General features: G+C 37.1%; 2 protein-coding genes, 2 long non-coding RNA genes and 1 other non-coding gene across 6 annotated transcripts; 3 read left to right on the top strand and 2 right to left on the bottom strand.

Moving 5' to 3' along the window:
- Positions 1–933: 933 nt before the first annotated feature.
- On the top strand, positions 934–3356 carry LOC113715887 (uncharacterized). Its single transcript, XM_027240191.2, has 4 exons — positions 934–1388; positions 1682–1796; positions 1875–2597; positions 2877–3356. The coding sequence occupies exons 1-4, from the start codon at positions 934–936 to the stop codon at positions 3354–3356; spliced, it is 1773 nt and encodes a 590-aa protein (XP_027095992.2).
- A 31699-nt stretch (positions 3357–35055) lies between these two features.
- On the top strand, positions 35056–35162 carry LOC113717507 (small nucleolar RNA R71). Its single transcript, XR_003454422.1, has one exon. It is a non-coding gene; the product is annotated as a small nucleolar RNA R71 (small nucleolar RNA).
- Positions 35163–35293: 131 nt separating this feature from the next.
- LOC113716641 (uncharacterized) lies at positions 35294–40622 on the bottom strand. 2 transcript variants are annotated; one of them, XR_011823201.1, is made up of 3 exons: positions 38558–40600; positions 36230–36322; positions 35294–35661 (listed from the first exon to the last, which is right to left on the bottom strand). It is a non-coding gene; the product is annotated as an uncharacterized lncRNA (long non-coding RNA). The 2 variants fall into 2 exon arrangements; XR_011823200.1 differs by lacking the exon at positions 36230–36322 and having other exon boundaries at positions 38558–40622.
- A 580-nt stretch (positions 40623–41202) lies between these two features.
- LOC113716309 (uncharacterized) lies at positions 41203–45411 on the bottom strand. The gene is made up of 4 exons (XR_003454115.2): positions 45160–45411; positions 43615–43691; positions 43075–43158; positions 41203–41445 (listed from the first exon to the last, which is right to left on the bottom strand). It is a non-coding gene; the product is annotated as an uncharacterized lncRNA (long non-coding RNA).
- A 2400-nt stretch (positions 45412–47811) lies between these two features.
- Positions 47812–49635, top strand: LOC113715886 (protein FAR1-RELATED SEQUENCE 5-like). Its single transcript, XM_027240190.2, has one exon. It carries the CDS (start codon positions 47812–47814, stop codon positions 49633–49635), a length of 1824 nt encoding a protein of 607 aa, XP_027095991.2.
- The last annotated feature ends 22454 nt before the right edge of the window (positions 49636–72089 follow it).

Below are 72089 nucleotides of genomic sequence, written 5' to 3'. Positions count from 1 at the left end.
TGTCTGTGCCGCTAGAGAATGCTGCCTCGCCACCCTCCAGGCAGTCTCCTCGTTATCGGCCGAGCTGAAAACCGAGGGTAAAAAATCTCGCATCTTCTCGATCGACTGTCTAGATCTTCAAAATTTTGGGAAGCTTGAAAGGCTAGAGACCGGAGATAAGGTCGAAGAAGTCCTTCTGGATCCTACAAAACCCGAGCAAACCATCCGCATTGGCGCCTGTTTTCCGGAGCCACTTAAGGGTGATTAATCTCCTTAAAGAGTACCAGGATGTCTTCGCTTGGACTGCTGATCAGGTAGTGGGGGTACCCCACCACCTCATGATACATGAGTTGAATGTTTACCCACGCGCGAAGCCTGTTAAGCAGAAAAGGAGACACTTCTGCCCGAAACGTGATAAGGCCGTGATTGAAGAGGTGGACAAACTCTTGCCGACACAGATGATTAAAGAAGTGCAATATCCACCTGACTATCTAACCCTGTTATGGTCAAGAAGGACGCCGGAGGGTGGAGAATGTGTGCGGATTTTATGGATCTGAATAAGGCATGCTGGAAAGATTGTTACCCACTGTCGAAAATAGACTTCCTGGTTGATTCGGCAGTAGGTTACTAGATCCTCTGTTTCCTAGATGCCTTTAAAGGCTATCACCAGATAGAAATGAGTGAGACAGACCAAGAGAAAATGGCCTTTTTTACAGATTAGGGAATCTACTGCTATACCACCATGCCCTTCGACCTAAAAAATGCTGGGGCAACATATCAAAAATTGGTCAACCGAATTTTCAAGTCCCAGATAGGCAGGAACGTCGAGGCCTACGTCGATGACATCATCTTGAAAAGTAAGCATGCCTCGGCGTTCTCATCCGATGTAAAAGAAGTCCTCGATATCCTCCGGATACGAGGATGATGCTCAACCCCAAGAAATGCATATTCGGTATGACATCAGACAAGTTCCTAGGGTATCTAGTATCGCACCGAGGTACAGAAACAAATCCCGACAAGGTGAAGGCGATTCAGGGGATGTCCTCACCCCGAAGCATCCGAGACGTCCAAAGGTTGACGGGAAGATTGGCAGCTCTAAATCGGTTCTTGTCACAATCTGCCGCAAGAGCGCTGCCGTTCTTTAAAGTGCTGAAGAAGGCCGACATGTTCTCTTGGACTGAGGAATGCCAAAGGGTCTTTGAGCAAATGAAGGAATACCTGCATCAACTCCCTACTCTTACCTCACCTCGAGTAGGAGAGACATTATATCTCTACGTGTCCGCGGGTGAAAAGGCGGTGAGCGCAGTCCTGATATGGGATGATAGTTTTCAGGTCCCAATATATTATGTTAGCCGGGCTCTCCGCGGGCTGAAAACCTATAAACCCGGACCGAAAAGCTCGTGTGTGGGGTTAGTGCATGCGGCTCAAAGGTTGAAACTTTATTTTTTAGCTCACCCCATTCGGATTAGGACGGACCAACCTATCAGACAGATATTCCCCGACCCGAAGCCTCAGGGCGCCTCACCAAGTAGGCAATTGAGTTTGGGAAGTATGATCTCACATATGAGCCGCGGACTGCTATCAAAACCCAGGCCCTTGCCGACTTCCTAGCTGAACTTACATTCACCTCGGACCAAACTAGCACCTCGAAAACGCCGAAGCCACAAAGATGGGTTTTGCATGTGGATGGTTCTTCTAACAGTGAGAGTAGTGGAGCCGGACTGCTCTTCGAAGACCCTCACGGAGATGCGTATTCATATGCTCTCCGGTTTGACTTTGCTGCCTCCAATAACGAAGCTGAATACGAGGCTGTCATTGTAGGCCTACAGTTAGCCTGCCAACTAGGAGCCTAGCATATAATTGTTTATAGCGATTCCCAACTTGTTGTATGCCAGGTATTCGGGGAATATGAGACTAGAGAGGAATCCATGCAACGGTACCTTTCTAAAGTCCACCAATTGGCAGCCTATTTCAAATCCTTTGAAAGACAAAAGATCCTCCGTTCCCAAAATCGACGAGCTGATGCCCTATCCAGACTTGCTTCTACCTCATTCTCTGCTCTCAACAAGACAGTTCTCGTGAAGGTCTTAGCCGAACCTGGTTATATGGAGGATCAAGTCTATCCGGTGGCCTCGGGGGACACCTGGATGACTCCACTGATCAAGTTTTTGGATCAAGGCCTTTTTCCAGATGATAAGGCCGAGGCAAGAAAGATGCAGCAAACAGTAGCCCGATATACCATCCGTGATGGCCGTCTTTATAAGCAATCTTACCTCGGGCCGTGGTTGCGATGCATCACCCCGAAAGAAGGAGAACGTACTCTTAAAGAAATATACGAGGGCCTCTGTAGGGTTCATGTCGGGTACCGGGATGCTGGTCAAGAAAACCCTGCTTCTCAGCTATTTTTGGCCAACTTTAAGACAAGACGCCCAACTCTTGGTACTCTGTTGCCCTTCTTATCAGCATCATACTCTGGAGCACCACCACCCAACCAATTTTATGATCCCCATCACTTCATCCTGGCCTTTCGAGCAATGGGGAACAGATATCATTGGACCTTTCTCTCAGGCGGTAGGCGGTTATACCCATATAGTTGTGGCCATCGACTACTTCACGAAGTGGGTCGAAGCCGAGCCTTTGAGAAGCATAATTGGTCTGGCCATTCAAAAATTCTTTTGGAAATGTGTGGTTTGTGGCTTTGGCTTGCCCCGGGTAGTCATCTTGGAGAATGAAAAGCAATTTGCGGATAATCCCTTCAAAGCGTTGTGTGAGAACCTGGGAATCAAGCAGCACTTTACCTCGGTGGGACACCCCAACCTAATGGACAGGCCGAGAAATTCAACCGAACGCTCCTCCATGGACTCAAGACCAGGTTACATCACCTCAGATTTTCCTAGGTAGACGAACTCCCCAGCGTGCTGTGGTCCTACAGAACCACGCCGAGGTCTGCTACTCGCGAGACACCCTTCTTCTTAACCTACGGATCTGAGGCGGTAGTCCCCGCTGAATTCATTACTCCAAGTCCTCGGATGGCGGCTTTCACCGCCAAAGTGAATGACGAAGAAAGAAAGATTGACCTCGATCTAACAGACGAGATCAGGGATGCCTCCGCAGCACGGATAGCCCTTCACAAGAATATCCTCGCCAATTATTATAACGCCCAGGTTAAATACTTTCGGTTCAGACTCGAAGACCTGGTCCTACGAAAGAACTCCATTAGCCGATCTGAACCACAAGGCAAGCTAAATCCGAGGTGGGAAGGCCCATACCGAGTTGTAGATGCTAATCAAAGTGGTTATTGTAAGTTGGCCTATCGGGATGGTCCCCTTGTACCCCGAACTTGGCATGCCGAAAATCTTAGATTGTATTATTCTTAAGTTGTTAAACAGTCAATATTATCTTTGGCATTACTTTGTGTTTAATGCTTAAGTTATTTTCTTAAACATCACTCCATGGTGTTGTTGAAGAAAATAAGGGGACAAGATAAATGAGAACGAAGTGAATTGAAAAAGAAGAAAAGATAACTTTCATTAATTTCGAAGGAGGAATACAAGTACAAGAAAAGAAGTGAGGTGGAAGAAGCTCATCTAAGAGCCACCCACCTCGGCGGAATCTGCACCCTCTCTACTATCACCCCCAGTGTCCGACGCTTGTTCGAATTCGACCATCTCGCGATTGAATTCTTCTCTGACTTAGGCCAGATCTCGCCCGGACTGGATGCCACTAGCCATGCGGTTGCATAATTCCTTACCATCATCGTTGTAGTTAGGCTTGTCATTTAGCATGTCTAGCTGCTCCGGAGTCAGAAAGGAAGCCACACCCTGGACAGCCGGGGTGTAGCCGAACATGAAGCTTGACAAAGACAACTCGCCGAGGTCTTTTATGAAGGTCTCGGAAGAGCGAAAAGGCTAGACCGCCGTACTACCGGCCTTCTCTATCACTTCTCGAGAAGACTGCTCCTCTTCTTGCCTTCATTTCTTTTCTTCCTCGAGGGCAGTCTCCAAGGAGTTGAGGATAGCTTTGAAATGTTCCATCTCGGCTGCCGCGGTGTCATGTTGCTTCTGAAGTTGGGCCTTTTCTTCTGTAGCCACATTTAATTCCTCCTCGAGCCGAGATACTCTGTCCATGAGCTCGGCAGGAGGTTGATTCTCGACCATGTTAGTGTACCTCTAGACGAGCTCAGATAAGAAAGCAGAAGCAGAAGCCCATGCAACCGAAGTGCTTTGCATTAGCTCTTCCAAGGTAAGTTTCTTCGCAAATGTGTGATTTCGGGGCAGACTAGAATGGAAGAGGAGGTAATGGGCAACTCTGGGATCCTTACATCTGTCATTGACCGAGACATCCCATTCTGGGCACCAGCGCCAACCGGAATGCCTTTTGTCCTCTCCTTCTGGCACGGATTGGACGAAGTGTTGTTGACCTTGGTCGATCAATCCTTGGTTTTGATGATTAACAAACCAAAATGTAGATTTGGGCTAATGTTTTTATGTGAGTAATTTGTTAGAACAGATTCTTGTGGCATAAAAGAAGAAGCAAAAACAGGGCACTCATGTCGGACGCTATCGGACGTCCGAAAGGATGAAGAACATCAAGAAGGAAACTCTGTCGGACGCTCGTGAGGAAGCATCGGACGTCCGGAAGGATCGGACGCACGCCTCGGACGCACATCGATCGCATCGGACGTCCGAGAAATTTCGCAAAGATTTGATGACTCTCTGCCTACGTTCGGACGCAGGGTTCGGACGTCCGACAGGCACCTGTCGGACGTCCGACAGGCCAACGGCTAGTTTTGACAGCAATTAATATTTGACCGTTGGAGAGTCTTTTGGAGCCATTTCTCACCTTCTATAAAAACCCCAAAGCACAAGAAGACTAGAGACTTTTGCCAACACAAAATACAAGCTTACAAGTGAGATTTTTGAGTAGAAAGATTCTTTGTTGGTTGTATAAGGGGTTGGGAAAGTTGGGTTGTGAGGTTGCTCAAGTGAAGGTTATTCTCTAAGAGGAGTAAAACCTTGGTGAAGTTGAACCTATCACTTGAAGTGGTAAAACCTTGGTGAAGGTTGCCTCATTTGTGTAAAATAGTTCTTAATTGGGTGAGTGATCTTTCAAGTGTAGGTTGTTGAGAGTTAACTAAAATAGTTGTAAAACTCCTTGGCTCAACCAAAGTGTGTTTGGGGTGAGGAAGGAGTGAACCTTCACTTGTACATCTTGGTTAGCATCGCCATCAATTGAAGAGGCTATTGGATTGATATTTGGTTTGCATTTCTTATCTTTTCTCTTTAATTAAGTTTTCTTTATTGTGCTTAAATTTCTCATATTTAGGCACATCATGATGATTTGATCCAAGAAGTGCTATATGGTTGTAAGTACAATTGAAAATTTTGATATTCAATATGGTCTTGATTTGAAAAATAAAGGGGGAGTTTGTTTTTGATTGATGCCAAAAGGGGGTGTAGGATTTATTGAAATTTCTTTGTATGTTGGCACTTTCTAAGGGGGAGCTTTATTTGAACTTATTTGATAAAAGAAATCTTCATTTTGTTTGTCATCATCAAAAAGGGGGAGATTGTTGACCTTGGTCGATCAATCCTTGGTTTTGATGATTAACAAACCAAAATGTAGATTTGGGCTAATGTTTTTATGTGAGTAATTTGTTAGAACAGATTCTTGTGGCATAAAAGAAGAAGCAAAAACAGGGCACTCATGTCGGACGCTATCGGACGTCCGAAAGGATGAAGAACATCAAGAAGGAAACTCTGTCGGACGCTCGTGAGGAAGCATCGGACGTCCGGAAGGATCAGACGCACGCCTCGGACGCACATCGATCGCATCGGACGTCCGAGAAATTTCGCAAAGATGTGATGACTCTCTGCCTACTTTCGGACGCAGGGTTCGGACGTCCGACAGGCCAACGGCTAGTTTTGACAGCAATTAATATTTGACCGTTGGAGAGTCTTTTGGAGCCATTTCTCACCTTCTATAAAAACCCCAAAGCACAAGAAGACTAGAGACTTTTGCCAACACAAAATACAAGCTTACAAGTGAGATTTTTGAGTAGAAAGATTCTTTGTTGGTTGTATAAGGGGTTGGGAAAGTTGGGTTGTGAGGTTGCTCAAGTGAAGGTTATTCTCTAAGAGGAGTAAAACCTTGGTGAAGGTGAACCTATCACTTGAAGTGGTAAAACCTTGGTGAAGGTTGCCTCATTTGTGTAAAATAGTTCTTAATTGGGTGAGTGATCTTTCAAGTGTAGGTTGTTGAGGGTTAACTAAAATAGTTGTAAAACTCCTTGGCTCAACCAAAGTGTGTTTGGGGTGAGGAAGGAGTGAACCTTCACTTGTACATCTTGGTTAGCATCGCCATCAATTGAAGAGGCTATTGGATTGATATTTGGTTTGCATTTCTTATCTTTTCTCTTTAATTAAGTTTTCTTTATTGTGCTTAAATTTGATATATCTTTGTGCATCATTGTGAATTTGTTTGTACTCATTGGGTTGCACCGGGCACTTACAAGTGTCAATTCCAGAGGGAGAACCTAGTGACAGGTGCCTCTGGAGCTTGGAGTTATTTACCTCGGCCTAGAGAAGGTGGAGCGGTGAATGTCACACCGCGGGTGGCTACCCCCTCCAGATTGGCCGAAGTCCTGGAGGTATTTTCTGGGACCGGGGTCAATGGGGTAGTGGCCGTAGCGCCAGGAGCACTCTTTTTCTTCTGGACCCCTGAGGTCTGGCCAGGGGCCTTGCGTTTCTATGGTCGCTTAACCACCGTAACCGCTCCTAAGGTGATCAGATCCGAAACTCTTGTCACTGCACAAGGAAGAAAGATTAATAAAAATTAAAGAAAGTGAACAACACGAAGTGATGAATGAAAGAGTACAATATTTTTGGAGCCGAATAGAGAAGGGGGTCAATCCGGGGTGATCAGAGCTCGGCTAATGCCCCCATTAATGAGGACCGCTTCGGGGTAGGCCCAACAATTAATCCTGAGACTCGACCCAAGGAGTTTCCGAAAACCTTCCTCGTCGTGCTTTCCCGGGGAAAAGTCTTTCGCCGAGATGGGGGCCCTCCACCAAAAATCCCTTGGGAAATTTTCAGCCGGGACAAAAAAGAAATTGTGCTTCTACTCCTTTATGGATGTGGGAGCGTCTTCCACCAACTTCGGCACAGTCTTGCCTCGGTTCCCGAAGTAAAACCATCATTTCTTACTCCCGCTGTTGTGGATGGTATAGCAACGATGGAAGAGGTTGACGGTGGGATTCAGCCCTTGCTCTCTGCAGAGCATCTCGAATCTAACAAGGATCCGAACTAAGTTCGGGACTAGTTGGGTGATTTTAACACCCCAGTGCCTAAGGCAATCCCGGAAGAATCTGGTAGTGGATATCCTCAACCCGGCTTCTAGTTGGTCCGTGTAGATGGCTACTCTTCCTTTTGGAGGCCGCTTACCAGTTTGATCCGGCCGAGGTGTGTAAATGTTGTAATATCGACGAAAAAAGTACTTGCGGATCACTTCATTGGCTGTGGCCTGATCGATGATGCTGTTGAACAACGGCAGTAGGCCGAAGTCAATGCCCGAGAGATCGGAAGGAGTGGTCGGTTCCTGTACTCCCTCGTCTCGGGATACCTCGGATCCGAGCTCATCGTTGTATAACTCCTCGGACCCTTCCTGGGTTGGCCCTGGCAACGCCTCATTGCTGACGCGTACCTCGACTTCCTCCATCCTCGGGATAGCTGTGTTCTCTTCCCCCTCTCTTGTGTCGGGCCTCTCCACTGCTTCGAAGTTTGGTCTAACTATTTCTCTATGTGTATGGGCAAATCGAGCCATGGTACAAAAAGTAAAAGGAAAGGGTAACACTTACTGGTTAAAAAAAAAAAAGAAAAGAGGTTAGGATGAGCCGTTAAAGTGGCCTGGGTGATCTCATTTCCCACATTTCGGATGCCTGCAATGATTTCAGAGAACTTAATATGGTGGGTGCTTATAACTACATGGCGAAAGGGTGGCGCAACACCCCCTATTTATACAAGTCTAGGAGAAGGCGAAAGGACGGAGTCCCTTGAGTTTCCCAATGACGCTTCTGCTCTCCTCATTAATGACTGACCGGCATTCTGACTCCTGTCACGCGTCCTTTAACACTGTCATGATAGCTGACCGCTGTTTCGTCTCTCCTTACTTTATCTGATAGGACAGCTATTCCCCGCTCACACGAAAGTCCCAGAGGCTGACTGTTGACCGGCCACCCGCCGAGGCTTGGGGGGCCTAATGAGGCTGATGGTTTCGGCTCGGACTCCACGCTTCGACTCCTTTCAGAACGGCTCACTCGCCCTTGTCCATGACCAAGTGTTGCTTTGCCGAGATGAGCCTTGTCACGACTCTACCGTCATCTCGTGCATCTCGGCTACCGAGGTGTCCGTCGTCAAGTCTTGTAATACCTGATGGGACAACTGGGGCCAAATCACAGTCTATCGCTTACTAGGGGGCAAGATAGTTGATGGGACCTGCCTGATGGACCTGATGAGACAGGCTAACATGCCCAGTCTGTCAGGGCATGGGAAATTGGTCTCAACCGCCATTTCTCTCCGACCGTCTCCTATAAATATAAGGAAGCTACTCTAAAAAGGGGTTCCTTTTCTTTTGGGGGGAAAACTAGTTTACAAGGTATATCACCCACAAGCTTTTTCAATACTTTCTCCTAACCTAAACTAACTAGATCGTCGGAGGTAAATCGGGGGATTGTACCCCAACTTTGAAACTTTGAGCAGGTGATTTCTGTGAGGCTGTACCCACTTCAGGAGAGTTACTCCCGCACCGAGGGGAAGTCGGCTGACTTCAAAAATAACCTCTTCAGTTTTCTTCTCTCTCAAACTATTTCGGTGAGAGTTTTGTTTAGTTTTTATTTTTTGGTTATTTATTTTTTCAGATCTATCTAAACTTTCTTGGGTCTTCTCATCAAATCTCAACATCAGTTTTGAATTTGAACCAGTTCGAAAAGCAGATATAAGGGAATAGACATACACAGATATCTATGAACTGGTTCATTTAATTGATCAAATTTGATGATTTGTTATTCACAGAGTAATCTTTTATATTTTGTAACTCTGTTAATCTTATGATTTTTCAGATCAAATATATCTGTGACATGTTCAATGTATTTTCTGCCATTAGTGTAGATTACTTTGTCAAGCAAATTGTGTTGGACGATTTCTAGTTAGATTATTAATAATATTGACTTATGTTTTATAAAAAAAATCAATGCAAATTATAATAAATAGAATCTATTGATTAACACATTAAACCCCCAAAATCCAATGGGAAAACTTAACAAATTATATGAACTTTTGATGAGGAGGTCGAGAGTACTATCCAAGTGGAGCAAGTGAAGGTGCCATTGGGACCTATGACACGAGCTCGAGCGAAGAGGTTGAATGAAACATTACAAACATTGGTTCGTGCGGCCCGAGAGTCAAGTGGAGAGCCAAAGGCCATTGAGGGCCTCAACGAAACTAGAGATATTATCCTACATTCGGCCATCCATGAGGTTTAGAGGTGTCAAATTCGACCAAGGGCCATGGCCCATTACTAGCTTTAGTAGAGTGTAATAAAGAGGTCCAACTAACTTGTAGTTTGGACCTCAGTAGTCGTTCAGTCTTTGAGTCAATGGTCTAGGCCATGTAGGCCACCTTAGTAAGTAGCTTGGCCCATTAGTCTTTATTACTAATTTAGTATTTAAGGAAGCATTGTTGGTTGTATTAGACAGTTTTTTGGATGATTAATAAAATTACATTGAGAGTTCTTTCAAAGCTTGATTGAAGCACCTTGAATATCTTAGATTTATATCTTAGGTATTCAATCGACTTATCAATCTAGAACCGTGCTAGATTGTGGCATCTTGTACCAATACCGAGGTTCGTTGACCACGTGATCAACGGGTTTAGGTGATTCCGTTGCGTTCGTGTTCATCAACGTGAATCCTACCTTCTAGATCCTTTCCTGTCTGTACGGGTTGCATCCTAAGGTTGGTGCCATTCGTATCAGCTGGGATTAGAGCTAGTTGAAGGTATCACGTATATCCCTTGTTTTGTGTTCTTTTGTGTCGCTGTTTTCTCTTCCTTTTGGTGTCGTTTTCTTTTCTTGTTCTGTGTCAAAAATCTGTCCGTTGTTGTTTTCAATCTGTCCACGTAAGTTCCAATCTGTTTTGTCATGTTTTTGGAGTCAAAAATTCTGTCCAAGAGTCTCCAAATTGTCCATGCTTTGTTCGCATTTGTTTTGTCTTGTTTTGAGTCGGAAATTCTGTTTTGTTGCTCTATTATTGTGTCGTTTGTTCTCTCTTGTGTTCCTGCCATTTTGTCTTCAAATCTGTCCGCTTTAAGTCTGAAGTTGTTTGTCGTATTTGAGGGTAAAAAAAATTCTATCCAAGAGTATACAATCTATCCAAGTCAGTCCGCAATTATTTTCTCTTGTTTGCGTCAAAAAAAAATTCTGTTTTGTGTTGTTGTCGCGTCCTTGTCTTGCCTGTCGAGTTGTTGAGGGCTGCCACACCTTGTTGTGAAGCCGTGAGTCATTAGGGTATCTAGGGTTTGAGTCAAAAAAAAAAAGAGAAGAGAAAAAAAAAAGAGCGGCTACCATACCTTGTTTATCCTTGATTGTCCGAAATTAGGGTTTGTGTTCAAGGGTGGAACCGATTGTGGGCTGCCCGAATTTTTTTTCTACTTGCAATCTGTGACCTTTGTGGGCTGTTTTGGGGGGGGGTGAACACTGTTACTTGGGAGTTGAACTGCAAATCTTGTGTATCTTGAAGTCTTGATTGATTCTTACATCAAATATGGAAATTCTTGAAACACTAGAGTTGGGACTTGAAAATTTTTGGAAACAACCCAAATGAGTTGGAATGAATTGGCAAGTGCATGTAATCTGATTTGGTTCCTTTCTTTTTTGGTCATACACCCAAAGAAATTGCGGCCAACCTAGGCTAAACCTTAGCAGCCGCCACTTGTGTCTTGTTGTTCACAAAAAAAAACCCTAGCCGTCCTTGTCTTGCTTTGTCGTTCAAAAAAAACAGCAAGCAAAATAATTGTTTTCGGCCAAGACAATTCCAGAATTTTATTGCCAACCAATTGAAGAACTACATAGTGGTCCGAACTATAAAACAAAAGCAAAAACAAAAAAAAAATCAAAAGTTTTTGTCCACTACTTCTTGAAATTCTTGAACCGCTTGAGTCTTGGGAATTGGTCTCACTCGCCTCTTGAAAAGTTTCTTGTACTCTCTGGCGTCGGTAAAGGGTTTCCTTGGCTTTGGAGTGAACCTTGTGGGAACATCTTGGGTAACCCATTGGGGGGGAGCCTGAGAAGGGTTGTTAGTGTCACCTTGTTGATTGTCCATTCTCTTAGTTCTTGTTCTTGAACAAACACCAAGCCTGCCTTGTGTGATTTGCGCCTAAGGGAACCAAAATTGAGCTTGTTTGTGAGTTAAGTTCACGCCAAATTGTGTTTAAAAGGCCAACAGCCGTGACTCTTGGTAGTATTTCCAAAACACAATTGGTTTTCTATCTTTGAAGGGTTTCCCAATCGTGAAAGATTCCAAAAATCAATTACCTAAATTTTCTCCTAAAACTTCTTCCCTCTTCCTACCTTGTAGCCGCCCCTCTCACCTAGTTTTTAGGGTTGCCTTAGCTATCCTTCTTACACTCCAAACAGCCGTCCTTACCCTACATTTTAGGAAACCTCTTCCTAACTTTTAGCTATTACTGATTCCTACATTTTAGGAGTCTCCTTAGCCTTTCCCTTTCCTTTTCTTTTTCGGCCACATTCCCTTGCATTGTAGGTTGATAGCCGCCACCCATTCCTTTCCTTTAGCCACCATTCGGACCTCCTAAAAGCAGCTTGTTCTAAAAAAAAAAGAGTATTTTTTCTTTTTTAGGTCGTGTCTTTGTTTTCATTACTATCCAAGTCTTAGTCTTCCATTTCTTGCATTTGAGACTTTCCATTCCATTGTCCTCGAGTCACTCATTCCCATTTCATTGAGGATTGCCACATTCTCGTGATCCAAAATTGGAAGTTGATTGTTTGCCTGGGAGGAGTTCTAATTTCTTCAATGTAAGCTATCAAGAGACTTTTGAGGGCATTGGTGAGATTATTAGAGTGCTCTTTGAGTGACATACACGAGAGCTGAGTGTAAACACGCAAGGAAGTGAGTGAGGCATACATATCTATATTTGCTGTGCTACTAACTTTTGCAGGTTTCCTACGTCATGTCGGACGGGAGTGAACCTTCCAAATTTGACCCCAAATTGAACAACATGACATTGATGGTAGAGTTTAAACGCATGCTTAGGGAATCTATGGAGTCCCTACATCAAAGGATGGACCAATTGGAGCTTTCTCAAGCTCGGTCCAATACTGCCCATCGAGATGCTCCACCTTGCGAGGAGATGGCTTCTAATAGCGAGGAAAATGATTTTATTCGTCGACCCAAGCAAGACTACCGGAGATCAGATGACTGATTAAACGTGGTCAAGATCAACATTCCTTCATTCCAAGGCAAGTCTAGTCCAGAGACTTACCTAGAATGGGAACAGCGAATCGAGATGGTATTCGAGTGCCAAGACTACACCAATAAACAAAAGGTCAAACTGGCGACTCTCGAATTCACCGATTACGCTATTGTCTGGTGACAGCAGGAGCGCACTAGCAGGCGCCGTAATAGAGAATGGCCAATTAGTACATGGGAGGAGTTACGAACCACTATGTGAAAACGGTTCGTACCCAGCCATTACTACTGTGATCTATATCAGAGACTCCAAACATTAGTTCAAGGAAGCCGTAGCGTGGAGGACTACTACAAGGAGATGGAGATCACCATGCTCCGAGCAGATATTGTGGAGGATAGAGAGGCCACCATGACGAGGTTCCTTAATGGCTTGAGGCCTGAGATCGCCGAGTTGGTGGAATTGCAAAACTACGTGGATATGCCTGAGTTAATTGATAAGGCATCCAAGATCGAGAGGAGGCTTAAGAGGAGGGGTAACTCTCGAAACCCTAGCTTTCCTTTTTGGAGGTTCAATCCAACCTTCGAGCGAGAATGGCCTAGTGCAAGAGTGTCAAAGTTCACCCCTAAATCTGAGCTGCCCAAGCAGGTACCAAAGGCTATCACCAAGTCTTCATTCGACTCTTCCAAGCCACGAAGCCGTGACAAGTGCTTCAAATGCCAAGAATTTTAGCACATTGCTTCTTAGTGTCCCAATAGGCGAACCATGGTTGTCCTACCGAGCGGAGATGTCGTATCTGACGACGAGGACGAGTTCGCAGAAATGCCTCCATTAATTGATGAAGGTGATGATTCCGAGGTGGAGGTTGAGGCCGCCACTGAGCAAGTGGGTGTTGCTCTAGTAGCTCGTCGGGCTCTCGTGACCCAGGTCAAGATAGTGGATGAGGCCCAACGTGACAACATCTTCTACACACGATATCACGTCCAGGGTAGAGTATGTAGCCTCATCATCGACGCGAGTAGTTGTACAAACGTGGCAAGCACTCTCATAGTAGATCACCTTTCCTTACCCACGTTGAGACACCCTAATCCATACAGCTTGCAATGGCTCAATAAGATTGGCGATATCAAAGTCACCAAACAGGTAGTGGTGCCTTTCCAGATTGGGAATATGAGGACGAGATCCTTTGCGATGTTGTCCCAATGCAAGCTTCTCACATTTTGTTAGGACGACCATGGCAATATGACAAGAAAACTACTCATGATGGCTTTACCAACAAGTACTCCTTCTTGCACCACAATAAGAAGATGACGCTTGTCCCTCTCACACCTCAGCAGGTGCATGAAGACCAATTGCGATTGCAACAGGAGCATGAACGAGAGTTGTCTAAGAAGTTAACTGATTCCAAAGCAATCACTAAGACACCGGTCGAGAGGACATCTATCCCTGGTCCATCTGGTCGATTGGACAAACGGCCAAACTTGCTTGCCAAGAACAGGGAAATTCGCAAGTTACTTTTGTCCAAACAAGTTGTTTATGTCTTATACTGCAAATAAGTGATTTTACTCTCTCATGAGGCACTCACTGACTTATCTCTTGAAATCTCTTCTTTGTTGCAGGAATTTGAGGATATTTTTCCGGACGAGATTCCAAGTGGACTACCCCCACTCAGAGGGATCAAGCACCAAATAGACTTCGTCCCTGGAGCATCCTTGCCGAACAGACCGGCCTACAAGATGAGTCCTGAAGAGACTAAGGAGATCCAATGGCAAGTAGATGAGCTATTAGAGAGAGGTTGGGCTCGAGAGAGTATGAGCTCATGTGCAGTTCCAGTCATCCTCGTCCCCAAGAAGGAAGGCACTTGGAGGATGTGTGTAGACTGCCGTGCTGTCAATGCCATCACAGTTAAGTATCGTCACCCTATACCTCATTTAGATGATATGCTTGACGAATTGTATGGTGCAGTCATATTCACCAAGATAGATCTTAAGAGTGGCTACCATCAAATTCGTATAAAGGAATGTGACGAGTGGAAGACACCTTCAAGACTAAGTATGTCCTGTATGAGTGGTTAGTTATGCCTTTTGGTTTAACTAACGCTCTTAGTACATTTATGCGCCTTATGAACCATGTGCTTCGCCCGTTCTTAGGTAAATTTGTTGTTGTTTATTTTGACGACATCCTGATATACAGCAAGAGTCCTGAGGAACATATAACATATGTACGAGCTGTTTTTGATGTATTGCGCAGGGAGAGGTTATTCGCTAACCTTAGTAAACGTACTTTCTGTACTAATGAGCTTATTTTTCTTGGTTATAAGGTTAGTGCACAGGGCATTCGAGTGGACGAGAGCAAGGTCCAGGCCATCAATGAGTGGCCCGTGCCCAAGATCATGAGCGAAGTTTGGAGTTTTCACGGCCTTGCAAGTTTCTATCGCCGATTCGTGAAGGATTTCAGCACTATAGCTATCCCTCTAACCGCCATTATCAAGAAGGACGTGAAATTCGAGTGGAGGGAAGCTCAGGAGGAGGCGTTCCAACTCATTAAACACAAGGTCACACACGCACCCTTATTGTCCTTACCTAGTTTTGATAAAACATTTGAGGTTGAGTGTGATGCTTCTGGTCTAGGAATTGGAGCCGTATTGATCCATGAGGGAAGGCCGCTCGCCTACTTTAGTGAAAAATTGAATGGTGCTGCCTTGAACTACTCCACCTACGATAAGGAGCTCTATGCTTTGATTCGTGCACTGGAGACATGGCAACATTACTTGCTGCCTAAGGAGTTCGTCGTCCACACTGACCACGAGGCATTAAAGCATCTCAAGTCTCAACACAAGTTGAGTAAGAGATATGTACGGTGGGTCAATTTTGTGGAGTTCTTTCCCTATGTGATCAAGTACAAAGCTGGCAAGACCAACGTCATTGCCGATGCACTGTCGAGGAGGTATGCTTTGATTGCTTTATTTGATGCTAAACTCCTTGGATTTGACCTTATTAAAGAACTCTATGATACCGACTCTAATTTTTCTGATATCTACAAGTCTTGTGCTAAGTCGGGTCAGGGTAAGTTCTTCCTCCATGATGGATTTCTATATTGTAATGATAAATTATGCATTCCGTCATACTCTGTTCGTGAGTTACTAACCCATGAGACTCACGGAGGTGGTTTGATGGGACGCTTTGGTGTCACCAAGACTTTGAGTGCTTTGCAGGAGCATTTCTATTGGCCACGCATGAGGCGGGACGTGGAGCGAGTGGTGTCATGCTGCATCACCTGTCACCGTGCCAAGTCCAAGCTCCAACCCTTTGGTTTGTACACATCTCTACTTATCCCTTCTGAACCATGGGTTGACATTTCAATGAACTTTGTGCTTGGTCTGCCTAGGAGTAAAAGAGGCCATGATAGCATATTTATCATTGTTGATCGATTTTCCAAAATGACCCATTTCATTCCATGTCATAAGACGGATGATGCTGCTCATATAGCTGATCTCTTCTTTAAGGAAGTTGTCCGTTTGCATGGTGTGCCTAGGACAATTGTGTCTGATAGAGATGTCAAGTTTCTCTCTTACTTATGGAAAACCTTGTGGGGGAAGTTGGGAACCAAGTTGCTATTTTCTACATCCAGTCACCCCCAGACTGATGGCCAAACTGAGGTCGTTAATCGCACATTGTCTACTTTACTCAGAGCCATCATTAAAAAGAATCTCAAAACTTGGGAGGAGTGTTTACCCCATGTCGAGTTTGCTTATAACCGTACAGTTCATAGTGGTACACAATTTTCTCCATTTGAGATTGTTTACGGTTTTAACCCATTGACTCCTTTGGATTTGATGCATTTAACTTTGTTTGAGCGTGCTAACCTTGATGGCAAGAAGAAGGCCGAGTTTGCTCAGACACTGCACCAGCAAGTGAGGGCCAAAATTGAAACTCACACCCAGCAGTACCTCAAGCATGCCAACAAGGGTCGGCGTCGCGTGGTGTTTGAACCAGGTGACTGGGTCTGGCGTCACATGTGCAAGGAGAATTTTTCCATCCAGCATCCCAACAAACTGCTACCACGTGGAGATGGACCATTCCAAGTTATGGAACGCATCAATGACAATGCCTACAAGCTCGATCTACCAGGTGAATATAATGTCTCGACTACCTTTAATGTTGCTAACCTAAGTCCCTTTCTTGCAGATGATGAGGTCGATTTGAAGACAAATCTTTCGCAAGAGGAGGGGAATGATGAGGAGGTCGAGAGTACTATCCAAGTGGAGCAAGTGAATGTGCCATTGGGACCTATGACACGAGCTCGCGCGAGAGGTTGAATAAAACATTACAAACATTGGTTCGTGCGGCCCGAGAATCAAGTGAAGAGTCAAAGGCCATTGAGGACCTCAACGAAACTAGAGATATTATCCTACTTTCGGCCATCCATGAGGTTTAGAGGTGTCAAATTCGACCAAGAGCCATGGCCCATTACTAGCTTTAGTAGAGTGTAATAAAGAGATCCAACTAACTTGTGGTTTGGACCTTAGTAGTCGTTTAGTCTTTAGGTCAATGGTCTAGGCCATATGGGCCACCTTAGTAAGTAGCTTGGCCCATTAGTCTTTATTACTAGTTTAGTATTTAAGGAAGCATTGTTGGTTGTATTAGATAGTTTTTTCGATAATGAATAAAATTACATTGAGAGTTCTCTCAAAGCTTCATTGAAGCACCTTGAATATCTTAGATTTATATCTTAGGTATTCAATCGACTTATCAATCTAGGACCGCGCTAGATTGTGGCGTCTCCTACCAATTCCGAGATTCGTTGACCACGTGATCAACGGGTTTAGGTGATTCCGCTGCGTTCGTGTTCATCAATGTGAATCCTACCTTCTAGATCCTTTCCTGTCTGTACGGATTGCATCCCAAGGTTGGTGTCGTTCATATCAACTTTGAACACATCATCAAATTTCCCTACAACAAAAGTATGTTGTCCTCGAGCATACACTAGCTCAAAGCTTCCAAAAGACAATGTCAAAATTGCATAAAAGGTAGCAAGTACTTCTCAAAATGAGCTACTAGAATAAGCATCTCATTCTGTTCGACAACTTTTCCAAAATCAGAATGCACAATATCGAACCACTCTCTCATGAATTTCACTGTATGCACTCAAAGTGTTTAAGGGATCACTTTTCACTCAACTCAACCCAATAGAATGACATTGTAATAAGATTGCAAATATATTAGATCTCCATCGCATGAAATATGAATTCCAGGCAAAAATTCAAGGGTTTTTATTAAGGGTATACCAGGCTTGAGTAAGGTGGAATAAAAAGAAAAATTTAAGAGAAAACATATTAAGGGAATGCCAAAATTTTACTGCACGAATTCAATTATCATCCTTGCACACATTTGTTACACATTTATTGCTCCAAGGCATGTCAGTAACTTCATCAAATTTCGCAAGTGCAAATATATCTAAGCCCTTTGTTCAACTACTAGAACACAACAAATATTCACATGATCAATTGAGAACATATTTTTGTGTTTTTTTCTTCTTTTTCAATTTTTTTCCTCTATTTATTTTTCATTATTTTCAATTTTTTCCATAAGACATAAATAACATTGAATTATTTAATGTTAGACATTATTATGTCTAAAGACGGGATGAATTTTTTCAATTTTTTTCATCTAGAGTTTTAATTAATTATTTAGATATTTTTTAACATGTCAAGAACTTATCATAGAAAAGTATTTTAGATTATCTCTCAATATATCTAAATTATACCCAATTAAACCTCTCGTCTTTCTTCGGATCACAAGTTTTCAATTGAACCCTTTAACAGCTTGAGTGATTTCAATTACATCATTCAAACCCTAAATTAATCTCGTATCTAGGTTATGTATGTTCATCTATTTAGTGTCTAGTTGTATATCCTTTCTTAGTCCGTACAAATTCTAAGAGCATGTTTATAGTGATCAATCATAGACATATAACTAAAACAAGATAGATAAGTCAAGGCAAAAGTCATGAATTTAACTTGAATAATTAATCAATACTCCTTCACAAAACCATAACCCTAGAACTAAATTAGTTCAACATAGTCATACATAAAACCAAGAATTCAAGAAATAAATACAATGAAGATAACAGTAAGAAAAACTTCTCAATTTGCCTTGCTCTAATCTCCATCTTGATTGCTTCTTCACTCTTGTGCCTTGATCATGATCTCTCAAGAAGAAGATATAAAAGAAAGAACTAAAGTTCGTCTAATATTTCTAACCTCCAAAAACGACCTAAATAACTCCTAAGTTTCAACACAAATTTTGACTAAGCATCTAGAGGACATCCGATGCTAAGTCCGGTGCTATGTCCGGCGCTGGACATGGTTCCAACTTCCTCCTTTGTTCTTTTCCAGCAAAAGTTCGGCAAGAAATCCGGCAACAAGTTCAGTGTCGGACTTCATTCTTTTCATGTTTTAGTCATGTTCGCAACTTTTTTATTATTTTTTATTTTATATTGAAAGTGAGAAAGATCAAATCTGAGACCTTCCACATACACTCCCTCCCCCTGAACCATCCAATCTATCCATCCCCTCCAGTCATGTTTGCAACTAGTTTCCTATTCAATCATGTATTTTTCCTACAAAAACAAACAAATACTCAAATTAAGTAGTTTTCATTCAAATTAAGCAAAAAAAAATAATTAATTGACAATTTACACATATAAAGTCACTATAATTCACACATTATCCAACTTTCCCACGCTTAGACTGTGTGTATCCCCCAGCACAAGAACTCATAATCACTTCCAACCAAACAACTCATAATCATTGTTAAAGCAAGAAGTCAAATCAAGTGTCAAATGTCAATAGGATAAGCCAAAAAGGTAAGACTTCGGCTAGCTTTTATTATTGTTAACTCATTTAAGTCCGGCAAGCCAACTTAGGTATATAAAATATTCAACAAGCAATTCCCTTCAAGGGGCACATCGTTAATAAAAATTTCAAATACATTTATTTAAGCACAAGGATCTACAAGCTAACATATACATACTTGACATTTTTCTTTCTTCTCATTTTTTTTCTAATTTTTTCAATCTCTTCCACACTTAAGTGTTTTTTTTTTCAAATTTTAGCAAGGGAAATACTTAAATCTTAGCTGTTCAAGCCTTTTGAAGTGAACTCTAACATTTCCCAAATGAAGGAGTCTGGTTACTCAACTCTTACCGCTCAAGAATCTTTACTCATAGCTACCGTAACTATTTGATGCGAAAGTTGATATCTACTCAATGGAAACTCCCAGTTACTAGACAACTAGCAGAGTATAATCACTCAATAAACACATAAGCACCAACAAAAATAAAATACTACTTTATCCAATAATATCAATAGCTAAAATTAATAATCAGCCCAACCTCACAAGAAAAATGCTCAAAAAAATATTCATCATACCCAATTAAGTAAGCCAAAATTTGAAAAAAGTCTCAAAATATCAAAATATTCACCAAAGAAGTACTCTAAAGCAATGCCATTCAACATTTAACACATTTATATATATATATATATAGCCTTGAACAATAATAACTGTAATGCCTCTGTTCCAATGGATACTAATGCTTTGGGTTAGCAATTTTGAACTGTGGTCTCAACTCAAAAAGGTTATTGGATTAGCCCGTTGGGGGCGGAGCGTGACAAATGGTATCAGAGCAAATCTCACGTGACCTCTATGTGGGGTGAGTCTGGGGCCAAGTGGTGTTATGGCTTCGATTACGCAAAGAAGTGCAAGGAGTTAAGTGCTATGCAGGGCTAAATGTCACGTTCGACAAGGCCTACCTTTAGAACCAACGAGATTGAGTGTCATGTTAGACAGGAGCCACCTCTAGAGCCCAATTGAGCCACTTCTAGAAATCGCGCACGACTAAATGGACAATTGGATCGGAACAGGTTTTGCGAGGATACAAAGTTCTAAAAAGGCAGGGAGAGTGAAATGTCCCACATCGAGACAAAAGAAAAAGGAAAGGGTATATAATATCAGGTTACTAATAATTTTGGATTAACCATTTTGAACCCATGATTTCAGTCCAAAAAAGTTATTTGGCTAGCCTGTTAGGCTTGTGGCGTTACAATAACCCTCAAAATACAAGCCATTGCCTTCCAGGGAACAACTAAAGGAATAAAAAATTTTACCCATTTACCATTCTCTTCCCACTTAAAACAACATTGTCCTCAATGTTGGGAAGAAAGCATAATTAAGCAATAACAAAGTAAGAAGTGAAAGTAAAACTTCTCTAATAATCAATGTTTTCAGAACCGGACCGGACTGGTCGGTTCGATTGGTTGGACCGCGAACCGGACATACCATCGGTCCGGTCCAGTATTAAACCCGGAAGTTAATGAAAAACCGCTAAAAACTGGTCGAACCGTATGAACTGCTAAAAACCGCACGAACCGTAACCTGGCGGTTTTCTAATTTTCAAACAAAATGTCAAGAATGTAGCTGCGGAAGTTCAAACCTCGGTCTCCTTGTTCCCATAAGGCACTCTTCACCACTAGACCACAGCTTAGTTTGTTGAGATTTCTACTTAACTTGACTAAAATATAGATTAAAAAAATCAAACCCTAACATTAACCGTATGAACTGCTAAAAACCGCACGAACCGTAACCTGGCGGTTTTCTAATTTTCAAACAAAATGTCAAGAATGTAGCTGCGGAAGTTCAAACCTCGGTCTCCTTGTTCCCATAAGGCACTCTTCACCACTAGACCACAGCTTAGTTTGTTGAGAGTTCTACTTAACTTGACTAAAATATAGATTAAAAAAATCAAACCCAAACATTAAAAAAAGAAACAGCCGACACACTTTTCTTTCAAGTTTCAATCTATCACTTTCTCGGCTTCAGGCGGCCATCGGCTCCAGTTCTTCTCTTGAATTTTTTTTTTCAATTTTTTCTTCTTAACCCTTTCAAACCCAAATATCCACAACAAAATTTTCTCAAGCCTTCACCTTTATCACTTTGCAGATTGTAGACAAGTTGGAAATTTCAACTTTCACAAGATATTTGAGACTCGAGAGCTTTTCCTGTTTTCCATCATCTTGGTAAGTTTAATTTTTCCTTTTTCAAGGTTTTTGTTTTCTATATTATTATCTTTAGCCGATTTTTTGCATTTTCTTCTTTTTTTCCCCAATTTTCATCTATTTCCCTTAATTTTTGTTTTATTTTTATTTGATTAATTGAGGATGAAATTATGAATCATTAATTAATTTGCAATCATATTTGGAGAAGCTATTTTTTTGGATGAAGTATCAAATTAAAGAAATTAGACATGGATGAAGTATCAAATTAATAAATTTTGTATCAATGATTGTTCTGTTTTTTCTATGCTATTGATTGTGTTTTTATTGCTTTTCTATGCTGAAGTAATTAGTCTACCGAATGCTCATTCATCTTGAATTTTATAGGTTTCACTAAAGCAACAAAATTAAAGACATGTTAAAGTTGATTTGTGAAAGTTGTCAAACAAAAGCTTAAAAAAAAGTGCCAAATTGGACCACATGTTTGTATGTCTTGGTAAATTCCTAAATGGTAACCTCAGGACCACATGTTTAGTAGCAATTAATTTTTTATATGTTTAGTTGTATCTTTGTTTTTTAAAATTTTTTGATTTTTTTTAGTTTGAGCAATTAGATTATATTTTTATAATAAAATTTTAATTTTTTCAGGTTAAGTTGATGAAATTGTGAAGGTGGTGTTGTTGCTTATTATGCCATTGATGGAAGTTTGTTATTCAAATGGTTTGTCTTGAATATGAGTTAGACTCTTTTATGGACTTTTTTAAGGATTGTAAAAGAATTTCAATATTTATTTTATTTATTTTTGTGTTTTAGTTTGTGATAATTGGTGAACATTTGGATTGTATCTATTCATGTTTGTAATGAATTTATGAAAACTTGTGGTGAATTATGATATTTTAATTATGTTTATCATTCCAAGTTTTATGTATAACTTTTAGGAAATTTGTTATTATCTCAACTTAAATTTAGTTATGTTGGTGAATGTATTTTAAAAACTTAAGTTATCACTAACCATGTTAAATTGTACATTAGGTGTCAAGTTCAAGTGTAGAATGAAAATCTGTGAAATACTTAACACTCAAGTTGCACAAAAAAAAAAAAAAAAAAAAAACCTAGAAAACCGGTGATTCGGTTGGACCGCGAACCAGATCCCTCTCCGGTTCGCTGACCGGTCCGAGTTTAAAAACATTGCTGATAACAGAATTAGTGGTGAACACCAAATGGTGGGAAGTTGAATTGTCAGCTAATATCTAGAATGCAGAGCGCGTGACAAAATCCTATTAAAACATGAAAACCGTAAAACTCTAAAAATGGGAGTTAAATACATCACCAAATAACACCAACTAAAAAGCAATAAACTATTAAACACCACCACCAATCCCAAAAACAAGATAAACAAAGAAAAATACATAAAAGAAAAGTAGCCAATCAAGGGAATTGAGGACCCTACTAGTATGGATGCCAAGAACCAACTCCTCCCCAATGCTAGTCATGTGTCCCTCCATTCCCGTCATCCGCCCCTCAAGCTTCTCCATCAACTGTTGGGTGCCACGAAGCTCTGCTAGGACAATATGCAAAAGATCACGAACTAAAAGCTCTTGGGACTGCTGAGATGAACCCTCACCATGCTCCAACCTTTCTATGTCCTCTTCATCCTTATCCTCACCAGTATTCTATATTTTCAGACTCGGATCGAGTATTGACTCGGCTGAACTCAGGGGTCAGGGGTCAATGAATTTGACCGGGTTCAACCGGAGTCAAATTAAATGATATCATAAATATGTCATAAATATTTATTAATAATATTTAATCAAAATAAGATATAAAATTTATCTTTAAATTGGTGGTTACAACTTCATAAGTTTAGATTGACATATCGAGATCCTTCTCATAGATGTCATAACTTCAATGTGATGTTATTAATAAAAATTATTTAGAAATTAAAATATTATGTAAAATATCTAAAAGCATGCTAATATCAATAAAGGTGTATACATATGTGTTTGATGTGTCAAAGCTGTTTAACAAGAAAGTGCAGAGAAATTAGAACAATCAAATAGCAATTTATATAGTTCAATGCATATTTACAAGTTTAAAGTTAAAATTTGTGGAGAATATTTATAGACTATGAAACATTTCTAGGTATGTTAATAGTTTTTCAATATCCAGGAGATTAGAATACAATATTGAAAAAGCTTTTTGAACCCTACATTAATATTCCCCCAATTCCTTCCTCCTTTTCCTCCAATCGCCGACAAAGGCTTTTCTACTGTTATACTACCTTTTCTTGTTCCTGTTCTCCGTTCATTCCACTCTTCCTTTTTCTTTTTTTCTTTTTTTTTTTTTTGTAAATCCAAAGAAGGATAGAACATAGAAGGCAGCATAAGCTCTCAAGTCTCAAGCGCATCGATGGCAAAAGCTCTTAGGCAGCCACTCCGAATGTTTTGAGAAACATTTCCCCAGTGTTTTGAGATGGACGAATTCGAAGAGATTGAGCAATCTTTAAGTTTTTCCAGCGATTTTTTTGACGATGCTCTTGATTTTTTAGTTCTCTTGACATGGATTCATTGCAAGAGTAAGCTTTACAATAGACATTGAAGTCTTGTCTATTCTGGGTTCTAACTGCAACTTCAAGAACAAAGTGGACATGCCAGTCTTGTCCAAGCTTCCTGCTTTTTTTTTTTTTTTTTGAGTTTCTATTTCCATTCTTATTTCTTATTTCTTTTCAGGATTTTCATACTTATATCCTTAGGTATTTATTTTCAAAACTAACAAATAATCAAACTTTTATCTTTTTTCTTCAAACTGCTCTTTTTTTCATCTCTCTTTCCTTTTTTTTTTGGTCTTTTCCCATATCTAAGATTAAATCTTATTTAGAAAAAGATATCAAGCACTGATTATGGTGGCTAAATTGAAGGAGCTAAGGAGGTGAAAATGGGTTTCTAGAGAGGTGAGAGATCAGTAGGGATTTAGATAGGCAAAGAAAAAAAAAGGCAACAAAAAGGGCAAATAAAAAACCGGGTTCTCATCGATTTTGTCGGTTTCCGGTGAAATCCGGTTTTGATCCGAGTTTGACCGAGTTTGTGTCATCTGAGTTTTTAGAGCAATTCGACCGGACACTTGATCGATTTTCGATTGAATCGATCGGACCGGCCGATTCGATCCGAGTTTTAAAACACTGCTTGAGACTTGCAGCATTAGGCTCAGGGTGGTAGGCAATACATGTAACGGTAGAGCGATTAACAATCATAGTTGCAACCTATGTTGGCTCCCTCACCAAATCCACACCAGAATGCTAAAAAAGCATAATAAGGAGGTGACCATGAGGAAATGCTTTTTTTATCCCCTTGTACCCAGCGGTGCAAGTCATAGTACCCATAATGATAGTAACTAGCGAAATCCCATCGATGCCACCTAACCCATTCTCCAACTGGTCTAAGAAATAACAATCGGTGACACACACTTCATTCTTACTACTAGAGGCAAGCATAATATTATGATTAAACAGATATACCAACAAGCTATACCTCAACTGTAAAGACTTGGTAGGAATGTGTGACATATAGAACTTAGCTTCCAGTGTCTGGATCTAATATCTCTCTCAGTTAGCTACCTGAGCAAAATTTAGGATGCGAAGACTCAAAAACCCAATTAGGATCGCCATTCACAAGATACTTCCCATGATAAAAAATAGGGCCATCATTCTTGGCACCCGACAATGTAGGTAACCCAACACGAGTCACAACAATCAATACCCCTTTTACATAGCTTTCAACTAGCACCAGATTAAACACATCCTTGTTTTTAATATTAGCATAGAACTGACGAACATGGGCTAGGTAATATGCCTTCAGCAAATTCAACAAACAATCCCAACCAATATTAACAAACAAATTCTAAAAATTATAGTCAGTATCAAAAGCAGGATCAAGGTCTGCCTCTGTAAAACTTTATTATTAACATGGGCTGCGTACCAAGTTTTATTCTCAACAGAGAGAAATTGGGAATTATCAAATACTGGTGCGGGGCTAGTACTAGCCCCACCAGTAGTTGACCTCACCCTTTTAGGACATGAAGGCATCACAATAATCACACAACAAGAACAAATCTACCAATGTATCCGACTCACCATGCATTCACAACTAGCCCAACACAGAGTATTTTTTCCAAACCTTAATATTTCAAAATAATGAGCAAAACACAACTAAGAAACATGTAAACAATCCATCAAACACCAGAAAATCACCTAAAAAATTCAATAGAAATTCATCCAAAAATTCCCTAAAGATTCACACACACTACACCAAGAACACACACTAGCCAATTTGCAAATTATGGCTAATTTGAAGTGCTAAATTAACAAGAGATCAAATAAGAATTACTCCCCTGCCAAAAAATAAAAGCAAAAGCCACTTCATTTCAAGCTCCAATTTGGCAAAATTTTGAAAGATTGTGAACCTAGGGCTTGAGAGTTGAATTAGCTCCAACAATCCATTTGGATGTGTCCTTACTTGTCAAATCTGCTTGAACTTGGAAAAATAAATGGATTAGGTTTAATTTTATAGCGAGTTTTGAAGTAAAGTGTGTTGAGAAAAGGATTTGATACTGAGTATATGGAGGAATTTGAATAAAGGAAAAAGAAAGCAAGAAAAAGGAAAAAAATGCATAGTTGGACTTTAGTCCGAACTTAGAGCTAGGCTTCATTTGATCCGTGCTTTTTCTTTTTCTTTTTTTTTTGTGTTTTCACAGCAAACTTCCAGTCCTGAGTTCCTGCAAAACAAACAAAAGTTCAATTAATAATGAAATCAAATAAAACAAAATATCAAAAAGAAAACTGGAAAGAAAATCAAGTTGCCTCCTGAAAAGTGTTAAATTTAACGTCTTTAACTCGATTGGACAACACTCTTAACATCTTGTCAATGTTACTTTTTGTACTATTCCAATTTTATCACCTTCAAGATATAATTTCAACCTTTGCCCATTAACCACAAATGGATCTTGCCCTTCTGTTCAAATTTCAAGACCACCGTACCGACCAATCGGGGTAATTACGAGAGGACCCAACCACCTCGATTTCAACTTACCAGGAAACAAGTTAAAACAAGAAATGAGTAATAGTTTTTTGCCCTATTTGGAATTCATGTCGAACTGTCTACTTATCATGCCATGCTTTGACTCTTTCCTTATAGATACAAGCATTCTCATATGCCTCTCGTTGAATCTCCTCAAACTCATTCAAATGAAGCAATCTATTTTTTTTTCAGCACTTTTGAGGTCAAAATTATGTGTTTTGACTACCCAATAAGCTAGATGCTCTAATTTCATTGACAAATGACATGACTTACGATAAACTAATTGATATGGGAACATACCAAAGGAGTCTTGTAAGCAGTCCGATATACCCATAAAAAATCATCAAGCTTTATTACCCAATCCTTCTAGATGAATTCATTATCTTTTCTAATATTTGCTTAATCTTCCTATTGGACACCTCAACTTGACCACCAGTCTGATGATAATAAGTAGTACCACTGTAGAACTTGACACCATATCTAGCCAACAATGCCCAAAATTAAACATTTTCAAATGAACTCCATGATCACTCAATATTGCACGCGACACTCTAAAGCATGTGAAAATATTTTTCCTGACAAATGTTACCATACTTTGCCTCTTATTATCCGTAAACAGCCCACTATTTCTACCCATTTCGTAATATAATCCATTGCAATTAAAATATACAAATTCTCATAAGAAGGCAGAAATGGCCCATGAAGTCTAAGCCCCAATTGTCAAATGGTTCAACCTCCAAAATTCCATTTTATGGCATCTCCTATCTGTTGTCACATGCTATAACAAAACATCTGGCATCTTTAAATAATGTTGAGCAAAAGAATCTTGATTGTAACATCTTTGCCATAATTCTTTCTGACCCATGATGACCACTATAAGAAGATGAATGATAATGCTCCAGAATTGCGGATATCTCCTCCTCTGGTACGCATCTTTAAAACATATTTTTGAGTATTTTATAATTTATAATTTTTATATTTTTATATTCTTAAACATTTATGCATTTATAATACATTTATAAATATTTAGAAATAAATATATTTATATATTTATATAAAAATATATAAATGTATTATATTATATATAATACGTAAAATACATATATTTATAAATGTATAAATGTATAATTAATATAAATGTATAAATTATAAATGAATATTATATAAATGTATAAATTATAATTTATAAATGTATACGATGATTATGTATAAATGTATTAATATAATTAATATAAATGTATAAATGTATTAATATTATGTATAAATGTATAATTTATAATTTTTATTGTTTAAATATTTATATGCATTTATGCATTTATAATACATTTATAAATATTTATATATAAATATATTTATATATTTATATAAAAATATATAAATGTATTATATTATATATAATACATAATATACATATATTTATAGATGTATAAATGTATAATTAATATAAATGTATATATTATAAATGAATATTATATAAATGTATAAATTATAATTTATAAATATATATGTGATGATTATGTATAACTGTATTAATATAATTAATATAAATGTATTAATGTATTAATATTATGTATAAATGTATAATTAATATTGTTTATAATTTATAATTTTTATTGTTTAAATATTTATATATATTTATGCATTTATAATACATTTATAAATAAATATATTTATATAGTTATATAAAAATATATAAATGTATTATATTATATATAATACATAATATAAATATATTTACAAATGTAATAATTGTATATTATTATAAATGAATATTATATAAATATATAAATTAATATATTATAAATATATAAATATATAATATTATGTATAAATGCATTAATATAATTAATATAAATGTATAAATGTATTAGTATTATGTATAAATATATAATTAATATTGTGTGTTAATATTATGTATAAATGTATTATGTTATACATAATACATAATATAATTGTATATAAATATATATACATAAATGTGTAATATATATAATATGTATTATATATATTAAATATATAATATATAATATTTATATAAATGTATAATTACATATTTATCTTAATATTAATTTATATGGTATATAATATTTATATAAAAATATAAAAATATATTTTAAATAAAATAAAATATTTATAATATGTTTAAATAAATATATAAATATATAATATATATAATAAATTTTTGAGGGTGAGGGACTCAAACATTCAAAAAAAAATTTTGAGGTTACCGGCGGCGCCGGAATAGGTGATCGGCGCCGGGAGAGGTGGTGGAGGCGGTGATTGGTGTGGTGGGTTGGATGAGGGAGGAAGAAAAGTTTTTGAGAAATTTTTTGTGTATAGATTTTTGAAGTGTGTAGGTGAAAAAACTTTGAAAAGTTTTTTGGGGTTCCTGTAGCAAAAGTTGTTTAAAAACTAGTAGCTAAAAAACTTGGTAAAAAACTAGGGTGCCAAACAGGCCCAATATCTTCACAAACCATAAAGTGCCTTTTTTTTTTTTCTAATTTAATACCAAACTAGTTTTGTACCCATTCGTTGAATGGAAATTGTTTAAAAATAATAAATTATTTAGTGTAGTTCATAAAAATATTTGCATAAAATACAAACTTATTGTATAATCTATTATAACCTTTCTTAAATACATTACTATGTGCACATTGTTATTCAAAAATACTCTTATAATGTAAACTTAAACATCTAATTCAGTGATTAATAATTCAAAAATGCAAAAAAAAAAAAAAAACATTCAACGATATGATAACATTCAAAAACTTGAAAATAGGCAAGATCAAATCTTAGCTGATCTTCTGTAAACAAAAGAATGGCCAACCCGTTACCAAAACATCAATTTTAGTACTTAATATAAATGGCTTAAAGGTTAATGTGAAAAGAAAAGAAGCCGAATGAAGTATTAATAAAAGATCAGAATTCAGAATCAATCAAGTCATAAGAACAAAACAACCTTCTAAATCTATTCACGGCTAATAGAAGCAAAACGAAAACATAAGATGTATTTTGATCTTAAGTCAAAAGCATAAAAAATCTAAACAGTCTGATGTATATTGCATGACGTGAACTGCTGTATGACAATGAACTTGATGCCTTGCCATTTATATAATCAGTGACACCTTTTTATTCTTTAGAAGCTTTCTACTAAAGTCTAAAAAAAAATCGAAAGCTGCACAAAATTTTTTTAACCCCAGAAACCTAGAAAATAAAAAAAAAATTAGTACATTGTTGAAGACAATTAATAAATTGTCAAAGGCAATTAAAAAATCGTGTGAAAACACATAGTTTAAAAGGCCATTTTTAAATCACTAACCAAAAAGCAATATGTGTTCTACTTGAATTGAAGAGTGAATCCATTAATTGAAATAACAAATTAATTACAAAACCTTGCCAAAAATAAAAACCAAACTGTAACTTTTGAAGACTTACTTAGAAAATTCAAATTCAATGACCTAGCTATGAAGAAGATGTAGAAAATTACAGACCACATACAGCGAACATAAACAAAGTCTAAATGCAGTCCTTGCATTGAAGGGAATAAAAACGAAATTCCAAATCCGGTCCTTGCATTGAAGTAAAAAAAAAAAAAAATTTCCAAAAAAATTGGTGGAAAAGTGAAAACATTTTCACTGCTTGATAAAGTGATGAGTAATAGATCGAGAACCATATATATGAATAAAAATGTAGAGTATCTGCGATAACGATAATCTGATAAAGATAATCTAATATTTGAATTGATATTTCGAACTATTGAGTTGAAGATGAGAGAGAGTAAAAACATAATTGAAAATTATTTATACTAATCCCTAGGAAATTTAGGCTTGACGATTAGGGTTAAGGAAAAAAAGGTGAAAGAATGGAAGAGATAATTATGGAAGAATTATCTAGAATTGTAAAGGCAAGAGAAAAAAGAGGGATGAAATAGCGTAGGTTATTAGGGGGTTAACTCATAAAGTGCGTTGCACCTACTTGCCTTGTCATTAAGCCACATAGGAAAGAGACAAAATAAAAGGATAAAGATGAGAGTACGACTTTATTTTATATATATATATATATATATATATATATATATGATTAGACTCTTCCCACCTTTTCAAGACACGGTTCAAATTATTCAAACAAGCATCAAAAGAGGAACTATATACAAAAAAAAAAAAAAAAAAAAAAAAAATCATCCATAAAATCTAATCATATCTTTCACCATATCTAAGAAAATGGTTATCATGTACCATTAGAAGGTAGCTGGAGCATTGCAAAGTCCAAAAGACATTCTTCTATACATAAATGTACCATATGGGCATATGAAAGTTGTCTTTTTCTAATCCTATGGAACAATTGGGATTTAATTATAACTCGAATAACCATGTAGAAAGCAAAAAAACTTCTGGCCAGCCTATCTTTCTAGAATTTGAACCACAAATGGTGGTGGAAAATGGTACTCCCTTGTGGCGGTATTCAATTTCCTGTAATTAATGCAGACACACAATCTAGTGGGGGTTAATTCATCTTTCTCATTCTTTACCACTATCATTCTTCCCTTATTCAATACTACTTGCACAGGACTCACACAAGAACTATCAGAAATAGGATAAAGAATCCTTACATCAAGTAATTTAATTACCTTTGCACGAACTACTTCTTTCATATTTGGGTTGAGTCTTCTCTGATTCTCAACTGAAGGTTTAGCAATTTCCCCTATTAAAATACTATATGACCATAGACAGACTAATACATTTGATATTTGAAATGCCCCAATCAATAGCCATCTTATGTTCACGTAGCACTCTTAACAATTTTTCAGTCTCAACTTGGCTTAATAAATAATAACAAGAAAAATATCATTGGATTCTAGAAAAACAAACTTCAAATGAGCAGGTAAAGGTTTAAGTTCCAATTTAGGATAAGAATTTTCATTAATTGCAGCAATTTTTTCAAACTGCTAACTTTTTGCATATGAAAGCTCCCCTTGCCTTTCTAAAAAAGCTTCAAAGAGTTTAAGAAATTAATGTCCTTTACATTCTCATCTAAACATAATATAGTGACACTTTGGTAAATCATTAAATGACTCAGAAGCAAAAGCTTTATTGGAAAAAGTATCTAAGACATCAATTCGTAAATATGACTCATCATGATTAGCCTTTATTTTACCTATTTTGATTAGTTTTTAGGGTAAGTTTTTGGTGTGTTTTAAATTAAAATGGAAGAATTGAATTTCTTTATTAGTTACTTTTTATACAAGTAGTGTTTTTTAACCAAAACATACAAAAGTGTTGGTTAATATGCAAATTTGTGTTATTTTTGTAGGTTTTGATATCATATAAATTGATTCAAGTCAAAAAGAGTTTAACAGCTTTGATACACTTTGGTATTTTGGCTATATTTTGAGTTACAAGTATCGGATTGAGGTAATTCTTGACCCATTTTGAAACTAAGACATAGCTCTGCAATTCTTGGGAAGACAGCAAAATCTAGTTTATTGATTTTCCTAGTCAAAAGTCGAAATACATTCAGGGAAATTTCTATCGAAAGCTGAAACAGAACATTTACCGGTCATGGTTATTTTGTCATTTCTCTGCCTACAGAGATCCAAATGAGATTATTCTTAATAATTGGAAAGCTAATTCAAAGAGATACAACTTTTATGTTTTGTTCAAGAGCTAATTCGTGTTCTATCATCAAGAAAATTGGTCCAAAAATAGAGCAAAGTTGAGAATTGAGCAGAAAGTGCAAAACTAAGTACAGAGAAAATTTTCCATTTTAACTTAAAAAACACCAAAAACTTACCCTAAAACATAACTAAAAATAGGTAAAATAAAGGCTAATCAAACTCTCCCTCACTTGAACTATTGCTTGTTCTCAAGCAATTAAGAGTTACAAATCATCATAATAGTTTAAATATATCCGTTTGTACTCATGTATCTTTCAAATTAATTTCCTTAATAACAAGGTAAATCACCATTATACAACCATTCAATCTACCACAATATCAAGAATTAAGACTTGTTCAACTCATTTTCTCCCCTCAACTTAATTTCACTTTTAAACAGCTCATATAGTCAAGTCAAGACAAACAAATTCCATGACCATCTTTGTTATTCAAAGAGGCATTTATTTAATACATAAATAACTTTCTCAAGTAGTGAAGATGTCTTTTGAACTGAAAATTGACATTGGTAGATGAAGACCTCTGATTACTCAATTTCAGCACTAAGAAGAGTTGATTTGCATACTCATAATTCAAGAGCCATTTTACGCGAAAGTCAACATTTGTAGATGAAAACTTTCGATTAGTAAACTTTAAGAATCATTGAGTAAACATTTGTATTATTTCTTTTTTCTTTTGTTTTTTCTCTTTTTCTTTTTTTGTCATTGTTTAAGTAACTTCCCTCATATATAATGATCATAGAAAAAATAATGCAAATATTGACCATATTCATTACTCAAATTGTGAAATTCAATCAAGATAGGAAACTTATCAAACATGGAAAATTCAAGGTATAACTACTTCCACTTTACAAGATATATTTTTTCATAGCAAAAATTATAGTCATATAAGAGCTATTTTCAAGTCAAATAAGGAATGAAATTCTTAAAACACATCAATTTTACTTCAAAGGAAGAAATTGACTACTCATGGTCATGAAATTTTTTTAAAATTTGTGAAAATTTTGAACCATTTTTCTCTTCCCCCCCCCCCCACTTAAAGTGTACATTGTCCTCACTATGTAAAAAGAAAAAGCAAGAGTAAAAAAAAAAAAAATACTCCCTCTATGGTAAATTGCCCTTTTGCTTGCAACCTTCATCTTTCTTGAATTGTAACCATTCCCCTTCATAACGAATCAAAAACATCTAAAATGCAAAATAAGGGGTTGAATTCTTCATGTGTTTGTGTTCCTTGCCAACCTTCAAAAAGTGACTTTTGCCTTAACTTTTGAAACCTACAAAATAAATGTAACAAATACAACTTAATACTTCTAATAAACATGAAAACACATTAAAAGAAATAATTTAATACATTGGGTTGCCTCTCAATTAGCACTTTTGTTTATAGTCATTGGTTCGAGTCAAAAGTGTTTCTTTTTGAAGTTCACTTTAGAGGTGAAAATGAACTATTTTCTTTCCAAGGGATAAAATTTCTCTTTCCATTCACCATCTTTTTAGCTTGTCCTATTTCCAAATCATCCTTATTATCAAACAAAGAAGAGTTAGCACGATCGCAATATGTATGAGAATTTCTTGAGAAACATTTTAAACAATCCCAAAATCTATTTGATTTCTTGCCATTATCCACTTGAACTTTAGGATTAAGGATCTCTTTTCATGTATTTAGCTTGTTTTGAACGCACGCCAACCATTCCTCCGTTAATGCTATTGCCTCATAATTTTCAATTTTCCTCTTTCTTGACATAATATCCTTCAAAAAATGAGCATAAGAGGAAATTTGTAAGATAGCATCAACGAAAGGAATATTAATTATAATTTACTTAAATATTTGAGCAAATTTCTCAAATTCCTTCTCCTTATTGCTTTGTTTCATCCTATTGGGAAAAGAATGGAGTTAATAGCATTCTTATGAGAAATATGAGAAGAAGACATATCAAACTCATTTGAAACATGATCCTTTTTACCTTCTTGTTCATTATTACTCCCATTTTCATCATTCTTTTCATTTTTATCAAGGTGATTATCCTCTAATTGTTATCACTCCCAAGAGTGATTGCATTCACATGTTCTCTAGAATTCATCTCGATTTTATTTAAAAATTCACCTGATTGTCTCAAATTAATGGAATTAGCAATATTACCTAATTGACCTTGCATATCCCTAATCACGATCATCATATTGTTCATGTTCGTTTTAACATCATCAAATCTTTCTTTTGTTTTATGAACATGTTTTTCAAATTAGCCTCTAAAGTTGCAAAACGTGACTCAAGTGACCTTGTTGAAAAATCAAGTGGATTGATAGATTTTTGTAAAGTTGATTGGTCTCTCCACCCTAAATTAGGATGATTCTTCCAATCGGGGTTATAAGTGTTTGTAAAATTATTATTTTGATGTGGTCTATTGTAGTTGTTGACATTATGAACTTGCTCCACATGAAAACAATTAGCACTATCATGATTATCACCACATGTTGAACAATAAGCAACGCTTACATGAGAATTTGAACCACTTCCCCCTTGTTCACTTAGCAACCTCTCAACGTTATCTATATGAGAATTAAACATATTTTCTAATTTAACACTTAAAAAGTTGAGAGTGTCAATTTCATACATGCCAACCGTTCTTCTTGAGTTATCTCTTTATTTGTCCATTGATAGTTGTTAGAAACTATTTTCTCTATGAAAACTTGAGTATCGTTGGTTAATTTTTTCATTAAAACTCCACCAACGGAGGCATCTATGTTGATTTCGGTTGGATAGTTAAATCCATTATAGAAAATTTGAACAACCAACAAATTGAGGAGACCATGGTGGGGATATCTTTTTTGAAGATCTTTGAATCTCTCCCAAGTTTCATGTAACGACTCGCCTTCATATTGAGTAAAACTTGTAATGTCAATACTAAATTTAGCCATTTTTCCAAGAAAAAAATATTTATTCAAAAATACTTTTGTCAACTCACCTCAAGAAGTGAAATTATTAGGTGAATAAGAATTTAGCTATACCTTCGCTTTATCACAAAGTAAAAAAAAAAAAAAACTTTAAGTTAATTGCATCATCACTTACTCAATTTATTTTGATTGTACCACATAAATTCATGAAATTGGCTAGATGAGTATTAGGATCCTCTATCGCATTTCCTCCAAATTGACGTTGTTGAACCATTTAGATGAGTGAGAACTTGATTTCAAAGTTGTTTCCGTTAATTGCCGGCCTTTCAATGCTAGTTTGTGCTCCCGATTCATTTAGCAAGGTATAATCCCTCAAAGGTCTTGGCTTTTGCTCCTCCATTTTGACAGAAATTTTACCTATGCTTTCCACTTCAATTTGCTCTTGTTGAGCGCATCTTCTTCCTCTTCTCGCCGTGTTTAATTCTTGAAATTGTGCTTTTGGTGAAGAATTTAATACCTACAAATAATCAAAATTACAGCTAAAAGATAGAAACTATAAAATTAGTAAAATAAAAAGAAAGTAACAAAATCTAAATTAATAAATCTTGTTTTAATTCTAGTGTTGCACCTAAATCCCCAACAACGGTACTAAAAACTTGATAGGGTATTTTCCTATACTACAAATTTTAAAACCTTGTTACTCTATTTTCGCAAGTGCATGGTTTGTTTATTGAGTGTAGAGATAATAGGTGTCGATCCCATAGGGATTTAGAATTTGGCAATCACTTTAGTTTAATCATTTGTTTTATTATCTAGACAATCAAAATTTAAGGAGGTAAAACAAGGAAAGTTAATTAGACGGTAAAACCAGTCATAGAAGATATTAGTTTAGGCGGTACGACCGCCCATAAAAGTTAAAAGTTAGTTAGGTGATACAACTGGCCATCTAGCAAAAGCAATAAATATAAACCTAGCCATCAGGTGGTAAAACCAACCACTTAGGCGGTATGGTGCAAGAAGTTAAGGTAATTATGCTTATACTTCCATGAATTGTTAAGAAATAATTTCCAAATGTATGTCCTTACTTTAGACAATGAACACTTAAGAGAAACAGTCTTGGCTAATTTCTCTAGAAATTGCTCTTGCCAATTCTTTTAAGTTCTTGAATCATCTTTAACCTATATTCATAGAGAAAAAGGTAAGAAATAAGTTCAATAAAGTTATTGTATGAATCCAACCAACCATTATTCATTACTCTGGTGAGAATAAGGTTAATGTTTAAGAACTCATATCTATTGAAGGCAATTTTTATTGCTCAACAATTATCAAATCATTCATAATTGATAGCCAAACAACTATGAAATATAAGCACAAGTTCTCAGACTAACAAATCATGAAAAAGCATAATCATCCCCTAACTATTTCAAATTAAAACTATATTTCACTCTAGAAAAAAGCTTTGCTAGATATCATATTAAAAACATCTAAATATGAAATAAACTTGTAGCAAAATATGGCAAATAAGAACAAGAGACAAATTTTGGAAAGAAAAATTCTTTTTCAATGTCTTGAATCTTGAATCCTTGAATTTCTTCACAAGTTGATCTATCAAATAAGTTTGATAGAAGGGTATTTTTACCTTCTTCTCAAGTTTTTAAACTAAGAAAGAAACTCTCAATATGACACTAGAATTAGACTTTCAATGTCTTGAAACGTGAATTCTTGAATTTCTTCACAAGTTGATCTCTCAATAAGTTTGATATAAGAGTGTTTTCACTTTCCTCTCAAAACCCTTAAACTAAGAAAGAAACTCTCAATATGAAACTAGAGCTAAACTACTTCTATCTCTACTTCTACTTCATACTACAAGGTCACTACAAGAAAATTGATCTTTACTGATAACACGTTATCATCACAAAATAGGAACAAGTTGTCAGAAATGATATTGTCGCGCCCCATTTTTCGCGATGGGAAAATAAAAAGAAGGTTTATAAAAGATGTGATTTTATTTTAAAACAAGTAAAAAATGGACCTAGAATGGGACTTAAAAAGAATGCGACAATTTGGGTCCAAAATTTAGTCTAAACGGGTTTTTAAGAAAAAACAGGAGTCGCCACTTGGTATGGAGTTTTGGTGTACCAAGTCACCCAAAAAATAAAGTAAAACAAAATAAAACCCTTTTTGACAACTCCAGGTCTTTGAAAACAAGAGAAAATGGATTCGGGAGTCACGGTTGAAGAAAGGGAAGGCAAAGATTCGATTAACTCAAATCTAAGGCACCCTTTCAACCTAGTCTAAGCTAGTTGCGAGGTTTAGTCAAAATTTTCCTAATCTAACCCTTAATTTATCACATTTGGATGTTTTCTATATGAATGCAAATTTAAAAAATATCGCAAGGGACAACATGTTCATTCAAGGGTTTAATTGAACCAATCGCATTAATTGCGAAGGTCAAAATAAATCCTCGAAGGTGTCACAAGGATGCAAATGATGAAAAAGAAAATAAAATAAAAGAAAAGAAATTAAATTATATACATATATATAAGTGATCAAAGAAAAAGGGAATGCAACATGAAGGGTACGGGAGGCAAAAAAATTCGTGACATAATTTTCTTATACATGGATTAATAGGGTATTTAAACTAGAAAGTTATAATCGCCCATTTCCCATGTTTGAAAAATAATTATCCTAACATGAACAAGCAAATGAACTAGCTTAAATGGGATACAATTCTAAATGACATGATTAGCACCTATAGCGGGTAGGGGATAATAAAATAGGGAATATCATGCAAATGAGAAAAGATCCTAAAAATGAAAATATGCATGAAAATGTGGTGAATAGCATACAATGATGAATCTAGCGCAAGATGACCTAAAGGGTCTAGCGTTGGACTAGCCCATTTCTAAAAATCCTTGCTAGCGTTGGACTAGCAAGTAAGCGGAGGGAGAAACCACAACTAGCGTTGGACTAGTGTGGTGACGTCATGCATTAACAATTCATAGTGAAACAAATAAAACATAAATTAAAACAAATAAACACATAAAAGCACGTAGCACATAACACGTAAACATAATATCTAGATGCGAAAATCCTAAGGAAAGCGGATAAAACACATAACACATAAGCCACATAACACGCAACCTATCTATTACATCGGGGAGTGCCTAACTACAAACTAGAAGGGAAAAATATAATAAAACAAATCTAATTATCCTATCTATTACATTTTTGAGGTATTTAAATACCTCTTGAATCATTATAAAAATAAACTAAACAAATATAATATAAGAAAATTTAAATGAACATTTAAATGCAATAAATAAAACATATAAAAATATATAAACACATAGGAACACATAGGAGCACATAAGAGCACATAATTGACATTGAAATAATAAAAATAGGGGTACCTCCCGTTTGAAGTGGTGACTAAATGGAGTCAAATTGTCCTATTTATACTCACAATGAACAAAAGAATCATGGCACCACTTTAATTGAAAATAATAATAATAATGTTAAAACACTAAATTCACGTTAACACGTCAAACGCAAAGAAATTTAAGAACATCTAAAAATTGCAAGTTAAATATATTCAAAAGCGACATAATTAGCTATTAAATAAAAGAAACAATCACAATAAAAAGAGTCAAAATTCATTAGGGACTGAATTGCAAAAATTGAAAAACTTTTGGGGACAAAAATTATATTTTTTCAAAGTTTAGGGGTCAAAATTAAATGAAAGATAAAATTCAGGGACCAAAGTGCAATTACTATAAGGACCGAGTTGAAAGGAATTTAAAATGTTTTGGGCGGCAACGAAACTACTCCAAAGATCAGGGGCTAAAGTGCAAAAACGGTTTCTGATATTCTTAAGAAATGGGCCACCAGGCCATCATTTTATTTCCTTGGGCCGGACACTACTTAAGCCCAACCGAAAGTCCAAGCCAAAACACAAGGCCAGCCCGTCTTCTATCACTCAGATCCAACCAAAATAAAGGCATGGGCTCTGATCTTCTAGCCCAACCGAAATCCAAAAGAAACAAAACAAAAGTCCATTCCCCAAACCCAATCAAAACTAACTCTTGGCCCATCACAAAAATAAACATTAGCCCAATTCCCTTTTTTTTTCTTTCTCTTCTTTTCTTTCTTTTCTTTTCTTTCTTCTTCCTCACCTTCTTCTCTGCTTCTTCCCCGGCGAGCTGAAGCTCCTCGCAGCTGGTGGCCATGGCGGCTGCCGGTGGCGCCGCCGCCGCCGACCGCCACCGCCGATGACCTCTCCGGTCACCAAATTTTCTCAAAATACACCCCCTCACTCGATTTTTCGCGTAGATTTCATTTCCGGAGTTAGTTTTTACAAAAAAATGAGTCGAAAGTGGTCAAAATGCCAAGAAATCAGTTCAGTTTTTTATTTTTTAAAACCTTCACATCTTCACCAAAAATCATAAAAATTATGCCAAAACCCTCCTGATAACTTCTACATTACAACTATAATCTTAGTTTGACAAATAAACAACAACAAAATAAAGCATTAAGTCAAAACAGCCCAAAAAATGAAGAAAATTATTCTAATGCTTTGAAGGCTCAAAAACTCCCAAAATTTTGGATAACCAAGCATTTTCAGATCTTTGCTAGCTAATGGTCATCCATTTAAGCAAAACATACACACCAAATTCACTCCTTTGATTCATTTTTTCATTCAAACATTTTTTCAAACATTTGGCATGCATTCACAAGAAACATTTCCTTTTCCTTAATCTGGTTTATGACCCTCCCAAAATTTCATCCATACAACACCAACAAAAACCAGCAAAAATAAGCAATAAAAAAAGTAACCACACATACATTCAATCTAGTTAATTAAAAAAAGAAAAGCTGGAAAAAAGGGAGATAAATACCTCAATGAAGAGTTTGGTCCCTTTGCCAAGATTTTTGATGAAATTGCCAAGCTCCAATCCAACCGATTGCTGCCTTGTTGTGTGCAAATGTGTTTGGCTTTTGTGGAAGAAAATGTGTAGAGGGAGCCCCCTTTTTTTTTTTTTTGTTCCTCTTGTCTGATGAGGGAGAGAGCCGAGAGAGCAAATTGAGCCAAAAGGGTGGAGTCTTTTTTTTTCTTCTTGTCCTCTGTCCGTGAGAGCCGAGAGAGGAGATTGAGGAAGTAGTTTTTTTTTTCTTTTGTTTGGTTTTTGTTCTCGTCTGTTAAGAGCTAGCCGAGAGAGGGAGGGAAAATTTTTTCCTTTCTTCCTTCTTCTCCCTGGAGAGAGCCGAGAGATGTCTTGTAGCCAAAATGGAGCTTGTGTGCTGAATCTTCCAAAATGATGATTTCTCAATTAATGAAAAGACAAGTCCATGGCCATTGAGTGTGAAATGGGTTAATAGTTAATTTGGTGAAACAAAATGATCAAAATGATTTTTTGATTTTTTTTTTGATTTTTTTTTATTTTTGTTGTTTTGTTTTGTTTTTTTTTTTCTCTTTTCGTAAAGCAAACCTGCAAAAATGAGAAAATGCACATTAAAATACAAGAAAATAAATAACTTATTAAATAGAAAAATCCTGGAAAAATATTAAAAATTGACAAAAATTTGGTGTCTACAGATATTTATTGACGAGATACAAGTCATCACTAGATCGTCAGTATAGGTCCGTCGGGACAAATCAACAGCGACGACTTAAAAAGTCATCAGCGATATATTATTTTTAGTGACGACATCGAGTTGCAGTTCTATTGACAATTTTGTATTTTGTCAGAAATACTTGGACAGAAGTCATCACTAAAAATAGTAGGTTGTTGTCAGTTATATTCCCAATGACAACATTTTTCGTCACTATTAAGTTTTGAGTCAGTGACGAAATTTTATTGTCAGAGGAGTTTCTCTTGTCACCTTCTTGTTCTGTGACAACTTCATTTTGTCAATAAAGATCTTTGATTTTGTCAACCACAAATAAATACAATTTTGGAGCTAGAATTACTCACATAAAATAAATAGATATACTAAATCTAGACACTTAAACAAGCAAAACCAATTACAACATTAGAAATTACATGGTAAAATATCATTTTCAGTACACAAATGTCAAATTCAAAGTTTACATCACCATCCAAATGTTCTGATAAGCTGCATTTGTCCCAAATGTGGCATCTATTCAGTCCAAAAAACAAGAAAAGTCCTAAAGTGAAGCACGGCATGAGCAAAAGCCACTTTCCTCTCCATTGTCATCCAATCAAAGTCATATACTTTAATGTTCATCAGCCCAGTCATAATTGATGATCACCCAGAAATAGTGATTCAATGGACAATTCTGCAATAAATTAGCAAAACAAGTAGGATATAAGCAGATGAGCAAAATAGTAAAGAAAATGCAAACTTAGACTCAAAGAAAGGAGTACAGTAACAACCCAATATAGCTAAGAATTTAACAAGCCCCGATAGAAAAGTCCAACAATCATAAGCCACTTTGGTTATGATCCACGTGAAGGAAATGTAGCTATAGCAAGATATCATGGACCTCAATAACTCTTAAAAATCCCAGAATTTCATTGTCTAAACTCATAAACATAACACTCGGCTCAATCAAATCCTTTTCATACCATCTCAGTAACTAATCACTTACCATTGATAAATATAAAATCTTTTATGTGCTTCATATCCAGATCTCTCAGACTAATTATATATGATGACTCAATGTGAGCAGAAACTACACCTCCCACACTAGAAGCATTATCCTTATTGACTAAACCAAAGATGGCCAAACATCAAAAATTCCAAAACTGAGATTTAGAGAATAAAAGACAATAAAAAAAACCTTCAAGCTTAATTGCATATGACACATATTACATCTAGCGCCTTCAAAAAATAGAAAGGCCTACTGAGAAAATCCTAATACATAAACCAGATCCCAAAACCTTATTCTGAGCTCATTTTTTTTGACTTACAGCTAATCTATGTTGGATAAACATGAATTTTGCAGTCAAGGAGAAACAATGTGAAGATGCATGAGCCAAAATAGAGCCAATTACCACATAATATATCCATGCAACTCTTGAAACATCACAATGTTATCACTTTGCAAAGTTCCCAAGCAGATCCTATATCGAAACCCAAAATCTCCTCTATGTGGAGGGCAAATGGAAGCAGTAGACTTGGAGAAATTATTCCCATGTTATCCTAGAACATAAGGTGACAAATTTATTTCTCTAGCAATAGTAAGCTAACATTCTGCAAGATACAGACAAGTTTTCCATTTTCTGTAACTTTTACCTAGTATTCCCATGCATACCTATGTTTTTTACAATGAAAATTCGAAACATAACAAACTTTACAAGAAGTAGACTTTACTCTAACCTTTGACATTAATTCAGTTTCATGCAGTAATTAACCAACTCCTATATCATTTTATGAGGTTACTTCTTCATGTTGTCGGGATACAACGTCTTAGACAGTTTGCCTACAAAATCATTCTAAAGGTCACCAACCAAAAGAACAGTTTGCCTACAAAATCATTCTAAAGGTCACCAACCAAAAGAACAGTTTGCCTACAAAATCATTCTAAATATTTGGGGTCTAGGTAGTTCTTAATTGACATCCAGCTCTTATCCATATTTTTTGCCGCCATTTATCCTAACAAAAAGAATACAACCATAATATTATTTTGAAGACAGAAGTTCTATCTATGCAAAATTAAACTGCCCAAACAACAGCCATGGAAATCCAATAAAGTAAAAACACATTTTCACCAAAGTCAAGCATTTCAGTAACAAATCTCCCATAACAACAATGAAAATCAAATAAAATAAAAAGACATTTCACCAAAGTCACTTATGTCATCTACAAATCTCCCATACATAAAAGCACATAAGTGTACAAGCACTTATAAGTCCTATAATGGCAGCATACTCACAAATAATGTACAAAAATAACACATATTTACCAGTAAGAAAAAGTGCAGCTTGAGCTTAGAATGATACTAAGATCCTGCAGCGAATCCCAAGCTTATGTGAAAGTGTTTTGAATGCTGCAAATAGTGAGATATGAGTATTTGGAGGAGAAAATACATAGTACATGCACTCTAAGTCAGTAATAAATGAGAAAAAGTATAATCCTTGTAAAAATATAAAGAATTCTTACCAAAATTTAAAACAAAAAACAAACACAAAGGAAAAAAAAATATGAAATAACTCTGAACTAACATAGACATAATCATAAGTGCCACTTATAGATTGTGCAAGTCTGTACATTGAGGTGTCACGAGGAATAGAAGAATCATAATGTATTAACCTATCGATTTTAATCAATCTTGACTGGATATGACCTGTGTTCTAAACATCTATTCTTTCTGATCTTTGCTACAGTAGCGTACACAATTAAGAATTTGTGACTACTAATCCAATCCTAGCTACTAGTTTGTGGGAAAATTCTATCTCTCCATAGCTACACAACTTCATATGAAAGGAGGAACTTTTTTACTAACCTGATTTGTGGGAACTGAACTTATAAAGCACTCCTCATCTTTGAAGCTCTTTGGCTTCTTCCTTTTTCAGCCAGAAACTGCCATAACATTGCAGAACGTTAATAAGTATGTATCCAAAGCTTTTAATGAAATGTCACAGAAGACTAAACAATTAAACATTCATCATGAAATTCAATTTCAAAAAGTCAATGAAATCATTTAGTGATTTGGTTTCCAAAATACAATAAAGCTCATGTTTCAAACTGTTCATGAACTGTTAAAGTTGTATGACAGCTGTTGTATCATATTACGTACCTGTTCTGTCTCATTGGACCTGTTCATTGTGTCAACATTATCAACCCTAAGTTCGCTAGTATAGATTCAGGTCAAACATGGTCCTATTGGTATAATACACTAGCATGATTTGCACGATTTTACCTTAACTGTTTAAAGCAAAATTACATAACCTGTTTGACTATAATAAATCTAGCAATAAACTTAGAATGATATGAAATTAGTGTAACTCTAAGACATTAAATAAACTACAAAAGCAATGCATTGGCAATTTCCAAACTGCAGAGTCAACATGCTAATTTTTTTAATTTTAAAAGTCTCACCAAAATATGAAAAGGTCATTATATAAAACTTGAATAAACTTCTTAAAAATCACAAATCTTCATAAAATTGGAGCAATTTTTTTCTTTAATACTCATATCAAACAGTATGACCAGTATTGCTTCTAATTAAGCAGCCAAATGTAGTCTACACAGTTCACCATATTGCCAGGAATCTTTCAATGCGGCAGCCAGAATGTCCAAGAGACATTTTTAAAACAAAAGTTAAAAAATTATCACCATGAGAAACATGTTATTTTGCCAGTCTATAATGACAACTAATATCTTATGTCCCAGAAGCCAGAGAAAAGAAAAAGATACAGCATTCCTGTTCTTGAAAGATGAAACTACACTAACATAGTTAATGATTCAATATTTTGAAAAGTAAAGTAAGAAAGTCCACAACTCTTTGAGGATTCACATATAGGATACATTCAACTTTTCGAGGATTCACATATAGGATGCATTCAACCATATTTTTGAACTGCTAAACCTGGCTTAGTCCAGTGTTTCAAGCTAAAATGTAGAAAATCAAGCAACTTCAGTTTTTGAATCACTCAAATGCACCAAATCAAACTGGATTCAGTAGATTAGCCAGTGTCTATCCGAATTGATACATCCACTACAATGGGAACTGGCCACCTTAATTTACATGTAAAAACCCAAAGCATACTCAAGAAAGCCTAGAATACTTTTCAAATTCTGATGACTAGTTTGTTATCCCTACCAAACTAAATCCGGTTTGTAGAACTCTAAAATTTGGGAAATCAACAAATTATTCATGTAAACAACCATATAAAAGTGATTGCACCCAAAATCAAAAGATTCAGAAAGAATTTTGACACAAATTTCCAGAAAATAATAAACGCAAGAGTAGGGCAAAATATTTGTAAAACAAGTTTGGAAGAAATAGGGGGGAGAGAGAGAGAGAGAGAGAGAGAGAAGGACCAACCTTTTCTTGCGATCGAAGAGTTGGAGAAGCTATTGGCCGGCCGTGGTGTGAGTCCGAGAAAGGGGAAGAGAGCTGAGAGTGAGCTGCCCGTGATGGATTTTTTCAGGTAGCTAGAGAGAATTCAGAGAGTAGCTGGCTGTGGTGTTTTGTTTCAGCTAGCTAGAGAGAGTGAGACATGAGAGGGTGAGCTGAGAGGGTGAGAGGCAAATTTTGGCTGTTGTCCGCCAGAGACAAAGCCAAATGTTTCGAATTGTCCGCCACTTCCATTTTCTTTGTTTTGAACAAAAATTTCTTTTGCTTTGTCCGCCACTTCTACACAAAAAATTTATGAAACTTTTTTATTATTTTAATTTTGTTTCAAGTATAGATTTTACTCATACAATATTATTCATTATTTTTTTGACAAAAAAATAAATATTTTCTTTTTATAATGCCAATACAATTTCACTAAAATATATTAAAAAAACAAAAAAACTTCATTTTATAATGATAACAGTAAATTATCACTGATAAATATTATTGACAATCTAGAAAAGTCGTCACTGAATACTACTACCAACAGTGATGACTTTCAGCACATTGACACTATTGTCTTCTCTCGCGTTCCAAGAGTTTGTTAGCGAAAATATACTTGTGATGACATATTGAAGTCGTCACTGGCTAGTTGGGTCAGTTAGGCAACTGTGATGAGGTGGGATGTCGTCAGTAAAGTATCACCTTCTTTGATGACTTTCTGTCATCACTGAGGATACGGGAAGGACCGCTCCTGAACGGTCCCCTCACAAGCTTCCAGGAATGGAGCAAAATAAGCCACGTCAACTGGTTGTTTTGAAGGAAAAAAACGTCACCGTTTGACGAAAGGAAAAAAATAAGATTGACGGACTCCGTTTTCTCTAAACGGAAGAATTGAAATTTTGAAAATGAAGTTCAAAATTTCAATTAGCCGCACAAACCAAAACCGAGAGAAGAAAGCAAGCTGGGTATGTCATTGTTGCTTGGCTGACGTGAAATTAGGTGGAGAGAGTTGGGTTATGGCATCAGAAGAAGAAGGAAGAAGGCAAACAGTTAGAATGCTGTAAAAGAAGGCCAACGATGTCTTCAGAAATTGTATGAGCAATGCGGGCAAGACAGCCGGCAAGGTAGAAGCGAATTAAAGAGGAAATTCATTATCTGACGTTGCCCACCATTTTTTGTGCAACTTAATAGCAGAAGCAACTGTGCATAAGGGCATTCGGTGAAACAAAAAGCTCTCAACGGGCCAAGGTAACGTGATTCAACCATATCAACAACTTTGTGAATCTTATACCAGCAACTTTTCTGAATGTTAGATTCAGTAAAGACATAATATGAAGATAATAGAAGAATAGTCAATGTGTACTGTATGTGTGTGTGAGAGCGTGCAGTTTTGCAGTGACGAACTATTTAACAAGTGAATGAATGTACATGTTGCTGTAGATAAGTTACAGGTTATAACCACCCTATTACAATCTTTGTGCATCCACTAGTTGGTCCATGGTCATCACGCAATCTTAGTTTGCCCCTCTGTTGAGTATGCAGTGTGTATAAAATGGAGGTCTGGAGTTTGACCTAGGAAAAGCAGAGGAAAAGATATATGTGAATAATAAATAGATGTACCTGGTTTTGTAAGTAAATTACATGATGTAAGAAATGTATTAGAATGAGTCAAAAATGCTTGTTTGGCCCTGAAAATGTAGAAATAGTAGAAAATGCATAGGAATTGGCTTAGGCGATTGTCAGTAACGAATTACATAACGTCCAATGAAACAAAGTACCTAGAACCTAAATATAATCACCAGAGTGGATGTACATATAGTTAAAATAGACTTATATGGAGTGAAAACACATTACAGTCCGTATAACTTAGTGTACATGGAGTTATATTTGTACATAGATAATGCCATTGTATTAGAGTAAAAGTAAAGTGATGTGAATCATTAATCATATCGATGGGAGTAATAATAGAATTTGGTATACGAGTAATGTGTGTAACATAACATATTATAAACGGTAATACACACTTATGTTGTCGTTTACATACATACTATTCATGAACTATTGTAAATTATTGTGTTGGATGCATAATTGGTAGGAGCAGAAGTAATGAATTGTAGAGAAATTGGCAGAAGATGGGACTCATGAGTTAGGAATGGAGTTCAACATGGAAGAGGATGCGTACAAGTTTTACAACAAATATGCCTTTAAAATGGGATTTAGTGTACGCAAAGACTATTTAAATAAACACAAAGACTATTTAGTCTATTTTATGCGGTTGTCATTAACGAATGACATAAGGTCCAATGAGCTAAAGAATCTAGAATCAAAATATAATGACCAGCGTGGATGTACATACAGTTAAAATAGACTTATATCGTGTGACCAATACATTACAATCCGTATAAGTTAGTGTACATGGAGTTGTATTTGTACACAGATTGTCTTAGAGTAAAAGTAAGGTGATGTGAATCATTAATCATATTGATAGCGTAATAATAGAATTTGGTATACGAGTAATGTATGATTCATAACACATTATGAATGGTAATATACATATATGTTGTCGTTTATGTACATACTATTCATGAAGTGTTGCAAATTAGGGTGTTTGATGCATAATTGGCAGGATCAGAAGTAATGGATTGCAGCAAATTGGCAGAAGATGGGACCCCTGAGTTAGGAATGGAGTTCAACAGCGAAGAGGATGCGTACCAGTTTTACAACAAATATGCCTTTAAAATGGGTTTTAGTGTACGTAAAGACTATCTGAATAAAGACAAAGACGGCGTGACCACGTCTAGGAGATATAGTTGCTGCAAGGAAGGTGTAAAGCGCAAGTACGAAGGTGATGTGATGCCAAAGAGGACACGAGCGCCGACGAAAACAGGGTGTGGAGCTAAAATGGTTATCGTGTTGTTTAGAGGAACAATGAAGTACCGTGTGCATGACCTTGTCTTAGAGCATAACCATGAGTTGCACATTGCTCAATGTGCGCACATGATGCCATCACAAAGAAAAGTGAGCGAGACTCAAGGATTCCAAGCTGAAATAAGCGAGGACGCTGGGCTTTCATTGAAACAGAGTCATGAGCTTATGGGAAAGGAGGCAGGTGGGATGGGAAATGTGGGATATACTCGGGAAGACCTGAAACGATATCTTCGTACTCGACGAGAAAGGAGTTTGAAATATGGAGAAGCAGGTAGCATGCTGAATTATTTTCAAGAGCAAACACTCGAGAATCCATCGTTTTTTCATGCCGTACAGCTGGGCTGTGAAGAGCAGATAACGAATATCTTTTGGGCTGATGCAGGAATGTTAATTGACTACAAATTTTTTGGAGATGTAGTCACATTCGACACAACCTACAAAACAAATAAAGAATACCGGCCACTTGGAGTGTTTGTGGGTTTTAACCAACATAGGCAAATTGTGATATTCAGTGCTGCCCTTATGTATGATGAGACTATAGATTCTTTCAAATGGGTGTTTGGTACATTTCTAGAAGCAATGTGCGGAAAGCGTCCAAGTACCATACTAACCGACCAAGATCATGCCATGACAGCCGCTCTTTCAGTTGTTATGCCTGAAACATTTCACGGTCTATGTACGTTTCACATAAGGCGTAATTTTATGAAACATTTTGGCAATCACTACAAGGAAAATAGTGATCTTCCATACATGTTTGGTGCATGCATGTATGAGTTTGAAGAAGTGGAACAATTCAATAGGGTGTGGGAGGCGATGGTGAAGAAACACAATCTTGAAAATAATGAATGGCTCTCCGGGTTGTATAGAATTCGTAATAAATGGGCAAGGTGCATGATGAAAGAAAGATGGACCGCGGGAATGCGAAGCACCCAACTTAGCGAAAGCCTAAATGCAGCAATTAAAAATCATTTGAAACTGGATCATGACCTTGTGCAGTTCTTTAGACATTTCAATCGGGTGGTTGATGAAAAGAGACATAATGAACTGATCGCAGAATATGAAATGAGGCACAAGCTCCCCATGGTCGGGTTAAGGCAAACACCTATGCTTGTGCATGCATCAGATACGTATTCACCAACCGTATTTGTTGTATTCCAAAATGAATATGGCGAGTCAACAGCTATGGTTATATTGAGACAGCAAGATGCAGCGATGATTGTGGAGTTTGCGGTCATGAGGTATGATGGAGGACTTGAAAGAATAGTGGTATTCAATCGGAATGATCTAAATGTACGTTGTAGTTGCAAAAAATACGAGAATGAAGGCATTTTATGTGGGCACGCGTTGAAGGTGTTTGATACTGTGGGCATAAAAATAATTCTTCTTGAATACATTAAGAGGCGATGGACAAAAAGAGCTCGGGCTGGAGACTGTTTTGATCGGCGAAGACGGGAAGTTGTGGCTGATCCTAAAATAATGATTTCAACTCGTTATCGGGAGCTCGCTCCAGCCATGATTAAGGTCGCAACTTGAGCAGCAATGTCGGAGGACACCAGCAAAGTAGCAATCACTATCATATCCGATTTGACAAAGAGAGTTGAGCTCCTCCTCTCAGAAAGTGAAGAACAACCTTTGCAAAATCAAAAAAATTTGAATATGGAGGAACGGGATAAAATTGAAATTGTGAATCAAAAAAATACCAATTCAGATATGATGATGAGCATCTTTAACACAACTGTAGGATGCAGTCCAAATTTCAAACTCACCACTGCAACAGGTTCTACGATGTAGCGTTCAATCTTCCTAATTTTGGCAGTTCTTCCACCCCAATTCATGAGACGGGCAAACATATCAATCACCTAATCAATGACAAATGGTGATCAAAACATATAATTGAGTGTTGCTTGGGTGAGTTTACGTATGACTATTCCAATCAATAGATACATAATCAAACTTTTTTACTAAAAGTAATGAACTACTGACCCGATTAGACATATGCATGCCATTTTCCATTGTCTTCAAGTCAAGCCGAGTCAGCGAAAATTGATACATTTGAACAAGTATGTCCCTATCACATCCAAGACACAATTAAACGATTTACTAATAATTATTACTCCTACTCCAAAACACGAAAATCTGACTAATGTATATGAACTCCAATCTCATCCATATTCAATCTGTTTTTCTATGCCATCTTCTTATGAACCACACGCGTACTTATTGTAGTGAATGGATCACAAGATAGAATTAATAGTTTTGTCAAGAATCTTACTTGGGATTTTGGTCCGGATCCCATGCACATGCAGCCACATTTTTTTCGTATAGGCTAACTGTCACAGGTGCTGGTAGAATGAACTCTGCTGACCGCAGAACAGTGCTCTTCTTTGTTGCACGTGTAGACTTGTGCTTCACCTCAACGTCAAGGCCTCCTACAAAAGACAAATAACATGCATTTCATATGACATTCATTTGTTGTCGTCTAACAAATTATAAGGTATTTTGCTTCATTCTTCAGACACAATGCAATTAGCAATCATCAAACACCAATTGATTATTTTTCAAATGCAATGTAACTGTCCTAAGAACTATTTGTACAACTCTTCAAACACACTGTAACTAACACTTTTCAAACAGTTGTGATAAATTTTCAAACACACTAACTTCTCAATAACTAATTTGTAACAGACTTCAATCACACCATAACAGTATGCTAAACTAACTGTTTCTAAGAGTTTTCAAATGCACTTTGACCAATAAATAAGTGAGTATCAACCTACAAACACACATTTAAACAGCAATCATTTAATATGGAGTTATGTTTGAATTTTGGAAACTGTAACTTATCTATTAATTATAATGACTAACAGTCTCCAATAACATTCAACTTTCGTCTAAATAATCACTCATGTAACAAGTTACAAACACTTCGTAACTAAAATTCTTCAATTACACCACCTGCATTAATTATGAAATAGCTTTTCGGTAACTATTGTACAATAATGTAAAATAAATTCCGTGACTAACGATCCGCGAATATGGAGTTGTGTATTCAATAGAGCAAATTGTAACTTTCAGGTTACTATTTCGTGACAAACTTCAAGCACACTGTAAACATTCTTCAAACATACTAATTTTTAATCTATAAGTTTCCACATTTTTTGGTAACAATTTTTAAACACACTGTAACTTTTCAATAACTATTTTGTAACATTTTTCCAATGCAATGTAACTAACATTTTTCGAAACACACTAATTTCTTAACATGAATAAAGTCATACTTTCATAATATGCCTAATTACGTTTGTTACATCAACTTCATATGTGTTTCATATCGGACAGGGTATGACAGTATGCTTAACAAGTTTTCGATGATGACAAGCCAGAGTTCAGACCCATGTACGTAGCATCATGATGGTATAAACACAGTTACCGTATATGATAATAGATGTTACAGTCATACTACATGAATTACAACCTTATGAATAATAAAAGTATACCAACCTTTCCGCTTTCGACCATATGATCGCAACTTTCGTGGCATTTCTTGCTCAAGCAGATGTGACGTCGATGCACTGGCGTGCAAAGGTGGTTGCACCGTACATTGACCCTCTTCGGCAGGTTCTATGACGTTTGACCGTATTGCTCCTGCTCTTGCTGTTGAAGCTGTATAATGCTTCCTTGCGCAGTTGTTGTCATGGTGGTCCCTTGTTCCAATCCGCGACTGATGTTATCGGGTACGACTGATGAGGTAGGAATTGGATTCTCCACGTCCATTACATCTTCATTCAGCTCTGGATCTTGGATACCTTCAATATTTGTCCTCGTATTGGCATCGTCTTTCTCGGCCTGCGCTGCATTATGCTCGTCTTCATCAGACCCTTCCGCATCAATTTCTTCAGCATCATCATCCTCGTCGTCTGCCCCTTATTCGGCAGATTGAAATTCCGACTCTTCTTCGGTATCAGGACTCTTGTGCATTGTATAGTCCTCCTGTACAGGTTTTTTTCCTTTGTCCAATGCTTCAGTCCCAGAGGTGGAAGCTTTTGCTCTCGGCTGAGAGGAGAGGATTTCTGCAATCTTCAATATCCTTCGTTGGCTACTAACAGCAATGTTATACAGCTCATTTAGCTCAGCCTGCAGTTAGATGATGAAATTATCAATCCATAAATGAGCCACATGCTCTCAACAATTTCATACAATACAGGCATATACAATAGTACATTTACGCAAAGGTTCTTAATTTAACATTTGAATTGCGGCCATAGGTTCTATAACTGTAACTTATATACTAAAAAATAAAATGGTTACCTGGGATCATTGAAACTTCATACATTTATAACATGATTGGCCAAGAGATCACTATATTTCTGTATTTCCATTCATGTGACTTAATTTTTAACAACTCTCTAGACAGGGATGTAATATTGGGATTGGTATCACATATTAACATGATACTACAACATGAATGAAGTTGATAGGCCTATCAATAACCAATAACGTTGCTTACAATATGCAGTAATTACGTCTAATCAAACAACAAATTTTATTAAATCATGGAACAGACCCACTTACACCGATATCGGCGTGCCCGCTGTTCATCAGCATTCCTACCAAATCAGGGGGTAGTTCAGTACTCTGCCCATCATATTCATTATCTTCCGGATCATATTGTCCAATCTTTAACAACAAATTAAACCAACCATTTCAATAGAAAAGCCACGCAATACATAGACCACTACCTTTTATATGAAATGAGATCAATAATATATAACATTTTACCAATTTTTCTTTTCCATAAGCTCCAAGATTTTTAATCTCAAGTGCATCCCTTTCAGAGATCAGAGCATCTGTCCATGCCTTAGCTCGCGGAGTAGTCCTCGACACTTTATGCTTCAGTATTTGTACCCGATCAAGATAATGAATCTGCAATACAATACAGTAATTAATTCAACTGTAGATAAACTTGACCACACTGTTAAAACATCATCGTAGACGCATTCATTTGAGCATAATCTAATCAATCCATCGCACTGAATTTGATAAAATGTGGAAATACAGACAGTAGTTATGAAGGCACGCAAAACTAATTGACTCTCTGGTGCACTGTGTAACAATTAGAGCATATTTTCGTCATGACTACAACTATCTAATCTTACCAGCAGAACGAAGATACAACCGCCAACGTATTGGTGCTGCTTTTCACTTTTCTTTTGCACCTCTAGCACCTTATTGCATAGTACGATCCTCACATACTCAGCCCAGTTCAATCTGGCTACCCTATCAACCAATTGCGTACAGTTCCAAACCTTTATTTTGTGCTCGGCTCTAGTGGTTGGAGCCAGTAGACATCCACAAGAAAATGCCATGAATAGTCTTAAGAATTCTTCCCCTGCATTCATGGCTACCAACTCATTTGGGAGCTCATTCCATTTGTATGTCCTACGACTTGGTCCAGTTCCCTCAACCTCGGTTGTATCGGTGTCTTCAACTGGAACGGGACCTTCGTTCGGGATCCCCAGGATTAAACTGATATCCTTTGACGTTAAAGGTAGCACACCATCTCCATGTACATTTAAACTGCTCAATGTCGGATTAAAGTTGTCAACAAGTCAGGTAGCTATGCCACTAGGAATCCAGTGACACTGTATGTCTAGCAGCCCTCCAAATCCTATGTCTCTAATCTGCTGCTTCTTAGTTTCATCGATTCGTGAAACTAAACTTGACATCTGCTTTGGCGAGCATCGGATAGTGTACTTCTGATTCTACACCATTTTTTAGATATATGCATTAGACTAATATAAGTTTCATTAAATGTTTGATGAATCATGCCGTGTATTTACCTTGATTTGAACCCGTGCTTTTCGCAATATCGGCTTTCCTAGACGTTTCATTTCTTTCTCATACTCTTCTTTCTCTTTCAAATATTCCTCCTTTCGCTTCCTCATTTCTTCCTCACTCAACTTATTATATGCTGCCCGGGCAATGTCATTGTACTGCATTGAATAAATAAAATCAAAAAACACGTTAGACTAAACACAAAATAATTGCTCGTTTCACTATTTTTCCCTTAGGCACCCCATCAGTTCAATGATTCTTCAGTTTATTTTGCTAGGACAGCATATCTCGGTCAGCTTAACACCCTTCGTCGAAACCGTGTATTGATACTCTTTCCTGTCCACATTCAAAACTCCAAAGTTATATGTGCTATTTAGTACCATTATTTTTCCCTCATATTCAATAATCTTACCTGAACTTCATCCATGGATTCAATGGTGGGACTGGTTCTGCGACCTCGCTTGTTCCCGCTGTAATCAGTTCTTCCTCCCCACCTAAACGATCATTCCTTTTACTGCTTCTTTTCCTTCCCATCCTGCCCCTGAACAGTCAACATTGTAATGCTGAATAATGATGCCAAGTCTAACCTGCCAAGACCTTACGCAAGCACTGGCCACTTACCTATTCGATGAAGTGGGTGCTGCACCGTGTTCTGTACCACCACTTGTTTCGGCGAGTTCTTCTCTGTCTGCTTCCTAAAGTGTGCTTCCTGCTCGCGTTCTTGCCATTGTAAACTAATGTTTTTAACAAACATATTGCACTTCAATTCCAAAATTTTTTTTCCAGCCACAGTCATAACATATCATGAAGTACTGCTAAACATAATATATGAGCATCAAATATTAGTCACGCTAGTTATAGTACAACCTGTAACATTTTTTCTCACACTCAGTAACTCATTCTTCACAGTTTGTTATTTATTCCAACTGCCACTAATCTACATAATTTGTTGTTCTACCTATCAATTGTACTTCATCCATCAATTTCTTCTTCTATTTATTATGCTACAGTACAATACCAATACAGTAGAATAAGGGGTCATCCAAATTTATAGTATCTTCATGAAATTCTATAGACCAGTTCTATTATTGTAAGTTTTGATCTATTACGTGTAACAACTATCAAAGATGATGTCCAACCACAACAATTATTGTACAAGTAATCTTCCTTTTCACAATTTGTTTGTCTCAATACCAAATTTTCTGGTTAATTATCCCTCATTTAGTCATTTCATAATCTATTCCCCTGCCTATCAAGTTCAATTCAATCACATTCTCCTTTATTTATCACCCTCTTTAACAATATGAATGAAGCAACAAACCCGTTAAACAATTTTACGTCATTGTTCATCCAATTTTACAGTGCACTTCTCCTAGTGTCACTATTAAATGACTGCGTGTAATGACTATCCAACATGATGTGCACCTACAATAACTAGTAAGATTCTTAACCATTATTCCATACTAACTATGCTAAACCTCATGATTTGTTATTCCGTCTGTCTCACATTGCCAACTTATAACCTACTCTCATACTCATTCACTTCCAACCTAGAAACTTGTCTCTCTTTATGCAAGTAAACCAATAACCTGTAACATCAATGTAAAAGAAAATATGAGAAGCACAACTGAGTACAAAACATTAAAACTCTGTTATTTCTCTGTACCTGTTAAACCACAACATGTAACAATTATCCAACACTGTGTTAATGCACACGCCCTAATACAATAAACTTACACCAATCAAGACACAAATACGACATCTCAATTTCAAAATAACATTTTCATTAGCAAGTATGAGACGCACAACTCAGTACAAAACATTTGAACTCTATTATTTCTATGTACCTATCCAACCACAACATGTAACAATTATCCAACACTGTGTTCGTGCACACGAACTAATACAATAAACTTACACCATTCAAGACCCAAATACGACATCTCAATTTCAAAATAACATTTTCATTAGCAAGTATGAGACGCACAACTCAGTACAAAACATTTGAACTCTATTATTTCTATGTACCTGTTCAACCACAACATGTAACAATTATCCAACACTGTGTTCGTGCACACGAACTAATACAATAAACTTACACCATTCAAGACCCAAAAACGCCATCCCAATTTCATGATAACATTTTTTCAATTATAATCTGCATCCATTTTTTCAATACTAACTATCGAACCCATGCACACATTTTCTCAAGCAGTTGTGCCGCACGATTTCCCCTTCTTTCCCACTCTCACTCTGTCATGCTCAAACACTAACTCATAATACTCCTATCATGCTGCACTTACTCATTACTATACACAAAATTGTGCTCACGTGATATCCCTCTAAGCGATCATCCTACTGTACGCCAACAACATCCACAAGTAAGGTCCTTCAACAAGCATGTCAAATCACACATGTTACTGCATCATCGTAGGCCTCAAAAAAATTTGAATACCTGACTGATTTTCGGTCGTTCACTACTCCCGCGCCTACGATCTTCCCGCTCTTCAACCTTGGGTTCACCTTTCTTCTTCTTATAATAAATCCGAATCACCAGAAATTTGTCCACCACTCCACCACTTCTTGCTTCTCCTTGCTATTTTTTCAGTATCCAATGTTGCACTTCCACAGCTTTTCGCAATGTCACGCCGGAGAGTGTTGCCAATCTCGTATTTTCCCCTCTTATTTCTCCCTTCGTGGCTTTTCGCATGCAACTGCTTCGTCTGGTTTGAGTGGGAGTCTAAGTGCGGCTTTTCATTTTCAACCTTTCGGTTTGGGCGGGACTTTGCTTACTAGTGGTCATAACGTTCCGTTTCTTGCCGTTACGGTCAGCAGAGCATAACCATTTTTTTTACTGTCTCACTTAATAAAACGACGTCGTTTTGGGCCAAACTGAAGCCTTTTGACGTGGTTTATTTCTGACCTTACCTTTCTTTCTGTGAGGAGACCGTTCAGGAGCGGTCGTCTGAGGACCGCTCCTGCCCCGTATCCCATCACTGAAGACCTATTTTCTTGTCGTGGGTGCTAAAGATGCTCTAAAAGATGCTACAAGTGAATGTGATGATACAAAGGGTATTTATAAATATTTTTGGATGAGAAAATATGCCCATAATGTGGTAATAAAGTTATTTTTCACTTTTCCAACTCATATTTAGCTGATTCCAACGGGATTTTATTAGAAAAAATGGTCCAAAATACAGTGTGAAATACATGCAAGTTGCAGCTTTATCTTAGGGATCCGCGAGGTGCACCTACAGGAATTAGTCACATGTTAAACACCAAAACATTCTTATTTAACTTGTTTTTTATCTTTTCTCTATAAACATAGATGAAAGATGGTTCAAAGAGTTAAAGGAATTAACGAAAACAATTTCTAGAGGATTGATCTTAAATGTCCATTGGTGAAAGTAAAGACATACATTTGGAAGTTATTCCTTGACAATTCATGGAAGTATAAGCATAATTGCCTTAACTAACTTCTAATCTTAACATAATAATTGATTCTAATTCCTAGGATCCTCTCATTTGATTTTTAAGAAATTCTAATCTAACTTGTTTTTACTTTTATTTACTTTCTTGCATGTTACCGCTTAGATAGTTGGTTTTACCACCTAATGACTAGTTTTATATTTGTTGCTTTTGCTATATGGCCGATTGTACCGCCTAACTAACTTCTAACTTTCATGGTTCGTTGTACCGCCTAAACTAACATCTTCCACGGTTGGTTTTACTGCCTAATTAATTTTCTTTGTTTTTACCTAAACTTTGATTGTCTAGATAATAAAACAAATGATTAAACTAAAGTGATTGCCAAATTCTAAGTTCTTGTGGGATCGATACCTATTATCCCTATACTCAATAAACAAATTATGCACTTGCGAAAACAGGGTAATAAGGTTTTAAAATTTATAATATAGTAAAATACCCTATCACATCAGTAGAAAGACATTTAAGCGTTTTAAAAACATTAAACTCCTGTTATCTTCACCTACCCTTAGTGTAAGCTTTCCTTCAAAACATCAATAATAGCCCTTCCGGAGATTTTTTTTTTTTGGCAAAACCCCGTACACGGGGGTGGGCAGCCAGCCCTGTTATTTTATTGATGAAAAAATATTAGGTACTGAAGGGGGGGCTTCTTCACCTAAAATAATATGCATGCTAATATCTTCTTCCATTTCAAGAACTGGAAAATTAGTAGGACAATAAAATTTGCTGATTTGAATGAGCATATCTTCTTCCACTCCCACTAAATATCTCGCCAATGTTCTGCAAGTTGTAGCACCACCATCGCAGGAGCAAGCTCGGTAAATCTTGATTTCCTAAAAATGATAAAGGCATCAAATTAATACTAGACCCAAAGTCACATGAGCACCTATCAACAAAAATATTTTCAAAAGAACATAGTGCTATAAAATTCCATGAATCTCTTAATTTTATAGGAAGACGATTTTGTAGCATGGCAATACATTCCTCGATCAGGGAAACTATAGCAAATTCCTCTAACTTTTGCTTATTAGACGCAGTTTCATTTAGGAATTTGGCATAAGTCGGCATATTTGCAAGGGCCTTGGCAAATGGGACATTCACTTGAAGCATTTTAAGCATCTCTATAAACTTTTAGTAATGACCCTTATCTGGCTTGTATTTCAACCTTTGAGGATATTGAATGGATGGCACATATGCTTTAATCTCGAGCGCCTTGACAGGGTGATCTTCCTTATAAACTTCCCTGTCTGACTTTTACATTTTACTCCTAGTTTCTTCACTTTTCTCCTCATTCTCAATTTCATCTTGCTTCATAGGTCTCTCTTTAGGTTTATATACGGGATCCTCGAACAGTTTCCTTAAACGATGTGTTACTACCGTAGTAGCTTCTTTTGAGTTCACTTCTGTGTTACTGGCAATCTCCCCTATTACCTTTCAATCAATGCTTTAGCCAATTGACCCACTTGCCTGTCATGGTTCTGGACAGATACATATGAGACTGAGCCAAATAGTTAGACTGGTCCATCCATTGATCTATCTTTTGCATGTATTTCAACATCATTGTCTCCTTAACATTTGGCTTCTTCTCTTGAATAGGCTAGGGAGGATACTATGGCCTCTACTATTGATTTTGGAACCTGGGCAGTCCCATTGGTCTTCCTTGCTTTTTCCATGAAAAATTAGGGTGCTTCCTTCACTCTGCATTGTAAGTGTTTGAGAAAGTGTCATTTCTTTGTTTTAACTTTTGCCCACCATATGCTCCAACAAAATTCACATGTTCCATCATGAAGGCAATGTATCAGTTATAGAAACTAGCAACACTATGCCTATACATATGACAATAAGAACATGGCTCTTGAGGTTGAGTGTCACAATTTAAGTGCTTCCGCATCTAACGACTCAATCCAACAATCGGTGAGTGCAAATCTTTTGTAGCACACACTTTGTGAACTCTCACTCTTTTGCTTAGGATGGCCTTTTGCTAATAGTTGCTAGATAACAACTAATAAAACCAACCAACTCCTCTGGGGTCTTATCCTCAATATAACCTCCAGCTGTAATATTCACCATATTTTGGATTTTCAGTGTCAATCCATCATGAAAAAATTATTGTAATGCTAGAGAATTTTGGTGGTGAGGACACTGGGTGAGAAATGACTTGAACTATTCCTAAACTTCATGAATCAGCTCGCTTTCCATTTGTAAGAATGTGCAGAATTTATTCCTCAAGTTGATTGTCACGCCTAAATTTGCCACATTAAAAACATAACACACCACGGAAATTCAAAAAGTAAACTTCCTAAATCCCGCAAGGCATCTTGCTTTTACTACAAGTAACATACAACAAGTTCCGTAAAATTTAAACTTCTCAAAATCGCATCGCGACTTTACAAATCAAAGCCTAAGAGGTAACCCAACAATAAAATTATTGTATCTCCAAACCCTAGTAATATAGTCTATTTTTGTGGCCTTAACTACTTATTACAAGAACTACTAACTAAATCGATTTTTGCAACTAAAGTTCTTCATTTTATCTATTGATCACTCGTTTCCATCTTCATCTCCTTCAACATATACTAGCTCATATTCATCAAGGTCATCAGCAAAAATGTTAGAAAAATGGGTTTAGCACAGAAATGCTCAGCAAGTAGCTCCGCCTATTCTTGTCCGTTCACATGTGTTGCATATAAATAAATTGTCAAAAAATATCTGCATAAGTTTCATAAGTTTCACAAATACACTTCATGGTACATTTAGAAATATCATTTATGCCATCAACTACTTGAACATACTTTCTTTCATTCACTTATGGAGCACACACTTATAATATTTCATGTGTAGATTTATATTGCTTAAATAGAGGATCATGTTTTCATCGATCTCCATTCACATAGCCTAATGTTTAATCCCAACTAGGAAGAGGTCTAACGAATCTGGTCTAGTGTTTAACCCCCACTAGACAAGGGTCTAATGGATATGTCCTAGTGATTAACCCCCACTAGACAAGGGTCTAATAGATATGTGTCCTAATCCTATCGAGTTTAGTCATGATCATAATTGAACAACTTGAATTATACAACATAGCATAAACATACTTGTACTTGCAAAATACTTCAACATACCACATGTAATCCGGATTTTCATATATAACAAAAATACCATTTTAATTCATGTAAATCGCATTTCCCAAAACACAAGAATAGGAAGAGTTACTTACCTCAACTTCACCAAAAATTACCTTTCTTGCGTTGTTTAACCTTAACCTAACAATCACAGTTAAACATAGTTTCATCAATTGCAAACCCGCCTAACACAACATAATCTATTATTGTAACCTAATAACCATGTCCTTGGCTTATTATGACTATTTAAGACTCAAATCCTAAATTTCTAGAACAACACTATTTTAGAAAACCCTACTCATCCCATCATAGAAAATTCTGATTTAACAACCAAAGACATTGTCACAAACTAGTTAAATTTTCAAAAACTTTCATAAACACCATATTTCGAAAATATAAGTTTACCCCCAAAAACTTGATGTGAACCTAAGACAAAAATCTGTCACAGGTTGGCTTTTCACCCAAATTTGGAAAATCATGTTTTTTTTTTATAACAACTTTTTATTTTTATTGATGAGAGAAAATTACAGAACATAAACTCGTGTTACATATGTCTTATTTTCCGAATTGACGGTAAACCTAATTTGTCAAGGCGAATTGCCCCACGAGCTTCCCTTGGGAACATAGTAAAGCTGTCATATACCTTGACCTTTTGATGTGGGTGAGAAACGCCCACATTAGACAACGTATCAGCAACTGTGTTAGCCTCTCGATAGCAGTGTGAAAAATGAACAGGCTCCTGCAGGAGCTTCCAAATCTGCTTGATCTCCCTTCGAATCTGCCACGGACATTGAGTGTGACGTTGAATGATCCTAACTAAGTGCAGCGAATCTGATTGCACACTTATATTTTCAAATCCCCTATGTTTACACGTTTGAAGACCTATAAGGAGGGCCCAAGCTTCTGCACGGAGAGATGTAGTTTCTCCAAAATAAGCCGAAAAGGCAATCAGTGGTAAACCAGTTGGATCCCGAAGAACTCCTCCACCTCCACCCACTCCTGGATTACCCTTAGAACATCCATCCGTATTAAGTATGAGCCATCCTGTCTCCTTTGTCTCCCATCGAACAAATTTGTATGCAACCGTACCGACAGACACGTTCGATCGATCATACAAATGACAAAAAGATTGGAATCGAAACACTTGTTTGAAGTGTATCCCCACGATGGACTGAATTTCCGAGAAAATGAGATAACAAATAATAGATGATCGCATCTGGACACCCTCAAACATTGCTTTATTCCTTGCCTTCCAAATCTGCCAGCAAACTATATTAGGTAGAATGCGGTCAATAAGCTGTCGTGTATCAGTATCATGTAACCGCAACCACCACCCTACTATGCAGGACCGCAGAGAAGACCCTGAACAGCTGAATCCACATAAACCTCCAAAATAGTTCCAAACTTCCGATGCTATTTGTCCATTGGCAAATAAATGCTCGATAGACTCTGCAGATGCCGAAGAACAACACAAGCACTTTGACGGTAAATGAAAACCAAGTTTACATAACCTATCTGGTAGCGGTAGTCTTCCTAGAAATAGTCGCAACATGAAGAATGAGACTTTCCAAGGAATTCGAGGATGCCAAGTCGAAGCAAAAACCATCGACTTGTTGCGGGCCTGCCTGATGGCTTCGAAAGCCGATTGTAGAGAGAATTTACTAGATGTGGTGGGCATCCAAATGACTTCAACTTCACTCCCTTCTTCCAGTGGTATGTGGTTCACAATGGAGGACATTTTCTCCTTTGGCATTGTAAGAGCTAAGGAATTCAAATCCCAGTGACCATTGATGACGAAATTGTGGAAAGTCAAATTTGGGATAACTTGTGCTTGTAGGAACAACGCACCACTTCCCAACCAGTTGTCGTACCAAAAGTGACACGACCCGTCCCATAACATTGAGAGCTCCACTTGTCGACTGACGTTGACCATCCTCCGCCAGATTGCCGAGTCCGTTGATTTGAGTTCTACCTGACAAGGATGAAGGCTTTTGCAATACTTTGCTTTCAAGAACATTGCCCACAACGATGATCCTGTTCGGAAATTCCATCAAAGCTTGCCTGAAAAAGCTTTGTATACGTCCCATAGTCTCCGAAATCCGACTCCTCCCTCGTCAACTGGATAACACAAATGAGACCATCGTATCCAATGGTACTTTGAGTCCGCGGGTGAGGACCCCCACAGGAAGGCTAAGCAGGTCTTTTCTATAGTTTTGAACAACTTACCCGGGAGCACTGCAGTCGACATCAGATGCATTGGCATTGATGCCAACACATGTTTGATTAGAACTATTTTGCCTCCAAAGGAAAGTAATCTTGATTTCCACGACAAAATCCTCCCTAGAATAGACTGACAAACTCCTCCATAGTATGATGATTTACATCTTCCAAAGTATAGTGGGAACCCTAAATAACGTATCGGAAATGAGTGCCAGGTAAACCTGGTGATACGTTCAATTTGCCTTCTTCTCGCCAGTGGCATCGATGGATGTACCAAGTAGCAGGTTTTTTGCACATTTATCAGCTGCCCCGAACACCTTTGATATGCCTCTAACACCTGCATAATAGCCTTCAGAGAAAAGGAAGAGCCATTTGCAAATATGAGAACATCATCCGCGAACGCCAAATGAGTTATAAAAGGACACCCATATGGAACTTTGAATCCCACGAAGCCCGACTGCATGATGAGATTGTTTAATCCTCTAGACAACATCTCGGCCCCGATAATGAATAATGCAGGTGATAATGGGTCACCCTGACGAAGCCCTCTCGAAGATTTAAAGAAACCGTAGGAGGAGCCATTTATAATGATTGAGAACCAGACATTAGAAAGCAATCGCCATACTAGGTCAATAAATATTTCCCCGAATCCAAACTTCCTCAGAACATTAATAATATGACCCCATGACACCCGGTCATACGCTTTGGACATGTCGAGTTTCATTAAAACATTCCCACCTCTATTCTTTTTTCCCATACTCGATACCACCTCTTGAGCTAGGAGAAAATTTTCCGTTATATTGCGGCCCTTCACAAAACCTGTCTGCTGGGGGGAAATAATTTTTGGCAATAAAACAGCCACCCTGTCAGCCAAAATTCGGGATAATAATTTATTGAAAAAATTACATAGACTGATGGGCCTAAAATGAGAAAATTCTTGAGGATTTGGCTTCTTTGGAATTAGAACAATTGAAGTAGAGGTGATGAAACGGGGCAAATCCGCCCCACAGAAAAAACTGAGTACTGCATTGTAGACATCTTGGCCGATCACCTCCCAAGCAAATGTAAAAAATTTTCCTGTGAAACCATCTGGACCAGCAGCACTTTCTCCATCCATTAACTTGACGACTTCGTACACTTCCTTGATCGTAGGCACTGCTTCCAGCCTCTTATTATCCTCTCTCAAAATCATCGGCGGAATTAGGTGTAGCATATCGGAAGATGACTCCAAAGAACCCGTGAAGAGATTATTGAAATATTCTGTTGCCTCAGTTGATATATCATCATCCGTGTCTACCCAAACGCCGTTGGACTTTTTTATACGGTGTATCATTCCTTGAACACGTCTCTGCCTTACTACCGCATGAAAGTACCTTGAATTTCTATCTCCATGACGAAGCCATTTAACCCTTGCCTTTTGCCTCCAAAATTGCTCTTCAATTGACATTGCATTCCGAAACTCTGCCTGTGCCTTATTGAGCTCAATCTGACACTCTTCTGAATAATCTTGATCCGCAACCTCCTCTGCTCTATGGACTGCCATTTCCGCATAACGAACAACATCAATAACATTCCCAAAGTGTTGCTTGTTCCATGTTTGAATAGCCCTTCTTGTGGCCAATAATTTGGAGTACAAAACGCCCAATGGAGATCCCCCTACATCTTGATTCCAAGCCTGGCGAATCACCTCCAGGAATTGTGGTTTTGTAGTCCAGACATTTAAGAAGCGGAATGGCTGAGGTTTATTATCCGATCGGGTCGCAAACATAATCTTCAATGGTGCATGATCCGAGGGATGTCTTGCCAAGTGAAGTACAGAGATTTTGTTAGAGAGATCCAAGAAAGATCCATTGATTAAAAATCTGTCCAACCTTTTTGAAATTCGAGCTCTACCCCGCCGACTATTAGACCATGTAAAACTAGCTCCTGAGAAGCCTACATCGAAGACCTCAGCCTCCTCCATGAAAGACATGAAATCCGCCCCCTCAGCTATAGGTGCCAATATTACGTTAAAATCACCCCCAATACACCAAGGAAGTAAACTAGGCTTATCATGTAATAATGAACACCATAAATCTTTGCGCTCCTCCACTGAACACTTTGCATGAACAAAGGACATGACAATTTTACTAGGAAGCAATGGACTTTGAATATCTAGAGAAATATGTTGATCCGAACTACCAACGATAGAGCAAACAAAAGGACTACTATAGAATATCCAAATATCACTTGAGCAATTAACAAACACATAATCAAAGAGTAGACGTAAGCGAATGGACTCAATTTTAGATACGTCTAGTTTTGGCTCACAAATGACAACAAATTGAGGGTGATGTATCTGAATTAATTTAATCAATCTTCTTAGATTAGGAAGTTTAGCTACCCCTCTAATATTCCAAAATAATCCATTAATCATGAGAAAGAACCTGGAATGAGTTTTTGGATGATATATTTGACCGTAACTGTCTGTCAGATGGAAAAGGAGCCCGCACACCCTTCTTCCGCATTTGTCGAAAATCACAATGAAGCTCCTCGGATTGATCAATATTTAGAGCGTGCATTGACGATTCCTACATCTTTTCTTGTGGGACCCCTATTCGTGGAGACAAATTTCCTGCAATATTAGTCAAGATAGGTAAATTTTCCCCATGTTGTGTGGAAGATACATCTTCTACCCCATGTAATTCAACATAGAGGTGCTGCAAATCTTTTTTGACGGCCAGCAATTCATTTCCATCGATATCATTGTTGTCGGATAGATTATGTTGTTCAATGCTTAAAGCATTAATTTCGGCCAGCTGCTCTTGTTCACTAGTCAAAGATTTCTCCTTAAGAGGCTGGGTCCCTTCACTTTGAAGACCAAGGTGCTCCTCCAGCTAGTTTTCCATTACCGCTTGTCCCCCATGCATTGCCGCATTGCCGCATTCTCCATGTATCCATTTACATTAGATGATTCAGGCTGGGTTTCTTCTTCAACTACAGTAGTGTGAACACCGAAGTCTTGTTGAACGTCCCCTTCCTCATCTTGCAAAACAGATCTAGAAGCCTTGTCCGGTGCACCTGGGAAATTTTTCCTTCCATCCAGCGTAGCAGTACTATGCTTTTCTGTGACGCCCCGAAAGAATAAGTGTGAGAACCCGAAAATTTTTATATATTTTCGAGACATTATTTTGTTTCCTTGTTTATAATTTTGTACCTTTCTTCAATATATTAATTTCTTATACATTTTTATAAGGGAATATAGTTTTCAAATCATTTTCTTGGTACAAGTTAGTCCACGTTAATTTTGAAGAGTATTATGAACGTGGGACCCGTTAGTGCGGTAAATGCAATATATTTTTGACAACTTGTTGGAGTTTTGTATTAAGTGATATTATTTTACAAGGTCCTAAAAGATAATTAGATGTTACCTATATGGATTAGTATGGGAGAGACAAAAAGATAAGTTTTAAACCAAAAGGTGATAAGTGTCACCATCCAATTCACCCTTGGACTTTTGACTAAGATATTTATACCTTCTTAAAGCTAATTTTGACCAAATTTTCTTCATTTTTTTACCTTGCTTGGCCGAAATTCTTGAGGGAGAAAAGAGAGGGAAATACTTCATCTTGCACTCCAATTTCTTGGTTCAATCTTGAGTTTTAACCGATAGTTTTGGAAACTACACCATACAAGTGCTTCTTAAGGAGGAACAAAGGGTTTGGTGGAGTTGTTTTGGAGAAAGAAAGACTAAGCTACCAACTTTCTTGTGGTTTTAAGGTATTTTGCCAAGAACTTCCTCTTTGCTTCAATTAATTGGTGATTAGTGGTTTTTAGTTGTTTTAGATGTTGTTTTGTGGAAGATTAGCACTTGAATGTATGAATTTCAGATTAGGATTTCTTGTTTTCCCAATTCTGCCCGGTGCTGTTACACCTAGTTAGAGGCCAAATTGGCCTTAGCACAAAATATGAAAGTTGTAGAGAATGATGTTTTATAGTGCCTGCAAAATTTCAGCTCAATCAGAGCAACGTAGCCTGTGCAAAGACCGAAATACCCCTGCTGCCCTGTTTTTACCCGAACTTGATAATTGCTTCTGTAATTGGCTAATTTGATTGGGAATACTTCTGATTTGGTTGTGGATGTCTTCTTAAGAAATGTAGCCTGAACTCTTAGCTTTCAGATGGCTTTGGAATCACCTGAATTGGATTTTTGTAGCTTGAATTATGGATGTTTAACCAGAATGTGGTTTGTTAACCTGTTTATACGGTTCTGGTTTAGTGTACTGAACTTTTGACCTAGTTACTCTGCAAACTGGACTGAGTAGCCTTCATCAAAGTTGTAGCCCTCTGTCTTAGCTTTGAAACAGTATAAGTTGTACCTCAATCCGATAAGCGTAGCTTTGGTTGTGCCCGTTACGCTAAGCGACGGCAAATATGTCTTTTGGTTTATAACTTAAACTTCTTTTCCGGACATTTTCCTAGTTTGATTCCATACTTGTATGACTTTGGGGCTTTATTGTGATTGAGTTGAGATGTGATTTGTAATGTTTTGTTGTCGCGCCCCACTTTTTGAAAAGTATGGAAGTAGTGTGTGAGATATGTATGTGAACGTGTGTGAAAGTGAAAATAGAAGGCCGTGGGATTGTGAAATGCGATGGTTTAGCCAAATAAGGTTCAAAAAGGGTTTTTTGGATGAAAAATGGAGTCGCCACTTGGTATAGAGTTAGGGTGTACCAAGTCACCCAAAAATGATTTTTGTTTTTTGAACGAAAAAATAAATAAACCCTTTTAAAGAACTTTTAAGTCTACGTAACCAAAGAAAGGGATCGGGGGTCACATTTGATAAGGAAGAAGGCAAAGGCAAAGCCTAAGACACTCCCTTACCCTAGCCAAAGCTAGTTGCGTGACTTAGCCCCCACTTTTCCTAATTCTTCTACCCAAAGTATGTATCACATGTTGGATATGACTAATGTATGCAAAAAGGAAAGAGAAATGCAATCCTAAATCTAAAATGTCTCTTATGAGACTTTTTGGTCCCAACCACATGAGTTGTGGTGGCTAATAAGGAAAGCCCTCATAGAGGTCATGGTTAATACAAATGAGGACTCAAGTATGAGTGTAAGTGTGCGAATGTAAGAAAAGTGCAAGTGTGCGAATGTAAGAAAAGTGCAAGTGTGCCAATTGAGAAAATAAAGGTGCTTGTGTGCAAATGGATGAAAATATGATGGTAGATACATATAAGTGCGATTGGATGCTTTGTGAGGTAGGAAATAAATGATAAAAGAAGAAAAATGTGTAAAAATGGCATGTGGATTGAGAAAAATATAAGTAGTGAGAGAAATGTGGATAAAAAAGTGAAGAATCGATATGATGAAAGTGAGTGTATGAACCTAGAAGAATGCATCAAGTCGGGTACGGGAAGGACTCCTAACTTCACGACTTTGATTTTCCCTTGGATTAGAAGGAAGAACTAGCGTGCTAAGGCCATTTTTGTAGCCACACTCGCTCGTTTCCCTTATCGAAAGGGGACTCTCAAGCAAATGTACCCTATAACTAGCATGAGATGCAAAAACCTAAAATGAAGGGAAAAGGTTGGAGGGGCATGCCAAATGATAGAAAACTAAGAAAAATGCATGAAATGTAGTGAAACATGCAAGAATGTACTATCGAGAGGAGACGGTCTATTGGATCTAGCATTGGACTAGCCCGTTCTAAGAATTCCTACTAGCGTTGGACTAGTAGAAACGGACAATGAGCCACAACTAGCGTTGGACTAGTGTGGTGACGTACATTCATCCATCATATTCATCCATGGTTATAGAAAGCAAGTAGACATGCCAATCACCTATAAACACGTAGCACATAACACTTAGCATGCTCGACTAAATGCAAGAGGCTAATAAAGCAAATTAACACGTAGCAACAAAAGCAAGCAATCAATCTAATGAACTTATTACATTTGCTAACTAGAACAAAAAGGGGAAAGGGAAAAATGGACCAAAATACTCTCCAAGCCCTATCTATTACAAGCCAAGAGGTGTACACATACCCCATAAAACATAACTTAGTAAAATCAAAAGTAAATGAAATAAATGAAGGGAATTAAGGAAAGGCAAGGAAAGCCAAGTAGACATGCAATTCTCACTTAGCACGTTGGATCACATAGGAGAGACAAAAAAGGATAAAAGAAGCTATACCTCCCCCGTTTGTGATGTTAGTAAAGTGAACAAGACTTAACTTGGGCTAGAGTCACCAAAGAAAGAGATAACTTGGGCTAAAACCATCAAAACAAGGGATTAACGCATCACTTTAATTAACAAAATCTCAAGGAAAAGAATAAATATAAAATTGAATAATTAAACAAAGCATTCAAAGAAGTTAAACAACCCCTATTCATCCATTTAAACAAACAAGGATCCATTTAAAGAATTAAAGAAGATTCAAAGGATCAATTTATTATTACTATAAAATAAAATAAAATTAAGGACCTAAGGTGAGACCCCCAATCAAATGATAAAAATCACATAAAAACAAATAAAAACCAATTTGCTAGGATTAAACAATAAAGAATCCAAATTATAGTCATGAATCTCTTAAAAGCTAATGAAACCTCAAAATCTCATCCCAAAAAACTCATGCATGTTCTTTTCAATAATCCCATGAAAGCAAACCAAGGGAAAATAACATGTTAAAGGGGTCAAATTGATTGATTTTCCCAATTATTTGGGCCACAGGGGAACGAAGGGAAACATGTGAGGTTGAAATGCAAATTTTGAAAGATCTTCGTGCATGCAAGCCAAAGAGACGTTATTTCCATGAAGGTTCTGCAATTCCTCCTTCTACAACCATTATACGCACTTTTTATGCAGCTTAGATGCATTCATGCTGAACACCACAAGAGAGTTCTAATTGGTTCGCTAGCTGAACACAGAATGCAAAAACTTGGGACAAGAGAGAGAAACAATAAAACAAGGCTGCTGAACTTAACATGCAACTAAATTACATCAACATTTGCAGCAAAATTCTGATACTTTGAGATTCCAGCAATTATATGCGATGAGTTTTGGTACCAAACTCAAACCAAAAGCAAACTCTCATCAACCCAAATCCCCTAGAAAACCCTCAACACCCTTTTGACGAACGCCATGGTCACTGACAATCCAAGCGAATGAAAACATGAGGGAATTGCAGGGTAAAGAAAACCGCAGTCGGTTTCTGATGAATTAATGGGGGAATCATCAAGAACAAAAGAAATTATTCAACCCTTCACTCAAGCCATCAAATCTTCAAACCGTTTCCAAATTTTCAGGTAAACGTAAGCCATACAACTGAGTTCTTGAAACAATAGATATCATCGAAGGAATAACTAACGGATAATCATCCATTTCAGTTTCATGGAGGGAAAAGAAAGCGTGAAAGTTGATGGTTCTTAAAATCTGCTGCAACTTCGCCATATTCTCAAGGTTTTAAAGCCCAAATGCCAGAGACTTATATACCCAAATTACAGACAAAAAATCCATCCCAATTTCATGCAATGAATTCTGACAAGATAAATTGCAAAACAAACGGGCAGATTGCAGGCTTCGGAAAAAGAAAAAATAGCAAGAAAACTGACAAAAAAAACAAGGCCCAGGAACGCGAAAACAAATGAAAGTGAAATGAGTTGGAACATTGTTTTGGGGTGATACCTGATGAAAACTTTTCCAAAAACAGAACAGGAAACGCCGTAAAAAAGGAACCGCTGGAATCGTTTCGCTGCGGCGTCGAACCTTCACCAGTACGTGGAACCAAGCAGCGGTTTTGGGGGACAAATTCGAAGACTTTATCAATGTTTTCTGCAAATGATTTCTAAACGAAAACTTCTCCCCTTACTTCCTAGTTGGTGCAGAACTTGAAAATTTCTTGAAAGGAGCAAAGATCAAAGAGATATTACAGATCAAAGATGGCTGTTTTTCAGCCTTTGTTGCGCAAAATTCTGCAGCTTTTCCTTTATTTCCTTTCTCTTCCTTTTGCAGCCTAGATTGACCCTCAGCCCTTAAGCTTTCTCTCAGATATCCTATCCTCACTCAATCTGCTAGAAACCATTCTTGCTTCCTCTAGCCGTCTCTTCCTTTTCCTTGTTGGTTCTTTCCCGAAACCCTCGCGTTTCTTGCCTTTTCCTCCCTTTTGCTGTTTTTCCTCTCGACTTTTCGTTCCTTTACTCCAGACCTTGGCTGCACTCCTCCTCCTCTCACTCCAACCACCACACCAGATCCTCTATTTCCTCCACCTCCTAAATTCTGTTTGTTCCTCAACCGTAGCTCTCTCTCTTTCGTAGTCCTCTGCTGTTTTCTTTTTTTTTTCCGTCGTTATCCCTTGCCTCCCAGATCCTCCTTGCTCTCCCCGTTGTTCTTTTTCCCTCAGCTCCCAGCCGTCTGTCAAAAACCCTCAGCTGTCATCAGCCGTAAGCCTCCCCTATCCTTTCTGCTTAGCCGTCTCCTCTCTATTACCAATTCTAGCTGTCACTTTCTCCAAAAACTCCCCCTTCTGCCGCTGTTTTCTTTTTCTTTTATATGGGGGAACTCTATCCTCTAAACCCTCACCTCAAAGGTGAGGATGCAGGGTTGATTCCCACCACAATCCTCAGCCATCGATCCCTTGAGAAAAATTACCCATGAAAATGATATCAGTTCTCGTCGCTGCATGCGCGGTTTTTTTTTTAAGTTAATTAAATAGCAGTACAAAATGATAATTTAAACTTAGATAAAATGTACAAAACTAGTAACGAAAGATAAAACAAAAACTAAGATTTTTCTTGTACTTGATTAATGATTTTTCCCTTTTTTTTCCGATTAAAAAACAATAAAAAGAAATAAACTTATTTTCATGAATAATTTTCTCTTTTTAACAAATTTTATGCTAAAAAAAGTCTTACAATAAAATAAACAACTAAAAGGGTAAAAATGAATGCAAAACTAAAAAAACTAAAATAATAGATAATAGATAATGACAATCTAAAAAATACTGAAATGCTATACAAATGTTAAAAGTTTAATAACTAAAATTATGGAATTAAAATAATAGATAACAATTGTTATTAAAAAAAATAAAAATAAAATTAGGATAAAAAAATTTTAAAAAAAATTTGGTGTTTACAGTCTTGTAGGATGGAAAATAAGGAATTTAAGGGGAAGTGCTGTCCAATCTTTGAGAACGTTTAATCGTTGTGAGTTTGGGTTAATTCTTGGTAGAATGAAGAGCTTGGACTTAATCGAGGAAAACTGTATATGATGGATGGTTCCTGAGCCGTGGAGGTGAGTGACCCTAAACTGTTTCCAAAGTTACTTTTGAACTGTTTCTTGCATT

Source organism: Coffea arabica, chromosome 11c (assembly GCF_036785885.1).
Source record: "Coffea arabica cultivar ET-39 chromosome 11c, Coffea Arabica ET-39 HiFi, whole genome shotgun sequence".
NCBI classification, from domain to species: Eukaryota; Viridiplantae; Streptophyta; class Magnoliopsida; order Gentianales; family Rubiaceae; genus Coffea; species Coffea arabica.
Note: the sequence above shows the minus strand (reverse complement) of the source record. Positions and strands in the feature narration are given on the sequence as shown.

What these genes read in the sequence shown, in the direction of transcription:
- LOC113715887 (XM_027240191.2), top strand. Translation starts at nt 934, where the DNA reads ATGACATCAGACAAGTTCCTAGGGTATCTAGTATCGCACCGAGGTACA. An exon ending in CCGAAAAGCTCGTGTGTGGG is followed by an intron (nt 1,389 to 1,681) that starts GTTAGTGCATGC and finishes TTCTTCTAACAG; the next exon opens with TGAGAGTAGTGGAGCCGGAC. An exon ending in CTGAATACGAGGCTGTCATT is followed by an intron (nt 1,797 to 1,874) that starts GTAGGCCTACAG and finishes GTTGTATGCCAG; the next exon opens with GTATTCGGGGAATATGAGAC.
- LOC113715886 (XM_027240190.2), top strand. Translation starts at nt 47,812, where the DNA reads ATGGATTGCAGCAAATTGGCAGAAGATGGGACCCCTGAGTTAGGAATG.